Below are 72,089 nucleotides of genomic sequence, written 5' to 3'. Positions count from 1 at the left end.
GATTGAAAAAGGCTCTCTATGGACTCAAACAAGCTCCAAGGGCTTGGTACTATCGGTTGGACAAATATCTTCACCAACAAGGCTTTTCAAAAGGATCAGCAGATAGCAATCTCTATATAAAAGTTGAAAATAACAAATTGCTAATTCTTGTTGTTTATGTAGATGATATTATCTTTGGCAGCAATGAAGAGACTATGAGTCAAAACTTTGCCTTGGTTATGCAGAAAGAATTCGAAATGTCACTACTTGGAGAATTGACATATTTTCTTGGATTGCAAATCCAACAAAATGAAGGAGGTATCTTCTTGTCTCAAACCAAATACCTCAAGCAGATCTTGAAGAAGTATGGCATGGAAGAGTCAAAGCCAGTATGTACACCCATGGTTACAGGATGCAGCCTCAGTGCAAATGATGAATCAGCAGCAGTTCACCAACCCACTTATAGATCCATGATTGGGAGTTTGCTTTATTTGACAGGTACCCGACCAGATATTACACATGCAGTAGGAATTGTTGGAAGATTTCAAGCCAACCCAAAGGAAACTCATCTTCAGGCAGTCAAAAGAATCTTCAAGTATCTTCAAGGGACCCAAAACTATGGCTTATGGTATCCTAGAAATACAGATCTCACTCTTCATGCTTACACAGATGCAGATTGGGCTGGAAGTGTGGATGATAGGAAAAGCACAAGTGGTGGTGCTTTCTTCATGGGTTCCAGATTAGTATCTTGGTTCAGCAAGAAATAGAGTTCGATTGCCTTATCTACAGCTGAAGCAGAATATGTGGCTGCGGCATCTTGTTGCACACAACTTCTTTGGATGATGCAGACCTTGCAGGACTTTCAAATCACTTGCACTCCACCAGTCTCTATCTTATGTGATAATACAAGTGCAATCAGCATTTCAAAGAATCCAGTCATGCACTCGAAGACCAAGCACATACCAATCAAGTACCATTTTCTTCGGGAACAAGTGCTTGAGCAGAAGGTCAAGTTGGAGTATGTTCCTTCTAAGGAACAAGTTGCTGATATTCTCACAAAACCACTGCCCAGGGAAACTTTTGAATATCTCAGACAAAAGCTGGGAGTAGTTGATGCTTCATCCTGCTGTTAAAGCTTGTCTGTTCTACAGAAAAGTTGGTATACGCAATTTACGTAAGGGATATCCGCGTATATACGCCGATTTATGCGGGGTAAGTCGCGTGTATGTTGTACGCTTGTTTCAGAAAGTATATCCGCGTACATACGCTGTTTTATGCAGGAGAAATCGCGTATATGGAGTTCTGAACAGCAAGGGCAAACTTTGGTTTGAAAAGGTCTGAGATGGGTATGTCAGAATTCTTCAGGCACAGTTTCAGGGGGTGCAGCAGGCACAGGTTCAGGGGGAGCAGCTTAAAAGTCTCATAAAGCATTGTTGGCATTTAGATGTTTTGGTTGTTGGTTTCAGGAGAAGGAGCTCAGAAAGAAATCCTGGTTGCTGATCTAAAAGATGTTTATTAGATGCTGCTGGTGACTTTCATAAGTCTTGGTCTAGATCTGTTGTCTCTATGTCATGTATCTCTTTTGTGATATCTCTTTTATGGTGTCAAGGTCATGTAACGGCCTATGTTGGTTTCCCCACTATGCCTGGGATGAATGATGTAATATAATTGGTTGTTTCTGATGTGTCCCCTCTTGGTAGGGAGTATGGATGTATGTATTAAGTCTTTTGGTGATAGGAAGGTCCCTTATGGTGTATAAGTCTTGGTTCTCTTTGAAGAACATCGTTTGCAGATCTTGCCTACAGTCAGGGGGAGCATGATTCAGCACAGCCAAGCAGAGGTATCAGCATGTACTCAGGGGGAGCACAGCCCTTTGCCCTTGATGACAAAGGGGGAGAATGATTCTAAGGAGCTTGAGGTTGCCATCAAGTCCAAAGGGGGAGATTGTTGGCATTTTGGCACAGGTGTGGCGCTATGATACTGGTGTTGTCCTTGATGGCAACTCTCTTTGATGACAGATCTCCGTTCAGATTACAGAATGAAGAAAAATCTCATATACGCAGGTTAATTAAGTCGAAGTTGCGTATACACGCTAGTGATCTGCATACTAAGTCGCGTATACGCAGGAGAGCTATATACGAAGGCGCGTATACACGCAGATGCATGAACAGAAAAGGGTGTATATGTCGGGAAACTTCCTTTTGGTCTGTGGTAGTTAGTCCTCGGTACTTGAGCCTATGTCTTTTGACCAAAGTATCTCGACAGACGTGCTGATCCCTAGTTTTTAAGTTGATGGTATTGGATCTCTATGGTTTTGGCTCTTGGTATTGAGCAAGGCCTAAGGCTATATAAGGAGAAGAAGATCATTAGGCAAGCATCATCTTTGAAAAGGCTTGAATATCTGAAAAAGAAAGAGATCTGGTATGCAGGTTCTGGGTTGCTTGATCTAAACTAAGGAGAGATCACTTCGGTTGATGGAAGACTAGATCTAAGGATAGATCGGGATCTAATGATTTGAAATGCACTATTATGATATGGTTGATTATGCGTATTTCTAGATCTGCATACTGACACAATGTTATGTTCTGGGTCTAACTGATGTCTGGTACAGCTGCAAGTTGAGAGAATTTATTTTTAGATCTGTACGCCGGTTGTCTTCGGTAAAAGCGCGTGTATACGCGGGTTTCTCTCATTGAAGTAGCGTATATCTTTTGAAGTTTGATTTTTGGGTTTACAGTTGGGTCTGACTGTTATTGCAGAGTTCTGTAGTCTGCTCTGTGTTCTGGTAACTGGTGATTGACAGGGTTTCAGTGGTTCAGTGATTGATGATGCTAGTATTGGATGTTTTGTGCTTCAATGATCTGTTGTGAAAGTTGAATGAATTGTGGTCTTCAGATTGTAATGTTGTGTTTCAGGAATATCCAGTCTGAAAATGTATGAAAGGTGGTACCTGAAAGAAAGAAGATTGTAGGCCAGCACCTACGTACTAGTATCTTGGCTAGTACAAGAGCAAAGGGGGTTGGAGCTCCCTTCCAAGGAAGTTTGGAGAACGAGAGAAGGTTGTAGCCTTCTGCAGGTTGTAGCCTGCGTACTGGTATAAGGCTGCACCAGTACAAAAAGAATGTAAACTGAAGTTTCATATTAAAGAAAGATAGAGACGACTTGCAGCAGGTGGTTTTCACCCACATTGGGTTTCCACCTTATATCATGGTGTTCATGTGTGTGGTTTTTGTGTGATCTGTTCTACTGCATCTGTTTACTCTTAATATGGTGAATAATGTCCTTATGCACTTAACTGAAGATAAACTAACTGAATTATAAGATTTCTGGTTATACGCTGTTTTCTTTAGACACAGTTGCGTGTACACGCTGGTTCACTTAACGAAAGTAGCGTATATGTTTCTGAGCATTGAAAAAGTTTTATAGTTCTGATAATACTGATTCACCCCCCCTCTCAGTATTATTTCCAACACTTTGACTTCGCTTTCGTCCATCATATTTAAAATATTCTTCTAAGAGCTCATAGAAGTTGGCTTAAGCTCCTAAGCGGACTTGTGCCAACTGATCCAGTGACAGCCGTGGCAAGAGCTAGTACTTTTGCATATAGCATCGTCGCTTCCAAGTTTGTTACGAACTACCGGGTTGATAAAAGTAAAGAAGGGAGCCCTAGGAGTTGCAGCTTTATTGCTGCAATACTGGAGCCCACCATCTTTTTGGCGCCCCTTTGTTGGGGAAGCATCAGACTATTGGTGATTGCTGCTTTTCTTCTATTTTCTACTACAACCTTCTGCTAAGTAGTTTATTTCAACAAGTGTAGAGTAGATTGTTTCATTTCCATTTTGCAATTTCATTTCTGCAAAAGTCAATTAGACATTTCCTGCTTTCATAGATTAGCATTTCAATTCCATAATTTCATTTTTGCAAGCGTAGATTAGCATTTCAATTCCCCAATTTCAATTCTGCAAGCGTAGCTTAGCATTTCATTCCTGCAATTTCATTTCAGCAAAATAGATTAGTCCTTTCCTGCTTTCATTTCAATTCCTCATTTTCATTTCAGCAAGATAGATTTTAGTTAGTTGCAGTTCAATCTATTTTAGTTTTTGCAGGTACAAGAAGAAAAAAGAAACAAAAATCAACCAAAAAGATTTCCTTTCATGCCTCGTAGGAGTAGAGATAAGTCAGAAAAATATTTGTACAACACCCCCCACTGCTTCACACAACCAACCTTCTCTCTTCTTCGATGGCTGTGATTAAGAAGAAGCCCTAGGTGGACATCAAGGCATATTTGAAGAATCTCTAGGGGAGAAGAAGAAGAAAACATTCCTCTGGAGCAAATGGCTACAAGCATAAATGTTGGGAGCAGTACCTTATCCAAAAATGAATTTGAAAATCAGAAGGAAGATTTCAAGAGCGAGGTGAGGCAGTTTCTTGCCATGCAACTGGATACCTTGTGGGTCCAAAGGAAGCAAGAGGAAGCCAAGAGGGCTTTGGCCATCTTTTGTCCCAGGTGCACTAGAAAGCATCCTAGGAATGAATGTCCATTGCACTCCATAAAAGTGTGTTTTTTTTGTGAAAGAGACCATCCTATGAACCAGTGCCCTTCCTTGCCAGGAATTAAAGCTGCATATCAGGGGGCCAAAAGAGCCACTAAACCACTCTATTTCATGAACCAAATGAGGCCACATGGACCCATACCTTACCAGTAGGGAATGCAAGGTAAATCCCAAACCTATTATGACCCCTATAAAACCACTCCCATGCCTTCTTAGGGTCCCCTTGCTCATTCTTTCTAGTCCACACCTCCTCCTTGGTCCTTCACATCTCCATATTATGCCCAACCAACTGCTCATCCATTTCACCCCTATGCTCAGCCATAGCCTCAGTGGAATGCACCTCATCAGGGGTGGAGGCCCCAATACAACACTCCTTCCGCTCCTTTTCCTCCACCACCTGCCCAAGCACAACCCCATCCACATCCATCTCAAATATACACCCCCACTCAACTACCCGTACCACCATTTCAAAACCTGCCCATTGGAGTAGCTCAACCCAATTGCAAAGCTGAGGTATAACATTTCCAAACAACTCCTCTTGAGCTCAATGATCTTCACCATAGCTCAGGAAGAGTATTGGAGAAAAGAGATTATATTGACAGCACTGAAGGATCACATCCAGTAAAAGAAGATTCAAAAGAGGAGATCAAAGAACCATGGGCTGCACTTGATGAAGAGAAGACATCAGAATCAGAGATCGAGAGAGCTCCCTCATGGTTACCATCAAATCCTCCATATATTCAAGAGAAAAATCCGAAAAAAGAGGAAGATGAGAAGGTCATGGTAGAAGGTGACATGAAACATGATCTAGATCAGCAAAAGGACCAATGATTTCAGAGCTATATTGAGATATGGTTTCGGATGGTCACTAAGTTGCAGCAGTACTCTCTTCCTCAGCTATGCTTGATCCCTTCAAAGTCAAATCATTTGGTCTTTGAAATCCGGATCCCTGTCAAAGCATGCATTTCAAGCCTCCACATCATTTTGTCTCTAATCTCAATGTGAACATGGCTCCATTTGAAGTATTCTTATACTTGAAAATGATTTCGTTTTTCAAGTAGGGTAGGGTAGGAAAAAAGAAAAAAGAAAAAAAATGAAAATAAGAGGAAAATAAAAATCCAAGGCGAAAACCTCCTCGGAGGCGCCTTAGATTGGCTCATTCATTGAAAACCTCCATGAGGCGGTCAATGGGTTAGAAAGAAGAGAAAATAAAAGGAAAATGAAATCCCTGGGTGAAAACCTCCCTTGGAGGCGCCCAGGGTAGGCAATTAGGGTGAAAACCTCCATGAGGTGCCCTCGTTGTTTTCAAAAAAAAAAAGAAAAATAAACATAATTTCCATTGAATAATTGCAGGTTGCAGCAAGGACATTTCAGGTTAGGAGGATCGCCCAAAACAAAGACAGAGGAAGTTCTATGCCTTCTACAGGAAGTTCTGTGTCTTCTACAGGAAGTTTTGTGTCTTCTACAGGAAGCCTACAAACAAGCCAAAATTGATCTCCGAAGAGGATCCAAAGGCTGGGAATATGTCCATGAGGCCTGTAAACATCCATGTTTCCATCCCTCACCCTTATCCATTATTTTTTCCATCTCATTGTGCTTCTTTCCCAAAAAATGTGTGTTCTACAGGAAGTTCCTGTAGAAATTACAGGAAGTGAGAAATGGATTTTAAAAGGCAGTTTGGCGAACATGATAGCTTCATAAAGGGTTCATAAGTCCTCCTACAATCTTCAAACCTCTCTCCCATCAATTCCAAGTCTGCATTATAGCCTAAGCTCATTTTTTCTCACTGTGCCAAAAACTGCAGAATGATTTGAAACAAAAATACATAGTGCTGGAATTTGTTTTTTCCCTCATGTGAAAACCGTGCATCCATTTACAAAAACCATTTTATGGGGAGTTGTATAGGGATGATGGCAACATGGCAAAGCAAATTCAGCCAATTCCAGTGCACGGTTTCCAAGAAATTAGCCTCCATCACCTTCAGCCATTTTTGCATTTTCTCCATATCCGTGCATCCATTTCAAAACCTATTTCATGGGGAGATGCATATAGGTGATAGTAACCTACCCAAGCAGTTTCAGCCGATTCTGATGCACGGTTTCTGAGAAATTGACCCCTGTAATATTCAGCCATTTTCAGTTTTTCTTGATATTCGTGCATCCATTGACCACAATTTTGCTATGGGAGGTGCATAACAATGATAGAAGCATGCTCGGAAAGTTTCAGGTCAATCCGATCTATCGTTTGGGAGCTATGGAGAAAACAAGTTGCTGTCTTGTAAAAATTCAGCATCAACAGCATGAGGGTGCAAATCTAAACGTTGAAGCAGGCTCCTGCAGTGTAGATCCAGCGAAAGGATACCTGCACCAGAAAATAAGCCATGTATCAGCAAACGGACTAGCATGCATCCACATAATATGAGCATGCAGTAGCAAAAAGGACCAAGTAGCATGTCGATTTACAGGTATGTGTCTAAACCAGTTCCTCTATTTGCATCTATATGATTCGAAAGTGCATGAATGAATGAAGTGGTTGGATTAAGCTAGAATGTTGGCCAGTCAACTCGACACCCTCAGTTGGTTTGATTGCACTCATCCAGGGATCACCAGCACACATGTATAGTCATTCACGGGAAATTAAAAAAAAAACAGGTGGTGGCAGATGTTGAACTCTAGCGCAACTGATGGTAAGGGATTACAGGCAGAAGACATCCAGTCCCATGATGACACTGCAGTAGGGACCAACAGTCCAGATAATGACAATGCACATTTCTACCACCTCATCTTCTCACACAAATCATGCTGCAGTTAAATGATGCTCGACTGAAACTCTCAACACTCTTTGTTCACTGCATCTTCATGACATTCACAACTGAAGCACACGTCCTCCACTTCCAGATCAGCTAACTAGTGGTCCTCTGCAAGATTCCTACTTGATTTTTCGAGATTTCTGCCATTTTTAAAAAAAATCTCCCGCTTATCGGGCTCTACAAGAAGCACATTTTCATTCTACAAGAAATGAGAGCCTTCTACAGGAAAGGCAGAGACAACTGTGCAGAAAGAAAACCTGGGATTTTCGGCGAATTTCAAGCTCAAAACGAGGTAGGCTCAGGAAATCTTCTTTGTGCATGATTTGTTTGTGCAAAGTGGTGAATTGAACATGGTATGAGATTGGAAAATCAATGAAAAATCTGCCTATGAATTGGAAATAAAACGTTTGCCTGTGTGTTGCATTGATTTTCTTAGTTGTGTCTGCGTCAAGATTCTCCTTCGCATTTCTTGTCTTTAAAATTCTCCTGTAGAGAAGATATGCAACTGTGGGGGCCAACCTGTGTATGGAAAATTTTAAAATTTGCATATTTGAATGTGTCCTGAGAAGAAAACTTGGTCTCTGTCCTCTGTCTGTAGAAGCAAAACTCTTCCTTTCATAACCAGATAGCTGAGAGCTGAGTCACAACAGTCTTGAAACCAGGGAATTGTTGCTCATTGATATTAAACAGCCAAGGAATTCTTCCTTGAGTCCAGGGGGAAACCATAAACAACATTTCCTTTTCTAACCAAAGCATTAAAAAGGGAGAACTCTCACCATGCCAGGGGGATTCATAAGAAGGGAACCCTCGGACTCTAGCAAATTGCGTGAGAATCCTGAGGTGGTGAACCTTTTCACACGAGCCAATTGGATGCCGTTCTTTGACAAAATCCAGGGTCACGATGAGGAGATAGCTGAAGAATTTTTAATGTCCCTGAGATCTCAATCAAAGACACAGGCCACAGTCAATTTTAGGGGTTTGACCCTAGAGATAACCCCTGAGCTCATTAGTCGAGTTACTGGTCTACCATTAGGGATATCTTGGAGCAAAGAAGAGAGGACATTGGGCCAAGCTGCCAAGAAAGCATTCTTCCTACCTGAGGAACATCCTGTAGAGGACAAAAATGGAGTGAGGAGAGCCAGCTTGCCTCCTCTCTGGAGGGAAGTCAGTTTCCAAATCATGAAGTACATTACCTGTGAAGGAAGATTCAACATTATCTATGGTTATCATTTCAGGTTACTGTGTGAACTTAGACATGGAATTGATTTACCTCCAAAAATGAAACTAAGCATTCCGTATTTTCTTCTTCAATCATTGGTTGAATGTGGGACAAAAATGAGTGAAATGATTCCAGACCAGATGGCCCATCATGGGCTCATAAAATTATTAGTAGAAGATGCCCTGCACACCTACATTGTCCCCATATCATGGGAAATCTTCCGAAACATGTCTAGGGATGACAATATCAGAGTTTTGGCCAAAGATATCACCCCATCCAGTAGTGAGGAAGAAGAACACATTGAAAAAGGTGAGAAAACCGATGGTGAAAAACCGCAAGACATCCAGGCACAGCAAGAATAGAGAGGAAAAGGAGAAATGGGCCAGGTTGCTGAGCCTAAAACAGAGGTGCAGACAACAGCACAAACACCACGGAAAAGGAGGATGCAGAGTAGGGCAGAAAAGGCTGAGAAAGCCCAAATGAAAGCTGTCATAGCCAAAGTAGACACACAGAAACAAAAGGGAAAGAAACGGCCTAAAACAATAGCACCATAGACAGAAACGGTTGACACAGGGGCTTCTACAGGAAGCATGGAAGAAGAACAGTGAGAGGAGAAATCACCTGAAATATTGGCAAGGGAGGTAGCAGTTGTGCTTGCTTCATTAAGCACACCTACAAAACAAAAAGAAAAGATAAAAAGGTAGGCCTCCATGTATTTTAAGGCCAATAAAAGCATAAGAATTCAAACAAGCAAACTAGGAGGAATAGTGGAAGGACATGGAAAAGAAGGCAAAATTTTATGGCACACATGAGTAGACCCCATCAGAAGCTTGGGATGATAGGGAGGCCACCAGGGCCATCCAAGATGAGGAGATGGATTAGTTGCTCAGAGGATGGGGAACACTTTCAGTAAGGGGTGATGATGAGCCCCAGAAATGAGTAATTATATGGGCTCATTCAGCCTCCTAATTCGACTTAATCCACCATCCTCATTAGTTTATTGCATGTTTTTGATTATATTTATGCTAATAGAGTGAATTGGGTTAGTCATTATGCCAACAAGTCTAATGTGTGCTTTATGCAGTCTTTTTGGTCAATTTGGAGACAAAATCAAAGGTTTAAATGAGCACTTGGCAGCCAAATTCGTGGAGAGGATTTGTAGGAAGGTATCCCCTTCATTTATGATCCCTTACCTCAAATTCTCCACCAGCATCTCAGAGTTCAAGGGCCACCACATCGATTATCACAAGGGCAGCCGAGCAAGGGCTAGTAAAGTTGCTATTAATTGCAAGTTTTGGCAGTTGAGTCGCTAAAGTTTAGTAGGACTGTTGGGGTCCTCAATTTGTATAAATAAGAGGTCTTAGGGCCTCATTTGGGTTGGTCAGAAGTTAGTCATTTTTTTGGCAGTAGGTTAGCTCTGCATTTCAACACATTTGCAAGCTTTTTCTTGTAGACAATTTTTGGGATGTAACTATTCTTTTGATCAATAAAGATGAATCCAGCTTTGCACCAGCTCTAATCTTCCTTAGGAGGTTGTATCTCTTGGTTTTGGGCCCAAACCAAGTGCCCAATACCTCCTTTGTGTACTTTGATGTGTCTTTGCTGCATTCTTAGAATAAAATCTGTTATTTAGGTTAAAATCTTGTTTTGTTATTTATGTTGCTTTTGATTATTGAAATAGCTTTTCATGTTCAGGTTGATTTGATAGGTTGGTAGTAGAAAATATCTTCGATAAAGGCCATCAAGCAACCCTTGATCTCACCTCTCCCTCCTTGGGACCATGAGCTAAGACCAAGGTGTCCTTGCTGCCACAAAAACACTGTTCTTGCTTCTTCATGCAATTGCTAGTGTTAGATTCTTAGTTGCAAAAGTTGATACCAGTTATGATTACATGCTTAGATCTGTTCTTGCTTGGTTTTCATTGTTGTTTTACATGATTTTTTGCCAATAAAATTCTGTCCATCATGGTTTCTAGTTTCTAGGTCAAAGTAGGTTAAAATAGCTAGATCTTTGGTTTTTCTAGTCTTTCTTCGATCAGTCTTGAGAAATAGTGTGTAGAGCATCTGTAATACCTCTTTACCTACCCTTACCCCATCAACGCAACCTGCTCCATCCTCGAACTCAGATTCTTGCCCTTCATTTGCCTCATTTTTCTACTTTGCCCTAATTTCTACATTCTTGTGCATTGCTCCCTCCATCCTTGAACCAAATCCGATCACCTTAACCACTCCTCATCCTCATTCACCAAGTCCTAGACCTCCTCACACCCTTATCTCACCTCCATACCCACTTCTTCACCTTTTTTCCACCATCAGCCCTTCAAAATTCCCTTTCGGAACATCCTGTAGAAGCTAGAGTACATCCTGTAGAACCCCTACAAACTTCCTGTAGAAGCTCACGAAAGCAGATTGTTGAGATCCGATCACTGTGAAACTCTTTGGAAGGGTGCTAGGGACCCCTTAGGCCCTCTTCTCACCTTTCCAACCTCCTGCAAGCATTTTCTTTCGCCAATCAACCTCTGCATAGAAAAAATAGTCAAAGCACATGCATAATAACTTTGCTAAATTACTCAAAAATGAAAAAGATGTTTTCTTCATATTTCTCTTTAGAAGTAGCTTAGCCACATGCATTTTACCTTTCTAGAAGTCAATGGCATCCATTTCTATAGCTTTCATCCTTTTACTCGCACCAGTAGGGTTAGTCGGTAAAACTAGGGTTTCCTAGGGTTTGCATTTCCTTTCAGCTTTCCGCTTCTTTTTGCAAGTAGATTAGCATCCTTTGAGTTAGCTTTTCTCCATCATATTTAAAAGATTCTTCTAAGAGCTCATAGAAGTTGGCTTAAGCTCCTAAGCAGACTTGTGCCAGCTGATCCAGTGACAGCCACGGCAAGAGCTAGTACTTGTGCATATAGCACCATCGCCTCCAAGTTTGTTACGAACTACCGGGTTGATAAAAGTAAAGAAGCGAGCCCTAGGAGTTGCAGCATTATTGCTGCAATACTGGAGCCCACCAGTAATTGCACAATTATGTTCTCTAGATGTTTCCACATTGGAATCATCTATTTCTCCAGATCTCCAAAAAGTCTTGAACAATCATTCCAAGGTATTTGAGACTCCCAAAGGTCTCCCACCTATTCGTGATCATGATCATGCTATTCATCTGATTTCAGGAAGTGTTCCTCCAAAAATCAGGCCTTATAGATATCCCTATGCCCAAAAGAGTGAATTGAACATATGGTTGCAGAAATGCTAGAGGCTGGGATAATTCAACTGAGTCAAAGTTCTTTCTCTGCTCCAGTAGTATTAGTGCACAAGAAGGATGTATCATGGTGTAGAAATTTTGAATAATTTAACACATATTCACAGAGATTATCCTGATCATACAATTATAAGAAGAACATGTATAATACATAATCTCCTCTACATTGATCATCAATTTACAGAAGCAGAAACATTCACATGCACACATAGAAGCATCAATCAAACTCATTAACACAGTATGTATCCCGGGGAAAGCATCTCGCTAAAAACCCCACACTATCTGTATATTACATTGATTGAATCATGTAACATTACAAAGTACAATGCTTATCACAAGCAATCTAGTACCAGCTCCACCTGTTACACACAATACAGCTCAGATCTGATCTCCAAATCTATTCCACTGCTTGCCTGCCTCTCCAGCTCAATACCTGCTCAAGAACTGATGAGAATGGCTTACCAAACTCGTATTTGACCTGCAAATAATCACTCACACTCTATTGGACGTGAGCACAAGCTACAATTCTTGATATTGGCCAATTCATTGGCATACTCAATCCCTCTGATTGTGCAAATCATCATGCACAGCTATAGTCACAACTGATAGCAATCTGATCCTCTAACACCTGTCCCTGCTGAACTGAACATGCACTGACATGCAACTGAGTTAACTGATGTATTCTATAGTTGCATTATGAGTTAATAACTTGTGAATTAATTAATAACTAATTCACCCAACTCATCTCTAGTCTATTGATCAGTTAGACTAAATACAACTAGTTTAACAAGGCTAAACTGAACACAACTCCATCAACTGCACCTCCAGTCCACTAAACTCAACTCACTTGAGTTCTAACTGAAGTCCTGCATGCAAATGTTAGTCATCCCATAGGTAACCACATATTTCCCTCTGGGATCTGCATGTACCACATCCGTAGCTCATCCTGAAGTGCTCCAAGAGAATAAGATCAAGTTTATACTCCAAATATTATTATGAGACAATAATATTTGACTTTTCTATTTTTGACAGCCAGTCTAAAAATAGACTTTGATCACTCACACTGTGATCACTCACATTGTGGTCACCCACATTGTGATCAATCATACTGTGATCACCCACACTGTGATCATCTACACTGTGATCACTCATACTGTGGTCACCCACACTGTGATCATCCCTGCTGGGATAAAAAATAGAACTTGCGCCATAATTTGCCTGCGGGCCCACTTAGTGAAGGCGACTCTTTTCACTAAGCTCCATCATCTTGTTGCATTCTTAACAAGCATTTCTTGTTGCACACTTTTCAACACTCCCTCTCAACAAGAAAGGCTTCCTCATAAACCCGATCCTGTAACTCTGGAATGTTCTCCATGCAACACATCTAGCCGGTCCACTTGCTCTATCATCAAAGTCTTTGACTGCTATTGCCTCTGTCGACTGAAACTTTGCATCTCTGTGCTCTTCAGTATCTGATTGCTCTAGCCTCTGTCACTTTGATCTCTGACTGCATCCGTGCTGCTGCTGGTTCTATCTCCCAGCATTGCATCCGCACTGCACCTCCCAACTGACCTCCCTGTTGGGATAGAAACACCCTCTGATGCTGAAGCTCTACCTGCTGCTAACAGGTGCTCCCTCTCTGACATCTACGCTACTGCAACATCTCCATGCATCTCGCACCATTGCACACCTCTCTGTGCCACCTAGCACTATGCAAAACATTTGTGCCTCTCGCATTGCTGCAGATTGTTAGCTATGCGCTGTCCTGGGATTCCCTGCACTGTCGCTCTCTCTGCCGCTCCATCCGCATCTGTCTCTACCCAATCAGTCAGTTCCTGCTACTACAAATCGAGGCTCCCGTAGCAAGGTCTCATTCAAGAGGTTGGGTACCTCAAGGATCCTGTCCCTCCTCCTTGGCACGATCAATCCACATCACCCCACCTCCTACCTGGAGGTATGGTTGCATGCGATCCCTCAGCCCACCTGGCTCGAAGTTTCCCGCTACTGGAGGTCTCTGGATGAGTAGATGTCTCTACTCGATCTCCTCTCAGCTTCCCTTGTTGTGGCTGCTCCACAACCTCCTGAAGCTGTTGCACCAATCGTGTCTCCTCCACAATCGTCTGAGACTTCTTCTGGCTCTGCATGTTGAGAGGTAATATACGCTCCCTCTCAACCACCAAGTCTCCATCAGTTGCCTCACTACTCAAGGCTTCGCATGCATCTTGAACCTCAAGAGCATACAGGTTCCTGACCCATGAACCAATCTCATGACAACGAAAGCATCTCACCTTCGACTTGTCAACCTTCTTCCCATCATTGGAAGAACTGGATTCAGAAAGAGAAACCTTCCCCTTCCCCTTCTTCACCTTACTCGCTAAGGCACAGTTCTCCTCATCCTGCATGGATGAAGAATCGTCTTTGGTGCTCCGTCTAATCTCCTCCTGCATCAAATCCGACCATAGTCGTTCCCAATTTGGCAGTTTTTCCCTTCCATTCATCGAGCCTGGTAGCTATGCCAACTCTTAGGAAGGTCAAGGAGTGCTAGACTCACCATCCTCATCCGACAGTCACCCCCACACTTCCCAGCTCATCCCGGCATTGGGTGAACTTCGTGAGATACCTGGGCATACTGTCTCCATTCTCACACTGAATGTTTCTGAGTTTATCTCTTGCTTTGGAATAAACAAATTCCACCAGATCAAAACTCAACCACTTCCGATCTATAATTCGTGAGAACAAAGTATTTCTTGTACAAAGATCGACTGTATGAGCATTCACTGGATATCTCACCTTCCAAAGGAAGGATGAATCCAGAGGCTACCTGGCCTCATTACAGACTCTGCCTGAAGAAATAGAATGAAAAAACTTCCTGAACAGTAGATCTGATGATCAACAGCTCCGATACCATGTAGAAACTTTTTCTACAAATCATCTAGCTCTGATACCATGTAGAAATTTTGAATAATTTAACACATATTCACAGAGATTATCCTGATCATACAATTATAAGCGGAACATGTATAATACATAATCTCCTCTACGTTGATCATCGATTTACAGAAGCAGAAACATTCACAGGCACACATAGAAGCATCAATCAAACTCATTAACACAGTATGTATCCCGGGGAAAGCATCTCGCTAAAAACCCCACACTATCTATATATTATATTGATTGAATCATGTAACATTACAAAGTACAATGCTTATCACAAGCAATCCAGTACCAGCTCCACCTGTTACACACAATACAGCTCAGATCTGATCTCCAAATCTATTCCACTGCTTGCCTGCCTCTCCAGCTCAATACCTGCTCAAGAACTGATGAGAATGGCTTACCAAACTCGTATTTGACCTGCAAATAATCACTCACACTCTGTTGGACGTAAGTACAATCTACAATTCTTGATATTGTCCAATTCATTGGCATACTCAATCCCTCTGATTGTGCAAATCATCATGCACAACTATAGTCACAACTGATAGCAATCTGATCCTCTAACACCTGTCCCTGCTGAACTGAACATGCACTGACATGCAACTGAGTTAACTGATGTATTCTATAGTTTCATTATGAGTTAATAACTTGTGAATTAATTAATAAATAATTCACCCAACTCATCTCTAGTCTATTGATCAGTTAGACTAAATACAACTAGTTTAACAAGGCTAAACTGAACACAACTCCATCAACTGCACCTCCAGTCCACTAAACTCAACTCACTTGAGTTCTAACTGAAGTCCTGCATGCAAATGTTAGTCATCCCATAGGTAACCACATATTTCCCTCTGGGATCTGCATGTACCACATCCGTAGCTCATCCTGAAGTGCTCCAAGAGAATAAGATCAAGTTTATATTCCAAATATTATTATGAGACAATAATATTTGACTTTTCTATTTTTGATAGCCAGTCTAAAAATAGACTTTGATCATTCACACTGTGATCACTCACACTGTGGTCACCCACACTGTGATCACTCATACCGTGATCACCCACACTGTGATCATCCACACTGTGATCACTCATACTGTGGTCATCCACACTGTGATCATCCCTGCTGGGATCAAAAATAGAACTTGCGCCATAATTTTCCTGTGGGCCCACTTAGTGAAGGCGACTCTTTTCACTAAGCTCCATCATCTTGTTGCATTCTCAACAAGCATTTCTTGTTGCACACTTTTGAACACATGGTGCATGTGTCCGGATTATAGGGAGATCAACAAGCTCACTATTAAAGATAAGTTTCCGATTCCTGTCATTGATGAATTACTGGATGAATTGTATGGATCAATTTACTTCACCAAGTTGGATCTTCATTCAGGATATCATCAAATCAGAATGAAGATTGAAGACATTCCAAAAACAACATTTAGAACTCCTGAGGGTCATTATGAATTTTTGGTCATGCCTTTTGGCCTTACCAATGCACTTTCAACATTTCAAGGTTTGATGAATTCCATTTTCAAACCATTCCTTAGAAAATTTGTGTTAGTATTTTTTGATGATATACTAATCTACAGCAAGTCTTGGAAGGATCATGTTGAACATGTTGACAGGGTGCTAGAACTATTGGAGGAGAAACAACTATATGCAAAAAGATCCAAATGTTTTTTTGGAGTACAAGAGGTGGAATATCTGGGTCATATTGTATCTCATGAAGGAGTTAAGGTAGACCCTAGCAAAATTAAAGCCATTAAGGAATGGAAAATCCCCACATCCATAAAGCATCTGCGAGGATTTCTCGGGTTGATAGGGTATTATCGCAAGTTTGTTAAGAATTATGGGAGAATAGTAGCACCTCTAACAACATTTTTGAAGAAAGATGAATTTTCATGGACTCCAGAAGCAACAAAGGCCTTCGAACATCTTAAAGAGGCAATGTGCCAAGCACTGGTCTTAGCTACACCAGACTTCAAAAAAACCTTTATTGTGGAATGTGATGCTTCAGGAAATGGAATTGGTGCTGTTTTAATGCAAGATGAAAGACCCATTGCTTTTGAAAGTCATTCAATCAAGGGAAAGTTTTTACAAAAAGCTAATTATGAGAAGGAAATGTTGGCAATACTCCATGCACTTAAGAAATGGCGACCCTACCTAATGGGAAGACACTTCAAGGTAAAAACAGATCATGATAACCTTAAATACTTTTTATAACAAAGATTATCCTCTGAAGAGCAACAAAAGTGGGTCACAAATATGTTGGGTTATGACTTTGAAATCATCTACAAAAAAGGGAAGCAAAATGTGGTGGCAGATGCACTCTCAAGAAAGGATGAGGACGTGGAAGCATTGTTGTGCACCATTTCTATTATCCAACCAGATTGGATAAACGAAGCAAGGGAGGAATGGAAGAATGACGAAGAAGTGTGGGCACTTATTCGAAAGTTACAACACGATTCCAGTACTTCCGATATATTTAGCTGGCAAAATGATTCTTTATGGTAAAAAGATCGTTTATACCTTTGTAAGAATTCCCAACTAAAACAAAAGAGTCTTATGGAATTGCACACTTCCCCCTTAGGAGGGCACTCAGGATTTTTAAAAACTTACCACAAGGATAAGAAGGAATTTTTTGGGATGGCCTTAAATCAGATATTCAAAAGTTTGTGGCAGAATGTTTGGTTTGCCAAAAAAATAAAGTTGAAACAATTAAGAACCCGGGTCTATTACAACCTTTATCCATTCCAAGCCAATGTTGGGAGGAGGTTTCAATGGATTTTATCACAGGTTTACCCAAGTCTGAGGGAAAGAGTGTCATCATGGTGGTAGTTGACAGACTTACTAAGTATGCACACTTTTGTGCATTATCACATCCATTTAAAGCCAGTATAGTATCTACTGCATTTATGGAAACAATTCAAAAGCTACATGGAAACCCAAAGATTATTGTAAGTGACAGAGATCCCATTTTCACTGGAAATTTTTGGACAGAATTATTTTCTTGTCTTGGTACTCAGTTAGATCATAGCTCATCTTATCATCCTCAATTTGATGGGTAGACTGAGATAATAAACAAATGTTTGGAAGGATATCTTTGTTGTTTTGTATCTAATAAACAGACATAATGGGTCAAATGGTTGCCTCTGGCTAATTGGTGGTATAACACTTCCTTCCATACAACAACAAAAATGACCTCATTTATGGCACTTTATGGATATTAGCCACCATCCATCGCATCATATTTAAGAGAAAATTCTAAGGTTCAAGTAGTGGAACATGACATCGAACATCAACAACAGGTCCTCCAACTCTTAAAGGATAACCTCGTGTTGGCACAGAATAGAATGAAATAACATGCATATCAACATCACAGTGAAAGAATTTTTGATGTGGGTGATTGGGTATTCCTACGGATACAACCATATAAGAAAATGTCCCTCAAGCAAGCTAAGAAGGATAATAAATTATCACCAAAGTATTATGGTCCATACAAGGTGTTGCAAAAGATTGGTACTATTGCATACCAATTGGAGCTTCCTGCAGCTTCTCGATTGCACCCAGTTTTCCATGTTTCATGTTTAAAGAATTTTATAGGCAACAAGCTCCCAGTTCAAACAATATTGTCAGAACTTGACGAGGAAGGAAAAATTATATTGGAACCAGAAGCAGTCACAGAAACAAGAACTTGACAGCTACGAAATCGATCAATTTTGGAGTATCTTATCAAGTTGAATAACTTATCCACTGAAGATTCCACATGGGAGGATGAGAATTTTATACAGAAGCATCCAAAACTAACAAGCATTGAGGACAACACTTTTTTGAAGGAGAGGGGCACATTGGGTCCCTATAATACTAGGATTACCCCATTAATATTGTAGTTGCATCCCTTATTAATATTTTTGTGCCCCTATTATCCCCATATTGTTATTATTGTGCCCCATAGAATCCCTCTATTGTTATTTTTGTGGCTTTATATTATTATTGTTAGGTCGGCTGGGTTATATTGTGACTCCTTAGACTCCTATATATAGAAAGGAGGTTTTGTCATTTGAATCATCAAAGAATTGTTCATTTATGTAATGTAAAGGAGGTTGCCCCCTCGAAGAGGCTAAATTCTAAGGCATTGATCTATCTTTTCTATCTTTTCTTCAGCTGGTTTCATAACAAGCTCTAATATCTGTTTCGCCCTCTTAGCACCAGAGGGGAAACTCACCCGATTATGCTTCCCATATACACAATTCTCACAGAAATAAAAATCCATAGGGAAATTAAACATAACTTCTACCATACCATTACCATGAAGTATTTGAAGGCCCTTCTCTCCAATATGTCCAAGTCTTTGATGGCATAGCATGGTCTCTTCTTGAGAGACCACTAGATTTTCTGCTCCATGTTTAGGAACCACAGAGTTGTTGCACCCATCAATATTAGTGCTACCTTGAAGCTTGTACAGAGTTCCAATCCAAACTCCTTGCATCAATACCAATGCTTCTTGAACCATCTTGTTGGTATCTTTCTTGAACACTATTTTTACACCTGTATCATCCAACTTGCTTGCAGAAATCAGATTTTTGGCCAATGCAGGAATATGCAAAACACTTGAAAGTGTTCTAATCCTTCCACCTTTCAACTTGTTGTAGTGCCTACAACCATCGTCTAAAATTTTGGCTCGCATGAAAATTTTGGAGCCTACCTTGGATGCCGTGATTGATCATCCTTGGTCACTTCGGTAAGATGATAATTTCAAGCTCCCCTCCTCGATTGTAAGAGTTGTCTGTGTTCTCATCCTTATGTAGAATGTGTCATCTTTGGACATATGGGTTGTTGTTTTTCATGGAAAGGGAATGTTTTTTTCTTCAATGGAATTGGGTGCGTATGAGTGGTTTCCATCACATAGACATGTTTCACACTCACTTCACGCACTCTTGTCAGGAAGGTTGTTGCATCAACCAAAGTATGTCTTATGCATTTTGGAAAGTCTACGTTGTGTCAGTAAGTGTCCTTGTGCAATCACAGTCAAGTCCTATCACTTTTTACATCCTTGTCACTGATCTCACACTTAACCATTTCCTAAGCAACCTAGCCTCATTCAACTTCCCGTAACTTTTCACTTTGCTTCTGAAACCATCAAGCATCCTCACTTTCCTGCTGAAACCCCACAGCCCATAGAGACCGTAGACAACACTTCTCTTGAAAAATGCGGAGAGCAGTCAGGAAGCCAACACTACTCTTATAAATTTCACAAAGGAGTCCTCCCGGGACCCCCATCCTACAAAGGTTTCCTGTGCCTCAAAACTGCACAGTGTTGTCCAAGCTGCCTTGTCTGTCTTGCATGCAGAAACCACACAGATGGGCTTCCTAGGGCCTCATTCTGACAATAGTCAGTGCCCATTGAAACAATGTTGACCTATCACTTAGTGACAACAGGAAAGGCTGACATGCTGAGATCACTCCCAAGGAGTTGAGGAGAAGGACTAAGAGACCAAGCAATGGAAAAGATTAGGACCGCATGCAAACTCCATCGTATGCATGATCATCTTGAGTGTAAGTATGGTAAGTAAAGAACACCTTTCGAAGTACACCTCTTAGTTGAGTTTGCTGGATTTCTTTAATTATCATACATGCATGTGAGCAAACACAAAAATTCATTTCATGTGTTTCCACTAAATGTCTTGCTTCCTTTTCGCTTGTTTGACCAACTATCGTCTTCGGCATGTTGATTTCTATGTCATGCTTGTGACCTTGTTCTAGTGATGTTGAAGGTTTGTGTTTTATTTGTGTTCGCTATATAAAAATCTATTAGTCTCACACACAATGTTGTAAGAACTATCATGAAAGTGTCGTCATGGTCATTTGAAGGTCTATCTGAAGTGTTGCACTTGTCACTTTCACCATTAGACAGTCGTGCAGTTAGTCACACTGAGCATATGTTGTCATGTTGGTTCGATGTGTCTTGTCGTCAAGTCGTTTTGAGTGTTTTTTGGCAAGGGCATGTATACATGAGTTCAATTGCTCACGCACTTAACCATTTTTCCAAAGATATGTCGACTAGACCACCCTCCATCAGTCAGACCTCCACTGAGTTGCACTGTGCAGTCTCAGCCCTAAGTGACCATGTATTGTTGCCCAACATTGCGCAAAGCTTGAGGCTACCTCCTAGGTAGTTTGCACTGCAAAATATTGGAATCAACTTGGATGATTGTCACCCAAAACAATGCAGAAGTTCCCCAATATGCTATCTCCATCTGCGCTTCCTGAAAGCCTATCCATGAATCCTCCCACTAGTCAATCGAAGAATTTGACTGGGCAGTGACACCAGGATTCACTCCTCACCAAAATTATGCAGAAGCTGTCAACATGCTTGCATCGACTGACTAAAGAAATTGTGTAGACAAGAGGGACAGGAACCTGTTGCTTATCACTGCACTATCTCTGAAAATTGTGCAGTTATGTCAGTCCGTCTCCCTATCATCTAGCCTGTTGCTCCTCATGAAAAACACATAGTTTTCCTAGACTGTCCACCAGCTTCTCGACACCCCGCTCAACCTGGAAACTGCACAGGGATGTTCAACATTACTTCCTCCCAGTTCTCCACAATTTTGTCCAGCAAGCTCTCGTAACCCGCTCTGAGCCTACCTTGAAAATCTGCGTAGTTTTCACTGCTAGTGTCCTCTACTTCCTGCATTGCCTTCCCGAGAAAAATTGCACAGTTTTGCCTCCCAGCTGAACCAGATCCCGCAGAATGTCACTATTGTCCATGATTACTCATCCAAGCCTCCTAATGACTTCTGCACAATATTTCTTGACAGTGCATCGAAGCCCCACATCTTGTCCTGACATGTGCTCTGCGCTGTTTCAGAGCCTTATCCTCTCTCCCAGTCACCTGCACCCAAAAGCGAAATATAATGCATCATGGTAGACTAGGAGATTTTTGGATTTGATTTCACCTTATCCTGAGTGATTGTAGATATAGCTACATGGATGAGACATGGCGCGAGAATGTGCGAGATGAATAAGGAGTGCATGCCAAGAGACGTGTTCATGAATGGATGAACAAACGTAGTGTACCAAGTAGAAATTGAAGGAAACACATGCGCATGCATGAACTATCAAGCAAACATGAAGATCATTGAAGACTCTGTGCACTTTGTCATGTAGAGGTGAAGCTATGTTACACCACTATCACACTCATCTCTCAAAAACATAACAACTCACACGAACAACATAGCCAGCATGTGCATGAGTCATCTCAGACAAATCACTACATTATGTCATGACTGTGTAATCAATGGAATTTAATGTGGAAGTACAAGAGACCCATAGATGAAGTCAAAGAGTCATGTAAAACAAATAGTTGCGAGGGAAGTCAAATAGTCACGAGGGTCATTTTCACCCTTGGCTATATATACCCCTCATTTGTACATGCAAAAGAATTTTCACCTTGGCTCCTCGCACATAGCCTTGAGAGTTTGTAGTCTTTTATTTGAGGAGCAGGCAGTGGCTTTAAAGACCCCCTATCAGGGTTGGTGATGTGTACAGATGTGTCTTGGAACTTTCGCTTAATTCAGAAGCCTGTTAATTGGTCAGCACGTTTTCACACATGTATTGTATTTGTTTGTAAGACTTTTCTTTGGACGCTTGTAATGCATGTTTCTTTAAATTGTATTAATATAGTTGAACTATTTCAGTTGTTTTAGTGCATATGATGTTGGAAATTTGTTGTATGCGTTGGTAATGTTGTCTCACCCATGCGGACTATTCTGCCGTACACTCAATAGACTCATTCTTGCAAACTTGTTATAACGACCGTCACACTTGTGTGGACTATTGCATTGGGTGTTGTATGTGTTATTTGTTCACTTTGTGTTTGTGATTGCCGCATCCATGTGGACTACTCCACCGGAATATGTGCATGTCCTACTATGTTGTGTGTCTCTAACAGGGTTGGGACTATTCCCTATTGACATGTCACTCCCTTTCACCCTCTCCCTCTGCAATGAAATAACTTTGACACAAGCGACACTAAGAACTCACCAAGCACATAAACCTTATTGTTTGAAGACAAAGTAAACCACTCCCATGTGTTGACAAGCAAGAGCTAAGGAATATCTTTATGATAATGGAAACTGGGGCATCATACTGGATGGGACTCCTACACCAAATGGTGTGAGGTCTAGTTAGGACTTCATATCTAGGAGATCCGCTAAATGTTGGAGGTTCCAATAGTGTCAACAAAAATTCAACTTCACTTTTCCACGACCGACGATTCTTGCCTTCTTGTCATCCCCTAAGAAGACATCACCACCATCATATTTCTCATACTCGCAAAACCACTCTCTATGGGGAGTGAAGTGAAAGGATGCACCTGAATCTATCAACCATGCCTCATGATCTACATGTGTACTTGAGGAAGAAGCCAAGTAGACATCCCCACCTTCATCTGAGGTGGTTTTTGCCTTTGTAGAAGGAGCATCATCAAATCCATTTCCTTTCTCAAGAGATTTATATTCACAGTCCCTTTTGAAGTTCCCTTCCTTTCCGCATTTCTAGCACACCTTTATAGTTTTTCCTGGAGATTTAGATCTCCCTCTAGATTTAGATCTCCCACTCGAGGACTTACTTTAGCTTCTATTTTGGGACAGTCCTCGTGTAGACAAGGCATCACCATGTTGGCCCTCTATATTTTTCCATCTCATCTCCTTCGACAACAAGGATGAGACTATTTCATCAAACTGCAAGTTAGTTGCATTGCTACCTATTGCAACAACTAGACTATCCCACAAATCTGGTAGAGAACACAACAAATTGATGAACTTGTCTTCATATGAAATTTTAATATCAACATATAATAATTGGTTTACCACAATATTAAAGGCGTTAAGATGATTTGTCACCATGTCTCCATCTTTCATCCTCAGGTTATACATCTTTTTTCATAGGAACAATTAATTCACTAGAGAATTAGATTGGTACAAAGTCCCTAAATTGTCCCACAAAGCCTTCAATGAACCTTCCCATGATACATTCACCAATACTGAATCTGACACATAAAATTGTATTGTGCTCTTTGTTGTCTGATCCAACTTCGCCCAGTATTCAGCTGACATTGTTATTAGTTTAGTACTCGGATCTACAGCGATCCACTGATCTTTATTCGTTAGCATATCCTCCATCTTGAGTTTCCACAACTAAAAAATCTGACCATTAAATTTCTCGATCTCTATCTTTCCACTACTCACCATATTCTTTCACCACAAGAATCAATCGCTCAGGTCTCCCACCAAACAGGGTCTACTATATGACCAAGCAAAACCCCTCAGCATTAAAGGCGCCCCTTGAAGCCAAAACAACTCTGATACCAAATGTAGGTTTTAACCCCGTACATAAATCATTAGGGGAATTTTGAGGTCTAAAATGGGCCTCCTAAGAAAAATGTACATCCAAAATAAAATTTATAATAACCAATAGGATTCAAGATGATGAGGTCAACCATGGGGGATGATTCACCATTTTTGGAGTAAAAGAGAAAAGATTAAAAAATAATAAAACTACTTTTTCAACTCATATTTTCAACTTATCTGCCTAAGGTTTTACTCATATTTCGAGTGGGAGTACTTGTTGAATGCAAAATTTAATTCCTCATCCAAGGAGTACCCATGTTGCATACTTTCGATGGATCCTTCTACACAAAAAATGAGAAATACATGAAAACCTGTGATTGCAATCACATTGTTCTTGTATTTCTATTTTTTATTGTAGGAGGGTCCATCGAAAGTATGCAACATTGGTACTCCTTGAATGAGGAATCAAATTTTTCATCTAACGAGTGTTTCTGCTTGAAATTTGAGTAAACCCATAGGGAGATAAGTTGAAAATACGAGTTGAAAAATTAGTTTTTTCTTTTTTCCCTTTAAACTTTGATGATGTAATGTAATATTATTATATTATTTTCACTACTATTTTATAATATCCTAAGGAGGCCCATATTAGACCTCAAAATTCCCCTAATGTACCTGCATACGAATTCTAAAAAAAACTGAAAATAAACAATGGTAGGAGCATAAAACATAAAAAAGATATACACAGAGATTTTCCCTTGGATCCCAAAACTAGGACTATCAGATTGATTTTTCATTATATTCCTTTCAATGTTATAATACATATATCATATATATATATATATATATATATATATATATATATATATATATATTATATATATATATGCCGATAGCATATATAAATATATATATATATATAATATGGATTAGGACATAACCATGGATTAGGACATAACCATAGTTCCCTTGACCGAATCTACAAAATTCCATGGACAAAAAACCATCCTGCCCAAAACCATGTGCAAAATCCATGCAAAAAACCATAGGTAGGTTTGCCCACCTAAAATAGAGTAGTCGTGGAAAGAATATAACACACACCCAACATCCATTATCAGTGTAGATAGATCCAATATGAGATTTTGCATCATTTTCAATCTATGCATGAATGTCCTTGAATTTTTGAAAAGCATCAGATTTGTTCTTCAATAAATAAACCTAACACATTCTAGTGTAGTCATCAATAAATGTAATCATATATTTATTTCCATTTGAGGAATGAACAAGCATTGGGCCACATAAGTATGAATGAATAAGTTCAATTTTTCTATGTGCCCTGGAATGTGAATCATTAAAATACTATTTGTTGTGGTTTCCTATGATACAGGCATCACATTGCTTAAGTTTCCTAGGAATTGTAGGCAAACGAGTAACACCACTTTTCTGCAACATACGAAGGCTATCATAATTCAAGTGTCCAAATATAGCATGCCATAAAAGACTTGATGGAAATGTACCTTCATCATAATGAGAATTGTATGAGAATTTTTGTGCACGAGCAAAGTTATCTTGAAGCTTCAGAAGTCTTTCTTGTTCTATCTCCCTCATGACAAGCAAGCGATCTTATGCTTTTCTAACCTCACCCTTTCCATAAAAAATATGAATGGAGTGTCCCTGCTGGAAGATGTGGACCAAAGATATCAAGTTTCCCCTTAGCTCCAGGAGATATAGAACATCATGCAGAAGAAAGTCTGGAAGACTAGGCAATTTGAGCTTGATTGTGCTAAGCCCTTATGGCTTGAGTTTTGACTTGTCTGGAAAGTATATTGCTCCATCAACATTGTCAGTCAATTATTCAAAAAAATATTTTATAAAAGTCATGTGGAAAGTTGGTCCTAAATCAAGCAACCAATCATTTTTCCAAGAAGGAAGTGAATCATTAAATAAGTCTCCAATTATTCCAATACTGCAATGTGCCACAACATAATGAGCAGATTTGGGTGCTTTAGCTTTCCCTTTCTTATTTGTTTTACCTTTGGCTTTATTTATTTCCTCCTCAATTTTGTCCCAAGGAAATTGTTGATGGTGCTGGACCCGCCAACATGTGAAGGGGATCTCCTCGGTAAGAAGTCCCAATTGACCTTGGACTGTTTGGTGTAGGAGTCCTAGTAGTGGGTCGTAAGGTAATGCCTTGATCGTGATGTCGCACAGAGGCAAGTAAGATAACTCTGTCAGTAGCAAGGGTGTGACTGATGCAGAGAATCAGGGAATGCGTACAAGAGGTTCCAACATTTCGAAGGGAGAGGAAGGTGAAGGTGAGTTCCAGGTTGAAAGGTATCAGTCCCAACTCGGCTAGGAACACACCAAACAAAGGACATACATAGCTTCCAGTGAAGCAGTCCACTCAAATGCGGCAGTCACAGCAACAAGGTAAGATAACACGAAAAACACTCATTGATCAGTTTGAGACGAGTGTGATGGTTGATATAGAAAATTTCATGAGAAAGGTCTATCTGATGTCCGACAGTGCAATCGACATGGACGACCACAACATTAACAACATATGCAACATATTAACAAGAAGGTTCATATAATTGCATACAAATTAGTTCATATACAAGTACGTAAGTTAAACAACATATATCGTTAAGGCAACCGGAAGAGTCCAACTACAATAACAACATATGCATGAAAATGTGCTAGCTCATATTATTAAAGAAGTGTAAGTCACAATCACACAATACACCATGTAAACCTACTAGCCCCAACAATGGAACGTTACAGCCACATCTACCTACTCCTCCAAAGAGATGTACTATCTCCGTGCAGTGGAGAAGCCAAGGTGCATTACAATATTGTCCAAGCCTTCATCAAGATAGTCTTAGTAGAAGCTTGGCTAACCAAAAGCCTATACGATGAGTTATGAGAGACTATTTATAGAAAAGGGTGGGGTGACCCTTGACATTCCCCTTTATAATGGTTCAACTACCCTCATGACTCTTCACCTAATCTATGACTGTTACATCCAACCGTTGACACTCAACTTACACTTGACATGACTCAACATTACAATGCACATGTGCTCGTGTGAGACAACATGGCTTGAGAAAGCCTTGCAAGACATCACTAACACTCGATCCGCTGTGGTGAGACCAACTCTTTGACATGCTTGTGATGGTGAAGCTGGTGAGTTGATGCCAAGCTTGGTCATATGTGATGATGTGCATGTACCTCATGGTGACATATTGCTGAAGCGATCTCTTGCCTCTATTGTAACCAGTGCATTGGTTCAGCCCCTTCATCCAACTCATCTGCTAACATGGTATGGTCTTCATAGGTATGGTTGAACTGGCAACACACTGATGCATAGTGTCCATGCTGATCTTCAAGTGTGTGTTGGTGGTCATGCGCATCAACTTGTCGAAGTGCATGTTCAGCCACAGTTGGACTTGCTTCTTGTCTTCGCCTTGGTGAGTGTGTTGAGTGTGTTGGATTGCATGCGTGCACTTAATGACATGCATGTTGCTGGATCCTTTGCATGCGATCAATAACAATGCTCACCATGTTTTCTCTGTGTCAGCTGTTAGGATGTATCCTTAACTTGTACTAGCATAGTTTCATCTGTGAGTGCATGTTGTGCCCACTATTATTCTTGTTCCTCCTGCAACTCATTGGATTGTCTGTGCAGCCTCATGTTCTTCCTGAGTTGCTACTTCAGCACATGCAACTCCTTCTTCGTTCCATCTTCTACCTTCGGGTGATCTTCATGTCACGCCGTCACTTCATAGCCTGAGTCTCCAAAGTTGCTTTCATTAATAGTGGATCTGCTTGATCTTGGAACTTTCCTCCACCTCTATGTTGTCAACAACCTTCCTCTTGCATTTGCTATGTTTGCTTCATTTGCTGCGCTCGCTGCATTCAGTATGCTACCTTTAGTTTTTGTTCATGATGCTGCTCACTTTGATGTTGATGCTTGATGTCCTTGTCCACGAACAACTTGATGTCTTCGTGAGTAGGCAAGCTCATAGACACTTGATCAACTGCATCCCTAGGCTTGCTTTGAATGGTATCTTCATCTCTGCTCTCCTGGAAGCCATTGTACCTATACTGATGAGAGTCAGATGAACAGCTCTGATACCTGGAGACATGGCAACACTCATATCAAGCAATATGTTAGTTGAAAACTAGAACGAGCATGAGAAATGACTTGCAACATACCTGGGTGAATGATCATGAAGGTTGCGCAATTTCAGCCAGGAGGTCAAGAAACCTACTACCAAGACTACACAAGGCATAGTCCGCACTGCTGAGAGACTGGCTAACTACTAGAACTATGCAATGCACAGTCCATTTTGGCTGCTGACTCCTAGGATTGCGCATTGCACAATTCCAGCCTGGAAGCACTACTGCCCTAGAGACAGATTTGCGTAATTTCTTGAGCCAAGTAGCCACTGTCCTCCAGAAATACGCAAAACAGTCTTGTAGGCTAGTGTTGGGTAGGAATGTGCAAATATGGAGTAGAAGGTGAGCCTTCCTTTCTCAAGTTGTGCAATGAAACCTTGGTGAAAGCAAATCCCAAGCCAAGGTTGGCCCGACTCGCCGACAGGAAACTGAAAGAAAGTAAGTCAGTGAATGCATGGTGACACTAAGTGATAGAAAAAGTGATAAACAGTGCATGCAAAACATGAATGGAAGATTCAACAAATAGATCAACATGCATGTGGGTGAGGCCGTTTGCCTGTTGGGCGAACATCCATGCAAAACAGTTTCATGCATGTGACAGCAGTGAGATAGCATCGAAAATTGAAACTGAGCTAGGACAAGATAGAATACATGTAAAAAATAGCAGGTGTTCAAAGAAATGAAGCAAACATCACTCACACAAGCAAATACACAAAAAGCGACAGAAATGCAGCACAAGGCATGGGAAGCGAGCTTACCCCAAAACAGCTGAGCTGAATGTGCAGACTGCTCCTAGATGTGATGTGGGATGTCATAGCTACAACGTTGATGTGAGGAATGCACTCTGCAGTGTTCGGTTGATGAGTTTTGATAACATCAAGGTTGTGACACGCATGCCACAAATCTAGGGGAAGCAACACTTGGAGGGAGGTTTCTGAATTGTTCCTTGCATGTAACCTCCAACTGGTAAACACAGATCCTGAAATAAGGGATGCCTTTGCATGCTGCCTTGGGAGAAATAGCTGATGCATGCAAGTCTATTTTGCTCAATCCCAGAGGGAACCGGTCAACTCAGTTGCACATGCAAGAGACTGCTTGACTGTTGGAGAAAAATGCGCATTTCTGGCTGGGAGCTGGGTTGCTTCCCAAGAGATTTGTGCAATTTGTGGGCTGAGCAGCTGACTGCTGCCCATATTTGTCCAAATCATGGGCTGAATAACTTGCTGCTGGGAAAATTTGCGCAAATCCTGCTGGGAGGGTTGGCTGGTAGGATTGCACAATCCTGGAGCCTAGCAGGATGTCAGAGAGGATTGCACAATTTCTATAGGGAAGGCTGGTTTCCCTCTAGAAATGCACAATTTTCAAGGGGAATTTGCTTAGCCTGCAACTGGACCAAGTCTAGGTGAGCAACCTATGAAGGGAAAATATCAAACTGTGATTGACAGGCTGCCTTTGAGAAAGAAAGACATTGAAGCTTGAGGACTTGATGAAGCAAGGCAAGCTATTGTGAAGGTTGGTAGGGAGGCTCCAAAACAGGCTAAGGAAAAATTTTGGAGGGTGGTTGTAGCCGCTACAACAGAAAATTACATGTGGAAGAATCATGTCCATCTCTATTGCTTCGTATGCAATGAAGGTTAGACTTTTCTCCTTGGAATTGTCTACCCCCCCTGCCTCTAAAATTCCTTCTTCCTCTTTGTCTTCGACCACCTCTTCCTCTAGAAGAACCAAGTGCATGATTATTCTCTTTATGTGGAAGAAACAAATTCTTTAGAATATTTAGGAGTTGTCTTCTTCCCAAAAGCCTTCTCTCTCTCAGAAAATTTGTTCTCAATGGAGTCAACGGAAATATATTTGAGGTTTCCACTTGCTTCCAATGAATCAAGATAATTTTAATAAGTGGGATATATTTCCTTAACATAAGCTATGAGAGGAATGTCTCTATGAACACCAATGGTTTTTATATGATGCATAATGGATCTAACTTCTGATGTTAAAGCAAGAGGGTCATCATCTTTTAATTCAAGACTAAACAATTTAATCATCAATTGGACAACTTCAAGTTAAGAGTGTGAGTCATATAGGTCCTTCAATTTCTCTAAGGCTTCAAAAGCATTTGAAAATGGTGAAATATGGCGACTCACCTCTTCATTTACAGATGTTGCAATCAAGGCATAGGCCTTGTTGTTCTTGTTTTCCCAAATGGAATTCTCCTTATCTAAGGTGGGGTTTGCAGGTTCATTATCTCTTTCTCCTACACAAACACCTTTCCACAACTCATTGAAAATGAGAGTGTGTTTCATCTTCCTTGACCATTCAAGGTAGTTCTCTTTCCTTGAGAGAACTAGTCCAATAATAGATATCAAAAAATGCATTTTAAATATGTGTATTGTGTAAAAATGTAGTATGTTGGAATATATAAAGAAAATTTGCACTTATGGTGGTAAAAGCTACAATTCTAATATATATAGCAGAGGTATACTTGGGGGAGGGAGTATATGGGGGAGGGTACATTTGCGAGAGGGAGTTTATGGGGGAGGGAATATATGGGGGAGGGTTTATTATTGGATCGAGCGGTGGTATGGGTTCAATGTAATATGATAGCATTCAATGTAGGAGGAGGCGGTTTCCAGTGGTGATACCACCAACTAGGTCCATGATGGGTGGTATGGAGTATACCATTCAACAGTGTGGAGTATGGGAGCAAAACAATCATAGTTCGTAACCGGGAGTCAGCCGGGTTGGTCACCGTGGATGGGGGCAATACAAGCCTGATGTTTACACTAGTGCAACGTTAATTATTCAATGGAGTAGTATGAATGTTAGGCCACACAATAATATATTAAAAATCCATGTATTAAGAAATCGGGAATGGGACGTATGTTAACGAATGTAAACCGAGAGTGGGAGGTATGTTGACCAACACGATGTCATGTTAGGACACTCAAGATTGTGAGAGGTTTGATGCTGTGAGGAGGAGGAGGTGGTGTTGTTCTATTGCACCAATCTGATACAATCAAGCAGTGAGGTATCACACTAATAGATATGACCAAGCAGTCTATTATCACACTAAGATGTAATGCTATTCAACAATAAAGATGTAATACCACTTGTCATCCACAACGGAGATGTAATTCCATTCAACAATGTATGGGAGGAGTTATATTAATTGTGCAGGAATATCAAAATGGTATGGCGGGTTGGTAACGGGCCCACGAAGGCCAATTTCAAAGGAGCGTTGGTATGATGGGAGGCAGAAAACACAACAACATAGTGGAGCGGGAGGACCAGGTTTGGTGGTATGCTTCAGGGGGTGGAGCAGTTTTATACCACATTATTCAATGTAAGATACACAACCAACACGCTAGTAATGCATAATAAGTAAATACCACCAGCTGAGGCCAACACACTAGTCATGCAACAATACAAAGAGATGTGTGGAGGCTTGCTTATCAATACATAGATTGTAATCTCTAGAACACAGACGATATACCATCATGCCAATACATTCGCCAAACACTGATTTCACTATCACAACACACATTTCACCATACATTGATTTCAGTATCACAACACTCATTTCACCATACACTGATTTCACTATCACAACACACATTTCACCATACATTGATTTCACTATCACAACACTCATTTCACCATACACTGATTTCACTATAACCAGTTTTCAAGTGGACTATACAGTGAAGATTCTAGAAAAAAGGGTTGACATACAATTCACCTTACCGATGACCTATCTGCCTCTACAGAAAAGGAGCACAACAACCAGTAATTCTTGCTCGCCAATCTCCCAAAACAATGAAGATGACCCAAGAAAATTCAATGAGGAGGCAAAAAACACAACAAATTTTTAAACTGTAGGACATAGGTGACAGTTTTGCAGAAATATGTTGAACATGGGCAAGAAGGAGTTACAGGGGTAGGAACAGAGCCAAAAATAGTGGTTGGGAGCTGAGCTTTGATACCATGTCAGGCCAAGCATTAATTCTTCAAACTTAATTGTGAATTTTCATTAAGGTTGATCATAGATATATCCATGGAGGGAGAGCCTCTTGGCCTTCATCTCCTAGTATCTCTTCATATTCTAGTGCTCCTTATTTTATATTTACACAATTTTACACAGATTCACCCAATTCCAATGATTATGTGTCAATAGATATTATGATACTTCCTAGAGCAATTTATAGTTCCTCCATTTGCAACCATCACTTCACACTATGGTGTTGGATATAGAAATTAACTCAATTTTTTTTCTATCTTACAATGAATAAAATTATGGATACTTCCTGAATCATTCAACACTATTACCTTTTTCATCTTGATATATCCTTCTACCTTGAGAATTTGAGAGGTGGTAATTCCCACCAATGTATTACAAGATATATTCGGATTCATGTCTTCTTTCTCTAGGGTTGTTTCATGGTGTATATCCTCTTATTTTGATGTTCCTTGTTACTATTCTTCCTCCTCTTCACAATCTATGTAAAATAGTTTATTCTCAGCACACTTATAACCTTTACTGTGTTTTCTTTCACAAATGTAACAAAGCCCTTTTTCTCTTTTTTCCTCCTATTGTTGTGGTTTAAACCTTGTAGGTTGTGGAAGGATAGTACCAACAAAACTTCCAAATTTATAGTTGTCACTAGTTGACTTTCTTGCTAACATAATTTTTCTTTCAACTCTTCTTACCACTCTAAATGCCTTCTCCAATGAATGAGGTTCCCAAACGTGAACCTCATGTTGGATTTTATCCTTTAAAGTCCCTATCAAGGCATCAATCTTATGCTACTCTCGAATATAAGTCACCCTAATATTGCATTTTTGTAAGTCCTCAATGTGCTCTGCCATTGAACCCTTTTGTCTGATATTTATCAATTGGCTAAAGAAGGTGTTTCTCTTTGTATCCTCATAATGTGTTATCAATTCCTCCATAAAAATTGACCAAGCGACAAGTGGTTTATGAGAAAAAATACATCGATACCATACAAACTGATTGGGTTCTAAATATAAATATGTAGTGCATACATTTTGTGTGTGTTGCACATGATGTACATCAAAATATTGCTCCATATGTAGTACCCATGCTACTGGATCCTTGTCATCAAACTTCCTCATATCAATATTTGCAATGTGGCTTCTATTCAATACAAAGTTATAGTCTCTAACATCATTATTAACATTCCTTTTGTTCTCATCATGAATTTCATGGAATACACGAAATACCTATTCAATATTAGGAATCATTTTTGGTAGCAACTTTGTCAAACCTTCATTCAAACCTTCCATGTCTTTTTTTAAACCATTCATGTCTGTTTTTATTTATGCTTTTAAACTGTTTTTGTTGCATTTTATTTCTACTTTTAAACCATCCATGTCCCGTTTTTAAGCCATCCATGTACCATTTTAGTTCATCTTTGGTTTCTCTTTGTGAGAGCGAAATTGGTTGCACTTGGTCTTGTAATTTTAATATATCATGTTGCAATTCTGCCTCTTCATGCATCATAGTAAAGGTTTCTGAGTGCTTCATGGGTGTATAATTTTTTTGGGGGGAGGAATTTTATAAATATTGATATCCATGCTTCAATATGTTTTTGGAATCACTTCAAACTTATTTCTCAAACAAAAGTTATGCAATTAAAAAAAAAAGAAAAACACATGTTTTTCTTTCTTTTAGGAGCTCGATCTTGAAATTATTGTACCTCTAAAATTTCAGCTCTCCAAGGTTTGATATAATTTCCTTTGGTAGCCCTTTGATCCTTCTTTCTAACACCACAAGTAACAATGAGATTGGATTCCTCAATATAAAGTCATACCCAATCTCCTGCAATGCCCTCATTATGGGCTGGTTTAGTAGAGCGAACTTGTATGGAATGCCACGTATCATTGTTTCAACCTTAGACCCTAAAAATGATAGATGAAGAACCAAATTACATGTGATTTAAGTCACCTTTTACGAAATTCAAATCTGATTCTTGTAGAGAAAGTTATGACAATTTTCCTAGGTCACCTATTTGAGGGTGAATTCTGGAGCATGCAAAAATCATAAGTTATTCAGACCATATATTTGAAAATATAGTGAACCAAGATATGAATTTTCTACAAGAAGTTAATCAATATTTCTTCTCCATGTGGTCAAAATTTCATCTTTTGATGGTTCGTATAAAAAACATTTTGGGTGAAATTCCAAGATGGCTTGTTTGAGGCAGCAAAAGCCTAGAATCCAAAGCTTTGACACCAAATGTTATGTAACCAGATCACAAAACATAAGAAAAGATAGATGAATGACTTGAAAATTAGCCTCTTCAAGGGTGAAACCTCCTTTAAATCACATAAATGAACATTTTTTGGATGATACAAATGACAAGACCTCCTTGGTATATATAGGAGTCGAAGGGGTCACAAAATATTCAAAGCCTAGATAACAATAATAATGTTAGGACACAAAAATAAAAATAGGGGGGTTCTATGTCGACAAAAATAACAATAGAGGGGCTACAATAGTATTATAGGGACCTAATAGCATGTCACCAGTGCATTAGCATGAACAAGTGTAGTTTAACATTGGCATACAAGACCCAACTATGGTAGACACATTAATGGAGATTGAGAAAAATCTCGAGGGGATGACTAGGGACATTCTAGATATAGGGATTGATTATCTGTCCCCTCAATTTCAAAGGAATACTGCAGGAGTACCTGGATGGTTCGTTCATTTACTATGATGAGTGGCTCGCGCTATTGTTGGCTACCATGAGCATCATGCTTAGATCTTAGGTGTTTGAGATAGATTTGTATTTTTGTGGTGTTATGAGCATGAATTTACATGATTAAAAGGATGTGAGCCTAATGTGCCTTAGACACAATTTTTTGTGAAAAGTAAAATTTTTTTACAAAATTTTATCTATGAAATCTTCTTCTATTTACTCCCTCTACTTTGCACAATATGTTGATGCTCATTTTTTTTACAAGTTTTGCAAATATCAATTCAAAACATAGTTTTCCAATGCATCCATTAATGTATTTAAATGTTTTTGAATGTGTTGATATTCAGGATAATAAAATTCCCTTTCCAAGAGATGAAACATTATAAACATTCTTAAAATTTATGGACTTCTAATTGAATAAATGTTACTCAAATTTAATACTACGAGTTGAGAATCCAACCTAACAACTAAACAACGAATACCAATTGAAATGGCATTAGACAATAGTTCAATGATCTCACTATACTCCACAATGTTGTTAGTCATGCAACCAAGGCATACTCCATGTAGACTCACTAAATATAAGAAATATTCTGATTACTATGACTAGTTCCATCAGCATAACCAATGTAAGGTTGAGGGAATATCGACATCTGTAAACCAAGCATAAAAGAATATAAGAAGGGGAAATATAAGGATATTGATATTTTAATGAGTTTAACAAGTCTTGAAAACAATAACCAAAACAGATTTGAGTTCCCATAATCAACTAATGTAGGCATCACCTTGGCCCATTTAGTGAAACAATCCATGGTAATATACCCATGTCACCTGGCTGAGTGAGGGTTATATGTTATGAGATCATTACCCCCATTATAAAATGTATAGGCTAGTGGATTTTTCCCCAAGCTTGATTATAATTAGACCTAGGGAAATTTATTTCATTTTTTTACGATCTTGACATAGAAAAAGAACTATGCGCATGATGATCTATTTCCCTTTTTAATGAGTTTGACACATGAAAATAACTATTCTCACGACAATTTGTTTCATTTTTTAATGAAATTGACATAGGAAATTAACTATGCTCATGTGAGTTGTTTCATTTTTTAATGAGCTTAACGCAGGAAAAGAAGTATGAACATGCGACCTGTTTCATTTTTTAATGCGCTTGACATAGGAAAAGAGCTATGCTCATGTGATTTGTTTCATTTTCTAGTGAGCTTGACATAGGAAAAGAAATATGGTCATGAAACCTTTATCATGGCTTCCAATAGGACAAATTTCTAGAAGGAATACATGTCAAGGGACATACCTCAATCATGGCTTCCAAGAGGTCTTCATTGGGAGGAAGAACAATTCTCTAGAAGGAATACATTTCAAGTGACTCAATAGGGGTAGGAAAATTAGGCTCTAAGGTCCCCATTGAAGGATTCACCATGTTAACTACCAGATCTAAGTCAAAAGAAGTTGAGCATATGATGAGAGGATTATTTTCATCAGTAAGTGAAAGCATGGGACAAGTTGCCACATAATTAACCTATGGTGGGGTGGATACCACTTGTGTATAAGAAACATTCAGGGAGGTTGTATGTTTGGTAGTCATATCAAGACCAAAAAAGGAAAGTTGGTCAATAGTCACAATGTTTCCATTATGAGTGGAATACATCACATGAAAGACTGTGGACGCGACAAAACTCATGGCATAAACATAATCTCACCCAAGGAGCAAATTGAAATCCAAGGGGCCATATACTACGATAACATCAACACAGATAATGTTTCCTTCCAAGGTAATGGGCAATTGAGGAAGGATCCCTAAAGGTTCACACGTTCTTCTGTTAAAAGCTAATAAATTCTCAGTAACAGATAAAAGTTGAGGGGAACCCAAATCTTGTCAAGAAGTTGAGGATAAATACTAACATAATAACTCTCATCTATAATAGTGGATGCACATTATTATCACAAGAATTTACAATTATTTTGAAAGGGATAGAAGAAGGGAGTCAAGGCTCTATAAATTTATTCCAATCAAAGGAAATGACCTCAGTATTTAAAGGGGGTTTCATGGAAATGGGTTAAATCCTCCCTTATATAGTGTATTTTGAAGTAGCAAGAAGAACATGAGTTGTATTAAATTCACTCTCTAAGGTGAGAGTGGAAACAACCAAACATGGAGTCAAGTGAACCACTTCATCAAACAATGGTTCATCAACCTGAGTTATATGGGTTTCAGTCTCCAAGGGAAGAGTAAGATTGACTAAACTTAGAATCAGATCATTCTCTTCTTCAACTAATGGTAGGTTGGGAGGAAGTTTACAATAACCAGTTGGAAGTTGTTGTTGAGGAAAAGTAGGTTTTCCAACAATTTCGAGGCTTCATCCATATGAGGGAAAAGGTGATTTCGATGACTCCCTTCACATACATTTCAAGGAAACCTAACTTTAGCCTTTTTCCCTGGAACCTTATAATCACTGGTTGATGGACCAACAATAAGTTGATGAGAATCTTAAGACTGCACTTCTAATATTTTAGCAATACTAGGACAATCCTTAATAAGGGGATCACCCTTACAAATTTTGCAAGGGTATTTGGGCTTGCAATGTATGTTGGAGGGTTCCTCAACATTATCAACATTTAAAACAATTGTTAGCTAGCACCCCCCTTCTTATCTTCCTCCTTCTTCTTCTTAGCCTTCTTGTTACTAACATTAATACTTTCACTAGGGGAAGAAGAAGAAAGGGAAGAAGACATGATGGATGAAGAAGATAAAGGGTCAACATGAGGTTGGTGTTTTTGAGGTGAAGTACTTGGTTGAGGTGAAGCATCTTGAGTATTTGGAACCAACAAGGTTGAGAAAAACGATATTGGTAAACCTATCATGAATTGTTATAGATTTCTAGAAGGGCATTGTGTATATTACACAGTTCCCTTCCGTAAATCTATAACAATATGAATCATTGTGGAGGTTTCCAATCACTCAAACCTATCACAAATCTAGAAAGAGACAATCTAGCCATGTAAGGAGGACCAACATTTTGAAAGTGAGGAAAAGGACTAGGATCCCCATTAAAAGGGTTTGCTTAGTTGGAAAATTGTAGAAATGTTTCCATTAGATTAAACCTAAGGTCTACTAAATAATGAATTATATTAATAATTTTAACAATATTTAACATTTCAAATTCACAATTCACACCTATGGTCTCACTAAAAAGTAAAAACAAACAATATGGCACACGTTAACAAATCTAAGGTGTCAAAACCATGCAAACAAGGTTTCCACAATGAAAACACTAGTTAGCGATGATACCCAACATCACAGATATTGATGTGGAAAGTGGATAGAGATAGAGCAGGTGGAAGCAATTATGTTGACAACCTACTTAACTATCATGACTCGGTGCAAGTTACTTCCCATATGCAATATCATGTGAAGTACCCTCCAAGAAGGCCCAAGTGAGGCTAGCCAATATCTATTCCAAGTACAACGGTGACTTCCCCCTCATTGTCATCTTAGGTAAAAGCCCTAAGATTATGGTCACTAAGGTTGTGATGTACAAAAAATTAACCTCAGGGGACAGTGGTAGATCAGACGTATGTTGTAGCATAATAAGTACACCTAAGTGCAAGAAAAGTTTCTAACTCCACAAGGTATAATATTTAAGGCACAACCCTCATATTAGGGGTTGCCACCTATTTACTACTCACTTTGTTTAAGCTCCCTCCTAGATATACTAAGAGGGGTAGTCCCTAATGATGATGAAGAAAGGAAAATTTGTTGGAAACAACAATTTCTAAGAGACTAAGGGAAATGTAATTATTTATCTAAGTAACTTAATTAAAGATTATTTATCAAGTTTGATTATTAAAAGATAAATTTAGATGTTCAAGAGATAATCTCAATAAGATCAATAAGAGAAAGACTCGATTAACAATGATAAACTGGTGCCTTTATAACAATGCTCAATAGATATTCGACACTTGCAAAATATAATAATATTTCAGGTCACAAGATAAAAAAATTTGCAAGACAAGTGTTAGTAAAATAAATATTGAAGTGTGAGCAGTGAAATATAACTTTCAATATAAATAGAAATTGTATTGTAAATAAGTGCTCATAAAATATAGAACAATTACATAACCAATGAGCAAGTAAGACAAGTACATGTGAAATATGATACTAGTATGGCAAGTAAAATAATATGATATTCTCACAAGTCAACTTGATGCAAAATGAGATAAGGTTAGATTAAATGAATGTAAGAACTAGACTATGTGAAATGCAATATATTTGTTAATTTTAGTTAAAATGCCTAACTTATGGTGAAATCCTTCTCCTCGACTGTCAGAAACTAGTCTTAAACAAGGTTGTAGAAATAAGTGTTGGGGAAGGTGGCTAAAACCTCATTAACGATACCTACACAAGACTTCTAATGAGCCAAGTGCCTTTGTTCCTACAAGGGATTTCCCATAAGAGAACTACAAGGTCACTTGTTTTAACCATTGAGTAAAGGTCTAGCTCTTAAATTGAAGGGTGGAGAAGGTGGTCCTAAATTTCTATTCAACCAAGCTTATATTAGGATGTAAATTTTAAGGATGCAAAATTAAATCTAGAATGAAAATGCAATGTTAAACAAATGATTGAAATGAGACTAACCACAATGTTTCAAAATCAAAATGACTTACATGTATTAATGATAAAATTAGGATGTGTGTCTTGGAGTATAAATATGATCAATAAATCTCAAAGAAGAAATTGTGGATTTCTCAATAAAGAATAAGTAAATGATATCTAACACAAATTAGTGATAAGATCTTAATCAAATTCTTCAATGAGATTAATAGTTTAAAACAAAAGGCTTCAACATGTGAAATGTATTTAAAATACACCAATAGCAAATACCATTCCACTTATGATTAAATTGACATTTACCACTTTGAGCACAATTTATTTTATTAGAATAATATTAGCTTATGCCAATGATTAATGAATCAAATGAAAAAAATACTCAATGAAACAATGTGAATCAAATATATGATAAAAAAAAATAATAAATGGATATACAAATTAGAAAATTACATCAAATTATGAAATGAAAATAAATATAGCTAATGAAACCACCATATAGATAGACCAAGCTAAAAGATAAATGATTTCAAAGTTATTATCAAATGATATGAAATCTAAACCTAACACTTAAATGTCATGAATTAATAAGTGAAAAATGAAAAAGTTAGTAATGAGGTCTAATTATGAAGTTAGAAAGTTAGTAGTTATAATGAAATGACCTTACCAAATTATAATGTGGGATACCATGGGAATATATCCCAAGCTCCCTCTAGGAAATTATGATTTTATTAAAGTTTCAAAGAAATCCCTTTAGACAAGAGAATGGGTTTTAAATGTTAAGGGGGTTTATAAATAAAATTTTAAATGCCCCTTCTTCAAAGTAACAATGAGGGAAAATTTCTTATAATGATTTTTATAATATTTAAAATGAATTAATTTCACCCAAAACAAAGTGATTTTTTCTCTAAGTGAAAATCACTCCAAAAGAAATTTTACATCCAAGCCAAATGAGGAAATATGCAAAATATTAAAGAATAACCATACGGCTTGGAAAAATTTAAATTGTTGAGTTCCCAAGTTTGATTTCTTCAAAATCAAACTTCTCAAGGAAAAAAAAATCACTCAAAGAGGTTCATGCTCATGGAATAGCTTGCAGCTAAGGTGAAAATTCCAAGATCTGAAGAGGAATTCCACCAAATTAAATTTGATTCTATTGAAAAATGAAAACAAACTTAAAAAATAAATCAATTTGTCAGGAAAGAAAAGACAATTCTCAAAATTGAGTTTTTCTTCCTAAAGTGCAAACAAATTCCAATTTTTTTCCTAGTCTATTAGAAGATTTTAGAAAGGCCCTAAAAAAAATCATTCAAGTTGTCAAACATATAATTTAATCAACATTTCACACCCTAAGAAAGATCAAGCCTTTAGGGCTTGCAACTTAGTAAATTGATGCCAAAATTTTAAATAAATTTTTGCAAAAGATCATATTATTACTTATTCAAACTTAAAAGCCCTAAACTATCACTAGTATAAAATGATGAATTTAATGACTAAGTGACTAAAAATGTTAGTCACCGCAATTATTTCAAGTGAATTACTACTAAATTTGAGCAATTTTAAGTGACCAAACTAAAAATGACTAACTTAAACAACTAATTTAGTTTAGGGATAAAATATATGACTAAATAATAAGTGACCAAACTAAAAGTGACTAACTAAAATGACTAATTTAGTCTCGGACTAAAATATATGACTAGATAATAAGTGACAAAATTAATAATGATTAATGTAAACAACACATATTCAAACCATGTAAACAACACATATGCAAACCTTTACAGGTGTAGAGCCTCCATGTGTGTGTGTGAGGGAAGGTGTTTGATACCTTATAGTTGGTTTCCCTTCATCACCAAAGAGACTTAGGCTATCAGTGGAATGGCAGGGCAACCCTCATAATTCGTTCCTTTGAGTTTTGGGGAAATCTCAAGTTAAAGTCCAAGTAGTGCTAATAGATGGTCTCAAAGGTGTTTACTAGGGTTTTTAAACAAGGTCACTAGATCCCAATGCAACAGATGTGCCTCAAATTTGTTGAAAATTAGAATACCCCACATGGCATCGAATGGGTGATTGATGACTACCAGCTAGAGGATTTAAACCAAATTAATTATGGAGGTCAAAACTACAATTAAAAATATAACCACACACACATGATAATTCACACTAGAATTCATCCTCTCACAATCAAGAGTTGATGAATAAAATGTTAATTCTTTGATGAAACCAATGAAACCAACAAGATCCTTATCAACTCTTAATGAATTTAAGAAATTCTTCACAAGGATGATACATATTTCATCCAATTAGAGATTGAAAGACATGCTCTTTTTTATTTCATGGAAAACTTTATCAAGAAACTTGAGATCAGCAACTCATTAGAGTGACTTGAGATACAACTGAGATGAACTAAAATGATTTCCACTGTAGCCTAATAGTATATCCAATATTTTTCAATTCTATAATAATAACATACAATTTAGAAAGGATCAATACATCTCTAAATACACGTGTGGGGTGGTTGTGCTTCTTGGGGATACTACCCTTCTAGATTGAAAGTCATGTTCTTTTTTACTTCTAGGAAAAGTTTATAGAGAAACCTAACACTGGTGATTAATCAAAGTGATTTGAGTTACACTTGAGATGAAATGGAACGATTGCCAATATAACTCAAAAGTATATCCATTATGCTTGAAGTATATACTAATAACACGTGATTTATTAAGAAGGGTCAAGACATTTGGAGATACACTTGTGGGGTGGTCCTACTCATTGGAGGCTTCTACCCTTCCAATGTTATAAACATAGGAAAAATGTCTCATCAGGAATTTGAACCTAGGTGATGAAATAAAGAACTAAACAAATACTACAACATTGATAATAACCAATTAAACCAACAAATCAATTACTCTTTTCCCTTGATAATTTTTTTACCTTAATTTATTACCCCTCTAGTAAAGAAATTTCCACAAAATTCTCTTGGAAAACCACTTATTGTAAAAACAAATCTACAAAAAATATTACCCCTTCCTTGTATTTAACCTAATGGACTCTCTTTACAAATAAAAGTTTTATTTTTCCAACGCTTAATGGAGTATTATTTTTCTAGTGTTCACTCAAAAGTAAAATACACATTCAGATTTTGTTCAAAAGAAACAATAAATGATAAGCATATTTGAAATAGGACAAATAAAAATGGTGAACATTATTTTTCAAAGCCACTAACACAAAGAGAGTCCCATCACACAAAGACAGTTTGATAGCTTTCAAAACTCATGCCCTAATTTGTGTTGTATGAAGCAACAATCACATTCAAAAATTTGAGGGAGGATACAACATAAAGAACTGTAACAATAAGAATGAAAGATGGAGTCCCACAACCACTAAATATCTTAAGAAATAATTTGTATAACCCTTGCAGAGCATGATGTCTTTCTGGGAATTGGCATAAGAGTAATCGTTGTGAGAACATGGTCCAAATTTCAGTCTCATTTAAAATCCCTTCCAAGCATATAGCATACACTGGGACTGGCCAATAACGGACTTGAGGTCACTCCTCCTACCTCAGCAGGACCATGGTGGTGATAGTGAAAATTGAACCTGCGACCCACAGCAGGTCAAGCCCTTGGTTATAGTTAGAAGGAAGGTTCAACCCACTACCTCTATGGAGAGTGGCGGGAAGAATGAGGGCGATGACATGCCAACGATGTACAATTCAAGATTCAAGGTCGTGATATTTGAGAAGACTATTTTTCTTCAGTTAAAGAATTGATGAGAATAAATGGTACAACAAAATCACCCATTGTAAATGATTTTGGCGAGTTCATAGTAGGAAAAATGACCATTAGGGCTTTTAGGGTTGAGGATCGGTTCTTGAAGAAGAACTTAGGCCTTATTGACAAAAATTCGAGCCCCTTTTTCCATAGTTTCTGATCCATTGAATGCTTGATTCAATGTTTAGAGGTGTTAAATGCAATTGTTCTTTACTCCTTTTCCCTTTCTATGGTTCTATTACCACATAATAGCTTCAATCCTGGTATGAAAAATGAAACTAAATGTCAACTATGGGTGATTTCTACTGTTACTGAATGTTTTTATGTATAAGATGATCATTCCTAACAATTTGAACTGGTGTAGGTTTCGTTAGGATGGCCTTCGCTTATGGTATATCATTGAACAGATCATTTATTAAAAGTATACCAAAACCAATGTACACTTGCAAAATACATTGTTTATGTAGAACACATCGAACAATACATGCACATTCCTAGTGAGGCCCTAGCTATTATAGAAGGTCACAGACCACTGGATAATGGAGAAATTTGTATCAAGATGGAGTACCTGGCACAAAACTCCCTATACCACCAGGAAATAACTTTATGTAGAAGTTCCAAGTGAAGGACCAGATAGGTAGCTACTATTACTTTCCATCATTATATCTGCAGAAAGTTGCGGGGGGCTTTAGACGACTAAATGTAGCTAGTAGGGCCCTAATCCCTATTTCATCCCCTCTGCCTGATGGTGATATCACTCTGCTTTTAGGTGACTGGTACACAACCAATGCTTTAGTAGGTTATTAATCCATCTTTGATACATGTACATCTCTTGAAATTAAAGAGGCTGGCTCTATTCATCTTCAACATGTACACCAAAATGTTCTCTTGCAATGCATCAATCTCTGATTATATTCTATCTTTGGGGAGATCTTTAGAAGAACACTTGATGTGGGAATATCTATTGGTAATCTTGATGTTGTTCACATTAATGGTCATGGGCTACCAAATGAAATAACAATTATAGTGGAACAAGGTACTTATCATTGATCTCTATCACAAGGCAGGTTGTTAGATTTCGTATAGGTGTGTCTAGCCTTTCAATGATTCACAAGATCCAATTTATTTTTATTTTATCTGATGGTTGTTGAGTCCATTGCTTCTTCTCTTAACATATCTAAAATGACCCATCTTTTCATTAAGTTTTTTGTGCCAATCTTTCAAAGTGATAATAAATGAATTCAAGATATGCATTTATTTGATTAAACAGAGTTTGAGAAGTCAATTTTACGAATATTAGGATGTGAGAAGTAAATACTATGCTCAAAGCTACGAGCCTGCAAAGAAATTCAAAACAAAACATGAAACAAGTTTTCAACAACATGGTAACATCTCATCCTCTTACAATGATCAAAATCATGCAGAGACATTTCACCCATGCTAAATATTTCCCAATCTGTATGAATATATGTAAGAAAATATAATTAATAAAGCACAATAGGGTGGAAAAAACTAGCACAACTTGAATTTGGATAATGTAAGGATTCCAATGAAATCCTTTAGCACAGGCTCAAATTATTTCACGAATCCAACGTAATGAACAATCGAAGCCCCAAAACCGACTCAAGAAAGTTAGTGCAAAAATAAACACAGAAATCCTCTCTTTACAATGCTTGTCCTCCATTGAGCCTAAGACTACCAAGGCATATGCATTCAGTTCTCCTCCTAGATAGATGTACCACTCGTCCAATATTCTAGAAGCACTTCCTGTATATAATTGAGGGGCCAGATTCATCATATACTAATTTTGAAATCCACATCTGCAATACACATGACAAGTGTAGATTTTTAGGTTCATCCAAAACTTTTTCCTTGATAAAATTAAAAAGAAATATGTATCAAAATTTAATTGTATCAAAATTGTATCAAATTGGCCTTGATGACATTCTTATTATGATGGGCCAATTGTTGGGGATATTGTTGTGGTGGAATTGTATTTTTGATCAAATCTCCCACCCCATTATCCTCCAATACTATCATGATCCTCCATTTCAAAGAGACGATGTTAGAGGCTCCCTCTAAACAATGATCTACTCTCAATACTTGGTAGGACATTATGATTCCCGCAAACAACCTTGTAGTCCTTCAAAATAAGCTAAACTATACAGATATTAATTTAAATCTAAGGATTCCATTTGTATGTGAGGAAGAGAGTGGAGAAATAAAAGAGACCCAGATAACTGATATAGGTTCACAGAAAAATAGATCAATTAGTCTGAACTCAAATATAATACCTTATGTATTGATACATATAGTGGTAAACCCAACTACGCTGATGCACCTCATTACACAAGCATAAGCTACACAAAAGCATGATCAATGTTAATAGACAAATCCTCCCTAAGGTCCTAGTAAACAATTGTTAATGCATCTCGGAAAGCAATAACATTTGACACAAACACACTTAAGAATTCAAATGCACAACATAAAAATACATTACAAGTACTAGCAACTGCTTTTAAACCTGGCACTCAAGGAGCTTCCATAGTAAGACATGCTACTGATTCAACACAGTTAATTGAGTTGTATCTTGCGAGTAATGACTATTTGAGAGATGTAGCAATTGAAAATATAATTTTCTTTTCTTTTCTTTTCATTCCATTCCCTATATGTGGGTTGAATTAAGTGACCTAAGCCTTGTGGATTTGGTGATTTCTCTTGGATTAATTGGTAGTATTTGAAAATATGACTTGCATCATTGTTTCTCTATGTTGGAAGAGACACATGTGATTTAAATTCTAAACCATTTCAAATGTAACATGTTTCAATGATTAACTATTTATTCTATTTTTTTTTCCAATATACCCTTGGAGGAATGATTCATAATTCATGTTATTTGTTGGTTGCGCAAGCTGGAGACTCTCAGAAGCCTCAAATGAAGCCTCATGATCCCTCTCATATTATTCACATGAATTCAAGTAGTGATAATGTGAACTTGAGTGGGACAGATAAACATTGCATCCTAGTGAGCATGCATATATGTATGGATTTATGTTAATTTTAGATAACAATGGTACGTTCTATGCTTAAGAGCAATTTTACTTCAATTTTCTTATTAGCCTAATATCTATTTCTAGATTAGCAATCACATTAACATAATAGTAAAATGCAGATAGAACATAAACAATAACTAGAAGATATGTCAAGACAAGGGGACACAATATTTGGTAGATACCAGGGAAAAATCCCAATGTGGGGAAAACCCTTTGATCAAATCTCCTTATTATTCTTCAAAATTTCAATAGAGAGAGAGTACAATATGAAAAATTATTTGCCCAATCACAATCATAATTTGTCTAGTCAAATAGCAGTCAACAGGATGCCTTAACCAGAAAGTCAACGCTGGTCAACGTGGTGGAATATCTCCTCCAAATCAGCTTGGTGAAACATGGTCAACTCGACCTCCAAGGATAGTCTAAATCAACTCAAAATAGTTCTGAAAATATCAGTCAAACTTGGTCAACATAGAGTCAAACTTGTTGTGGTCAACATTGGTCAAACATTTATGAATGCCCTGATTTTTGTGCCCAATAATGCGGCTTTCCCAAATAGAATATTCCCCAAGAAACACACAATCAAACTTGGTCAACTATTGCCTGGTCAATGCTAGTCAAAACTTCCTGCAATTCGGTCAATGCCCAAAACAAAAAATCACAGTCAAACTTCGCACATGTGGAGGAGAAGAAGGCTACCCTGAAGTTGTACGACCCAATCAGATGAGGAGAGAGAGATATGTGTGAGAATTAATGATGTCCAAATGAGCTAGATTCAACTTCTATTTATGTGCAACATTGATGATGAAAATACATGTCTTTTGGGCTCCTAAGCCTACATAAGTTTGCTGGCCGACCTTGACAATTTTTCCATAATACAAATAAATTCATAATTCCATTTGTACATGTCAGAATGAGATGATCTTTAGATCAATCCTACACCTCTTGAAAAGAGGAATCTAATAAAAATATCAGCTACATAATATGAGTTGTCCAAGGTGGAGTTTGGCCCTATTTTCCAAATTTAACACTCCCTCTCAACTAGGGAGAACTCCACCTGCCAAACCATCTTTCAATCTATACCATATCTGACATCCCTACTATACTCTGCTATGATCTGCTCTGTTATGCTCTGCTCTACTGAACCATGAAGAAATAATGAAGAAGAAATGATTGAGAATGTGTCATACCATTCTCCACTAACCTGAAGTCAATCTCCAATAATCGAGAGTGTATCATACCACTCTCCACTAAGTCGAAGTCTGTTTCCATTGATCCCAGATCAATATCAAAGATCCTAGCATAGGGAGTATGGTAGTACATGATGCATCCATTAGTAGTACTATGGTCCCTATCCTCATTTCCCTACTCATTGGCTAGATGAGAGATACTTCCCATGAGTCCCATACTGCATGGGTAGGATGTACCAGTAGGAAAGGGTGAACCACTCATCCTACTCATATGCCATAGGAGAAGGTGAACTTCTCATCCTATGTATATATCAACATGGGGTGTCACAAGGGAAGGTGAACCACTTAGGGGAAGGTGAATCACTCACCCTAGGGTTACTCATCACTCCAAGAAGTACCCCAAGCCCCCTGGAGCTCCCAAAGCTCAATATCCATCTCATACAAGACCCTCATAAGATGGTCTCTACATGAATCCAAGTCGTTCACGGAAGGTTAAGAATTTGACCTTCCCCAGGGGCTTCATAAGAATATCTACGACCTATTCATCAGTGGCAATATGATGGAGCCTTATTTCTCCCCATTGTACCATATCCGAAATAAAGTGGTACTTGCTATCAACATGCTCGGAGAGGTCATGAAACACAATATTCTCATAAAGATGAATCCCACTTTTGTCGTCATAAAATATCACGGTCATATCCAACACATGTCCAAACAACTCACTAAATAGATTCCTAAACCAAACACCTTCACAGGAGGCCATGCTAGCAACAATATATTTAGCCTTAGCGGTTCTCAAAGAAACTGAATTCTACTTCCTGCTCATCTAGGATATCGAAGTAGAACATAGAGAGAAGCAACATCCAGATGTGCTTTTACGATCCACCACACTACCAACCTAGTCTGCATCAAAGTAACCATGGAACCTGAGATTCCCAATAGTGTATCTCAGTTCATAGGTGATTGTGCCCCAAAGATATATATCAAAACATTCTTGGTAGAAATCCAATGAATGTGATGAGACTCACCCATAAACTGACTCAATTTATTAACTGTAGAACATTTGTCCATATGGGAGTTCACTAAGAACATTAGGCCCCCCAAAAGTTGATGATACTCAGAAGGATTTCCCAAATCTGGCCCAACATCACTTCTGCATATCTTCTTGAAGTTAAGTTCCATTGGAGTAGTCAGGGACTTGCAATCCACCATCCCAAATCTTTCAAATAGCTTCACAGTGTATTTTCTTTAAGAAAGGAAAATCTCACTTGGATTTTGTCATACCTCCAACCCTAGGAAATAATGCATCAGTCCTAGGTCCTTCATCTCAAATTCAGAAGCCAACTCCCTCTTGCACTGGTGAATGAGAGGGTTTGCACCTCTCAGAAAGAGATTGTCCACATAAAGTACCAAGATGAGAGGTCTATAATTCTCAACCTTAAAGTAAACGTTCAGATCAACTTCACTTCTTGTAAATCCCAACTTCATCAAATAGTTGTCGATCCTCTCATACCAAGCCCAGGTGCTTGCTTCAAGCCGTAGAGGGATTTCTTCAACCTACATACATGTGTCTTACAATATTGGAATTCGAACCCCTTGGGTTATTCTACATAGAGTTCTTCCTCAAGTGAACCATGCAAGAAGGCAATCTTGACATCCATATGGTGTAGGTTCCATCCTTGTGAGACATCAAGGTCTATGATCGAACAGATTTTGTTATATTAGGAAATTGGTGCAAATATCTCATCATAGTCCACACCTTCATTTTGAAAGAAGTCTTGAGCAAGAAATCTGGCGTTGAACTTTTCAACACTTCCATCTGCTCCATGCTTGATCTTGTAGAGCCATTTAGAGGTGACAACAGATTTGTCTTGGGGTCTAGGGACCACATCCAAACATCATTCTTCATAATCGACTCACACTCTTCATTCATAGAATCCTTCCATACTTGGTGCTTCACAACTTCTTCAAATGAGCAAGGCTCATATTGAATAATGGTGCTCATGGAAGTTAAGTACCCTTGGTCCCTATTCAACTTCTTACTTTCATGAAATGTCCCCCTTGGTACAATATCTCTCTCGGCATATTTGAGAATTTCCTTAAGCCATGAGGGTCTCCTTTTAGAGGAGGAGGGCTCATGAGGAGGTCGATCAATGGGATCCATTGGTTCTTCAACATCAAGCATCGACTCACCCTGCGTTTCTCCTTGTTTTCATGTATATGCTTCTTTGTCCTTCCTTGGAATAGGAAGGTTACTATTGGCTTAGTGGGCCCTGACCCAGGTTCAGAGTTAATTGCACCAAACAAAACCCCACACTACTGGCCATTTCAGAATCAACCCACGTAGCGCAGGCTGAAGTCTCACCCGAGGAAGTATGGGGGGATGCTCGAACCAAGTTTTTCCATCCAAAGATCACTGTGACCTCTTTTATTGCCCTAGATCTTCCTTCATGCAGATCTATAAGCCCTTAGGGCTCGATACTACAAATTCCTTTAAACGGACTCTAGACCTTTGCAAACGTCTATGATGGTTCTTTGTGGGCCCTTAATAGATGAATCCTCTACTTGTGCACACCATAAAGTAACCCTAGATCTGAGCTCGCGCAAATCTACTTAAGTATTTAATAAACATAACAAAATGTATTATAATCTTCGCAAAAGTATTTAACATTTATTGTGTAGAGTTATCAAGACGTATCCCATAGAGTCATGCATCAATAGATCAATATTTTATAAAGACATTATTAAATCACAACATATATCGCAATCATAATTAAACATAAGTAAATAGAGGAATAGAGGAATTCTTCAAAAATATTCTTTATTGATCTTCAACATGGGGTTACAGACTCAAAAATGCCCTACGCACTCAGTTGCAGGGATCTGCGCACTCAGCTATGGACTCTACTCTAGGCCTCCCCACACCCAGTTGCGGATCCTTTCTCCTGGTATATACCTGCTTCTTACTTTCCCTTTTTTCCTCTCTCACACATAGACATGCCTTAGACTCTCTAAGACACACCTATTTATAGTTTTTTACATACAATCCCATGGTCCGCAGACCAAGGGTGGATCTCAAGACCGACTCAACTTTCACATAAACAAGGGGCTAAAACCCCTTTGACTCATAACTATCTATGTGCTTCACATCCACAAATCACAGAGACTTTACATATTTTACCAAAATTTACATCAAAACTTTGGTTTTCAACCCCAAAATTGACCCAGGGGACCCCATCCCAATAGGCCCCCAACAAAAAGTTCATGACATGCCCTCGAGTCACTCAGCTCGCATTGCGATCTTGTTGTGAAGATCCCCCAACTCCACCTGCATGAATGCAACCTCAATAGCGCTCTGCGTAGCTGCCTGCTTGACCTCTTCTACTAGCTTCTTTGTAGCTGGTCCTTCTCCGGCCAGCTTCATCGTTTTTTATGTCTGTTGCAAGCATGTGAGATTCTCTTGAATATTGGTTGTGACTCTGTAAGCTTCTTCTAAACAAGATACCAACCTGGCCTTAAGCATGACCTCCTTCTTCTGATCTGCTTCTACGTGTGTGAGGAGCTCCTCCCCCTCCTCCCATTTGGTGAGGCACTACACTGGAGAAATTGAGCGCACCATCGCTTAGACCTCATTAGACTGCTTCTACAACTCATGAACCTCTATATTCAATATCTGCAGGTTTGGGTCTTCCTGTAGAGTCATCACTAATTCCATTTCCTACTCAAATAAGGTCAAGCAGTCAACGACCAGGGCATCCAAAGTGGCCATCCCTTCTTTTAGGGTGGCTCCGCAGTGCTCCCTAACCTCAGGTAGAGTTGCAGGCTATAATTTCTGCTGCAACTTTGTTATTTTCATGTTGAGTTCAAATTGAAGTCATCCAACTTCTGCCTTTGCCTTGCGCACTCCTACAACTAACTTCCAGATCTTAGCTTCCGGCTGTGCATCCTCTGGAATGTGAAGTTCCGGCACTGTTCTACATGCCTTTGCAATCGTGGACTCTAGCCGAGAACTCTATGCCTGCAACATTTCTTTTTCTTTTAAGGCTTGTGTTTTCTTAGCGAACATATGCTCATTTTTTATCCTCTATTCACTGATCAAATTGAGAGCGCGCAGCTCCCGAGCTCTCAATTCCTCCGTCACCTTTGCCTATAATGCATGAAGAAGCTCATTTGGGAGCACTGCGATGTTCAACACGATGTTCTTAAGGGTTCTTAAGATGATGCGGCCATTGGCAAACTCTGCAAGTAGGGACCCTTCTGGTAAAACAACAGTTCGAAGGTCTAAGGTCCTTACCAATTCTGTAGCCTGACTCATCCAGGCTCACTTTTGCTGTGCTTGGTTGACCTACACCCACCTATATCGTGTTAGCCTAGATCTGCAACTCGTGCAGATCCTTTTGGATGCTCCCCACCATCTGCATATACTACTGCTAGAACTGCTGCAACAATTTAGTGGAAGTGTCCTATATTTTGTCTCTGATCTCATCAAGATCGCCCTTTGTTAATACCATGGGATCACCCTGTGACTTGTCTAATTTTTTCCTTTTGTAGGGACATTCCCGCTACTCCTGTCCATGCTTCTTTAGTTGAAATGAGGTGCTCTGTCCCTCATCTCCTCTACCACCCTGTGCGGAGTGCCCTTCCTCCTCAGTCTTGGCTAAATGGGATTTGCCACTCCGCTCTAACTCGCGTTGTTCTTGCTCAGCCTGCTCCTTAGCAGCACACTTCTTCTCCATCCTAACATTTTCTGTAGCTTCATTTTTCCGTTGCATGACCAGATTTGGTGTAGCTTGCTTGGCTACATCTTTTATTTTCTTTGATGCTGAGATTTTTGTGCCCTTACTGGTTTTGGAATCCAAGTCTGGTGGGGCATGCCATTCTGCTGGTCATCGCTTAATTACCTCTTGTATGTCTGTATCTGTGACCAAATATGGTAAATCATACCACTTTTGTTGCGAGTCATTCCGTGCCTAAATGTAAACTTGGTGGAAGTCAGCCTTGAACACTGCATAAGCTGACAATTGCTCATACAAGGTCGGGGACAACCTTGGGCGCTGGTTGATGGCCGTACAAAGGCTTGATTCCATCGGAACCCAGAATATTTTTGTTTTTGTGACCTACACGGGGTCCTTTGTGGCCCATAGGGAGGCAAACTATGTGGCCTCCAACAATCCTTCTTTCAATGGAGGAAATTGGCTGTCCTCCGGCAGCTCCCATGCGACCAACACAATGGAGAGTAGCAACCAAGCATAATGGAATGGCTTGGTCTCATCCTGGACCTCACGACAATTCACAAGGAATTCACTACATAGGTACCTTGACCAGTTCAATTGTGCACCCTTCGCGCATTGTGCAGCTAGAGGAACCACAAGCATTGGAACTTCGTCCATGCAGCACTTCCTCATTACCTTCCTAGCTAATATTTGTTTGGCAATTTGCATCGTGGGGTCATTTATGGAAGTGAATAAGTATCCGCGTGGATTTTTCATGAGGGAAAATTCCTTCTTCATCTTGTCTGCCAAATCCTTTTCTCCTGCCTTTCCACCAAACTCCTTGGCCGGATTCAAATCCTCATATAGAGGTGCATGATCGTGTGGATGAGCATGTCAGTGATGGGTATAGCCCCTCGTAGCCATAGGCACCCATCGCGTACAAGAGTAAGTAATTCACACACACAGGTGGTGTTGATAGTGGTGCAATGATAGTGGGGCACCCACAATAGGTTCAATAATCTCGAATTCTCTACTCTGTGGATCCATTCCAATGTCTATAACTTGGTGAAACCTGAGTCTGGGTACTAGATGCGCTTCATACAGTTGGTTTTTGCTAGGTGAGGGAACCTCTCATGATCTGTCAGGTCCCAATATTCCATCTTCAGCAGGGAGATCTCCGTAATGCACAGACCTTCGAAGGGAATTTGCTCTGGCAGCAGGGGCGTAGAAATGACAAATTTTTCTGTGTTTGGGTCCTTGGTGACCTTCGCCTTCCCCTTGCATGGAGGGATATATTTAGGGACCTTTAGAATGGTCTCCATTCCCTCGGCATATATGTCCTCGGTGCCCTGTCCTTCCTCAGCATTTAAATCGACAACCTTCTTGGGTTGCTTGTCTTTCTTCTATTTATGAGTTGCAGAGTGTTTTCTGCGCAATTCATGTACTGGCACCAGCTTCTTTTGTTTATCCTTCTTTAGCTTCTTGGTTTCTCTAACAAGGGTAGGCTTTAGCCTAGGTGACCTCAGCACCGTAGGCATAAGAGTTGGAGCTTCCATACTCACTACCTCTGGAGCAACTCCTTCAGATGCGACATCTCCCCTAGTGCTCACAGTCTCTGCAGGGCTTGGTCCTAACATGGTTTCAAGGATGAATTTATGATTCAACTCTAATAACTTTGAAAATGTAGGGCTCGCAACCAAATCCTCAAAATACAAGTAGTTCATAAGCAACAGACAACACAACTCAATAAAAATTCTAAGGGTGCAAAGTGTTCTCTATTGGACTAGCACGCGTAATTTATATGGGTTTTTGAATTCAAATCCCACCATTAGCCCCAAAATTCGACCATTAATCTTGTTTTGGCAGTAGATCTTCAAAGATTTTAGCCTTAAATGCTTCTAGACTGCTCCTCTTAACCGTCTTATGGCTGTCAAATCATGAACAGTGACTCCAACGGTCACTTTCTTGCTATGCTACACAGCACCTCCCTCCATAGTGCAACTTCTTATACTGCAACTTCACCATTTTCTGTGCAGCTCGCCTACCGTGTAGTCCTCCAACCCTAGTAGTGTAGTTTATAGTCCCATGCTCCATTACAACTACCTGGAGCACTAAAAATGTCCTGCCGCCATATAGTCATTCTGCAAGATCCCTGTATATGGCTTCAATTGGCTTCCATTCACCCTTCCCGAAAAAGGTTCTCCATTCAGCTGCGCGAGCTTAACTACGCCTCCATTTGTAATTTCTTTGATAATATATGGGCCCAACGAGTGCATCTGAAATTTCCTCGAAACTTAGTGAACTTAATATCATATAACAATACGAGATCATATACCTTGAAGGTGCCCAACTTGATGTGTCAATCATGCCATGCTTTTTCACGTTCCTTCTATACTTGCTGATGGAATCTAGCCAAGAATCATTCCTCTTCAATCTCAATTAGCTGTGCAATCCATTCGTCCAAGGCTTCGTGATCTGCCATACCTGTGAAAGCTGTTATGCATAGACTAGGCACGATATATTCCATAGGCATCACAACTTCTACACAATAGACCAATCTAAAAGGTGTATGCCCTATCAGATTTTTACAAGTAGTCTTATATGCCCATAGTACTACAGGTAAACACACATCCTAGTCATTCTACTGCGTGTTACAAATCTTCGTTAGCGCGTTCTCCAAAATCTTATTAAAGGCCTCAATTGGTCCATTAGCCTGACGATGATATGGTGTGCTCTTCTGATGATAGACCTGGAACTCCTCAGTCAATGCGCTGATTGTCTCATTTAGGAAGTGCATACCCTGATCACTGTTATGAAACCAACTCACAAAAATATAGAAAAGATAGATAAACGCATTCAAAATAAGCCTCTTCAAGGGGCCAACCTCCTTGACATTACACTAATGAATAATTCTTGGATGATAGAAATGACAAGACCTCCTTTCTATATATAGGAGTCTAAGGGGTCATAATATAATCAGAGCCGACATAACAATAATAATGTAAGGGCACAATAATAACAATATGGGGACTACATGGGCACAAAAATATAATAAGGGGATTGTACTAATAACATTAATGGATTACACTAGTAGTATAGGGACCTAACATTCCCCTCTCCTTCAAAAAGTGTTGTCCTCAACGCTTGAGTAGTTCTTGATGCTTCTGTATAAAATTCTTGTCCTCCCATGTGGAATATTTAGCGGGTAAGTTCTTCCATTTGATGAGATACTCTGAAATTGATTGATTTCGTAGTTGTTGGGTTCTTGTTTCTATGACTGCTCTAGGTTCCAATATGATTTTTTCTTCCTTGTCAAGTTCTGGCAATATTGTTTGAACTGGGATCTTCTGCAACTTTTGAATGAGTGACCACACTTTTTCATCCTTCTTCCATTCATCCCTTGCTTCGTTTATCCAATCTGGTTAGATAATGGGAATAGCACAAAACAATGCTTCCATATCCTCATCCTTTCTTGAGATTGCATCTGCAACAACATTTTACTTCGTTTTTTGTAGATGATTTCAAAGTCATAACCCAACATATTTGTGACCCATTTGTTCTGTTCTTCTAAAGATAATCTTTGTTCTAAAAAGTATTTAAGACTATCATGATCCATTTTTACCTTCAAGTGTCTTCCCATTAGGTAAGCTCACCATTTCTTAAGTGCATGTAGTATTGCCAACATTTCCTTCTCATAAATAGCTTGCTTAAGCTGTAGCCGTAAAAATACCCAATCGCCTACATCAAAACTTCTTTCACTGCGATGTTGATCATTCTGTTGTTTCATTCGATTCTGCACCAAAGTGGTGTTATCCTTTAAAAGTTGGAGAACTTGTTGTTGATGCTCGATGTGATCTTTCAATGCTTGAATCTTTTTCTTCTTGATATGTCCTTCTATCTTGAGAGTTTGAGGAGTGGTAATTTCTTCCAATGCATTACAAGATATGGTGAGATTCATTTCTTGATGCTCGATGTGATCTTTCACTTCTTGAAAATTTTTCTTCTTGATATGTCCTTTTATCTTGATATTTTGAGGAGTGGTCATTCCAGCCAATGCATTACAAGATATGGTCGGATTCATTTCTTCTTTCTCGATGTGATCTTTCACTTCTTGAACCATTTTCTTCTTGATATGTCCTTCGATCTTGAGAGCTTGAGGAGTGGTAATTCTTGCCAATGATTTACAAGATATGGTCGGATTCATTTATTCTTTCTCTGGGGTTGGTTCCTGGTGTATATCCTCTTCTTTTGATGTTTCTTGATCCCTTTCTTCCTCCTCTTCATAATCTATGTAAAATAATTTCTTCTCAGCACACTTATGACCTTCAATGTATTTGCTATCACAATTGTAACAAAGCCCTTTTTCTCTTTTTTCTTCCAATTGTTGTGGTGTAAACCTTGTAGGTTGTGGAAGGCTAGGAGAAAAACACTTCCATTATTATAATCGTGAGTGGTGGGATTCCTTGTTTCCATAATTTCCTTTCAATTTTTCTTGCCAACCTGAATGCCTTCTCCAATGAATTAGGTTCCCAAAGACGAAGCTCATGTTGAATGCTATACTTTAAAGTCCCTATGAAGACATCAATCCTTTGCTTCTATGGAATATCATTTACTCTTATATTCAATTTTTAAAAGTCATCAATGTGCTCTGCCATTCAACCCTTTTCTTTGATATTTATCAGTTGGCTAAAGAAAGTGTTTCTCTTTGTATCCTCATAATGTGTTATCATTTCCTCCGTGAAAATTGACCACGTGACAAGTGGTTAACGAGAACAAAGCCCTTCATAACATAAAAATTGATTCAGTTCTAAATATAAAGATGAAATACATACTATTTTTAACAGTTTCACCTCATGTAGATCAAAATATTGCTCCATCTGTAGTATCCAATTTAATGGATCCTTGCCATCAAACTTCCTCATATCACATTTTCTTGATTTTTTGGAGCTCGATCTTGAAATGACTGTAACTCTATAATTTAAGATCTCTAAGTTCTGAAATTGTGTCCCATAGTAGCCTTCTGAGTTCTCTTTCTAACCCTGCAAGTATTATCAAGATTGGATTCTACAAGGAAGCGCTATGTCAAATCTCCCACAATGACTTGATTATAGACTAGTTCAGTAGAGTGAACTTGTACGAAGTTCCACATGTCACTGTTTCAAACTTAGGACCTAGAACCGATACACAGAAAACTACAGTTTGTCCTATTTCTGTAACTTACGAAATTTAAATCTGATGCTCAAAGAGAAAGTTATGACAATTTTCCCAAGGTCACCTATTTGGGATGTAATTCTGGAGCCTACAGAAATCCTAAATTCCTTGGACTGTATCTCCGAAAATGTAATATCAAAAGACCTGAAATTTGGACCGGAGATTCACCAAGTGTTCGGCTCAAACGGGTTTTAATTTCAGAGTCTGAAACTTTGTAGAAAAATAATTATAGTGAAAATTCCACGATGACCTGTTTGAGATGGAATTCTGGTGCTTGAGATGGAATTCACCAAGTGTTCGGCTCAAACGGGTTTTAATTTCAGAGTCTGAAACTTTGTAGAAAAATAATTATAGTGAAAATTCCACGATGACTCGAAGTTCAGAATGATTTTGGCTCAAATGGTTTTTTTTAGCTTCTGAAACTTCACAGAAAAAAAGTTATAGTGAAAATTCCACGATGACATGTTTGGAGCACCGAAACCCTAGAATCTAAAGCTCCGATACCAAATGTTATGAAACCAGCTCACAAAAAGATACAAAATATAGATGAAAACCTTCAAAATAAGCCTCTTCGAGGGGGCAACCTCCTTTATATTACACAAATGAACAATTCTTGGATTATACAAATGACAAGACCTCCTCTCTATATATAGGAGTCTAAGGGGTCATAATATAATGAGAGCCGACATAACAATAATAATGTAAGGGCATAGTAATAACAATAGTGGGCTTCTATGGGGCACAATAATAAAAATATGGGGACTATATGGGCACAAAAATATAATAAGGGGGTTGTACTAATAACAATAAGGGGTTACGCTAGTAGTATAGGGACCTACCAATCACTCATCAACACTTTTGGGTAGCCAAATTTGGTTAACACATATTCAAACAAAAACTTCATTATTGTAGCCCTTGTGCAATCCTTAACTGGTTGTGCCTCTACCCATCTGGTTAAGTACTCCATCGCAATGATGATATAGAGCACACCTGTCTTCTTCCCTGGGGGCTGAATTGGCCCAATGAAATCAATTTCCCATTTTTCAAATGGCTGCATTGATACTTGAGGGTTCTATGGAAACTCGTCCCTCCGCGATGGTCTACCCATTCGTTGACATGCATCGCGTGCCCTACAATATGCTTTAGAATATTTATGTATCATAGGCCACCATAAACCTCCACGCAAAATCTTCTGAGTTTTCACCTTTCCTACATAATTTCCTCCCGCATCCCCTCCATGACCTTCCATAAGGATGTTATTCCACTCAAAATCTAGCACATATCATCACAATATCTTGTTTGCACACATATTATACAAATGTCCTGCAATCACTGAGAAATTTTCCACGCGTACTACTAGTTCCTTCTTTTGATGAATTTTATACCCCTCCGGTGCCATCCATGTAGTCAAAAAGTGAATAATATATGCAAAGTATTTATCTGCTACGTGCACCACGAAGAGCTACGCATTGAGCAACCCTTCCTCCAAATTAGTAGGCTCCTCTCCTGTCTTGATCTATGACAGATGGTCATTTCCTCCATGTAATTTTCTTGGCTTCACAATCGCCTCAAAGTCATACTCATCGAATAGCAGTAGCCATCGGTAGATCTTCCCCCCCAACATAGGCTTGTTGACCAGGTATTTCAAGGCAGAATGATCTGTGTACATTTTGAAATGTCTGCTCAACAAGTAGTGCCTGAACTTCTGAAGCATGTATACCATTGCCAATCCTTCGCACTCTATCATTGACTAATTCTTCTCAACATTTGATAATTTTCTGTTTGTGAAGGCTATAGGGTGGTCCATCTCTCCTTCACCGGTTTGTGTTAGCACTGCTCCCAACGCAATGCAAGAGGCATTGACATGTACATGGAATTCCTTCTTCCAATTGGGGAAGACCAAGATCGATGCGGTGACCATATTTTCCTTCAAAACATCTAAAATATGCTTGCATTCTTCATCCCAACAGAATGGAGAGTCCTTCTTCAATAGTTTCTCCATGGGTGCGGTAAGCTAAGCATAACCCCTGATGAATTTCCTGGAATATCCTGTATGCCTGAGCATTTCCCGCAGCTGTTTGACACTTCTTGGGCCCTCCGAATTCACTATCACTGTGATCTTGGCAAGGCCCACCATCAACCCTTGCTTGCATACGACATGACCTAGCAAGATCCCAAAGGGGACCTTTAGATTCAATGCGATCTGGTATCTGCAACATGTATCCAACATCAAGCGCAAACTTGCGACATGGCGCTTCACTAACCTAAAGATTGTCCAGTCATCAAATTACACTTCCAAGAACTTATGAATAAAATCTTTAAATGCCACGATGACCACACGAGAGAATATCACAGGCACATTCTTAAGCCCAAATGACATCACAGTATATTGAAAACAACCCCATTCCACCGCGAAGGTTTTTTTGCTCCTATCCTCTGGCACGATCTTGATCTGATGGTACCCCAAAAACCCATCAGTAAATGAGTAGGCCTCATGTCCTCAAACATTCTCCAATACCCCATCAGTAAACGGTGTCAGAAAATGATCATAGATGCAGGAATCATTAAGCTTCCTTAGATCTACGCAAATCCTTATTTCTCCCTTCTTTTTCTTCTCTTGAACCACCATCGGGCCCACCCAATCAGATTCTTCCACATGTTCAATGATGCTTTCTTCTAGCATCGTATCCAACTCCAAGTGAACCTTTTCCTTGTACTTGGGATTAAGGTGATATGGCCTCTGCCTAATAGGCTTTGCATCCAGTTTCAAAGTGATTTTCATCACACCTAAGTCACCTATTATTCCTTTCAGGTTTGAAGACTTGGTAGGAAAAAGATCCCGGTACTCGCGGAGTAACTCAACAATTTTATCCACTATGGAATTGTCCCAGTAATCCCCAATCTTCACAAATTTTGGCTCTGCTTCAATACCAATGTTCACTTGCTTGGTTTTCAATGGCATGGTGATGTTCAGGTTTTCTACTTGTGGACCTTTGACCTCGCGATGACCTTCTGACGGGCCTCTAAATTAGACATAAGTTAAGTCCTATGAGCATCCTTCAGCATATTAAACCTCTCTTTTTGCATTAGTTAATATATTTTTAACTTTAATATATTCATTAGGAAGGTTTAGGAATAATTTCATATTTGTGCCTAATATTATTTATTTTTGTGGAATATTATGAGAATATTGGGCACATTATGAAGATTTGGAGGAGATAATTTAGGGAATTGCTCCCTACTACAGGAGGATCAATATTAAATAATAAATCAACAAGATATTATGGAATTATGGCACAGATTGTGGAACTCCAATGATTTAGAAAATCTAGGAATGTGTTCCCTGCCATTTAATGCAGATTCCTAGTATTGGGAACTAGATCCACTAATCAAGGGATCTTGTGTTAGGACTCTGGACACCACATATCTCCACAATGGTATGATATTGTCCACTTTGGGCCTAAGCCCTCATGGATTTGTTTTTGGGCTTTACCCCAAAAGGCCTCATACCAATGGAGATATTTGTCCATCCTTATATACCCATGATCCTTCCCACTTCTAGTCAATGTGGGACTTTGGTCATATACCAACAATCCTCCCCTCGAACAAAGGACCATCGAGCCTCCCCTCAAATGATTATCCATCCGTCCACTCTCTACCAACCAGGATTCTCCGCTCCAATGCGTTGGAAGCACATGCCTTACATGGAAGCACCACCTGCCTCGAGAGCTTGCTCTATCCCAGGTCAACTCCTCTTCACCGTGTTGGGACCAGGACACATCCATGAAGAATCTGGAGCACACTGCCTGTCTAACCGAGCTCATCCACGGATCCCATCGTGATATTACTGGGGCCCACCACCTTCGTTCGACATTCCGAGGATTCATCCACTTGGCTAACTTCGAGGCATGGCTTTGATACCACTTGTTAGGACTCTGGACACCACATATCTCCACAATGGTATGATATTGTCCACTTTGGGCCTAAGCCCTCATGGATTTGTTTTTGGGCTTTACCCCAAAAGGCCTCATACCAATGGAGATATTTGTCCATCCTTATATACCCATGATCCTCCCCACTTCTAGTCAATGTGGGACTTTGGTCGTATACCAACATCTTGGTGGGGAAAGATTCCTCCATTCATGGGGAATGATTCCTAATCATTTTGTACAAGTGCGAAGTCGAATTTTCCTTGAGGGGCAGATTTTCATTAGTGCTGTTGTGGAGAGAACTTGTATTTCTGCAGCTCCATTGTATTTTCTTGTAGGGATGTAATTGTATTGATGAAAATAATAAAGATTGGTGTCATGATCAACTTATAAATATTGTTCTCGTCCATAGATCTCTGATTTTTCTTGGGATTTTCCATCCCAGTAGCCTCAGAGCTCTTTTATATCATTTTATTTCCTTCTTTTCACTTCTTATTCACATGCATCTCTTGTTTTTATTTCTTTCTATTTCCGCGTTTAGTATTAATGATTTCTTGTTGTAGGATTGGGTTAAGTGGTTGATGTAAGTTATTTTGCAGGGTCACAAGCATAATTTCATCCTTGGAAAATATTTGGAGGGTCATAGTAATCATTGAGCTACATAGATTAGTCTTATTATTCCCAAATCTAGATTTCTGGAACTCCTTTGTAGCAAAGAACAATAAATTTCTGCTATTTTTTAGAGCATGCTAACGAGCTTCAATCGAGTTGGTTCCACTTGCATTAGATCAAAAAAAAATTTTAGTTCATAAAAAAAATTACCCAATTTCATTTGCACTTGATTATGTTAGGAATTTTATAGATTTACTAGCTCACTAGTTCTCGAATTTCTTGATTTTCGACTAGTAATTTTTTGTTATTTTTTAGCATGGGTTAACAGAGATCTTTTGAGTTATTCCACTTGAAATGGGGACCTAAGACATCCTAGTAAATAAAAAAATTTGTCCCATCCTATTTGGATTTGATTTTCTTGTCCATTCGATGAATTCTAATTTCGTATAGTAAATCTGTAACATCCTATAGTAAAACAGGGGATCTTGTAGGAGAACTAAGGGATCCTATAGGAGAAGTAGTACATCTTGTAGGAAATCATATAGTGGCCTGTTTTGAGTCCAAGTTGAGAAAAATCATCATTGAAGTTGGGATTAGGCCCCTACTTGACCTCAAAGCCATCAAAATCATTGTACCCCTCTTCCTCCATACCTGTCTCCCTTGCCAAAGAACAAGTGAGGATTAGCATTTACATTTATAAAGCAAAAATATTACAAAAGAGTTATTTTATATTCACACATGCACATGGCAGTTAATACTCCCTAAATCAGACTCCATGCTTAGTTAGTTTAAATCATCACATGCCATAAATAGGGTTAAGTTAGGTTTCTTTTACATTTATTTCATGTTCTTTATGCAATTAGAATACGTTTCTTTCGTTGTACTTTATTTCTTGCAATAGGTTAAGCTTTTCATTTCGAGCATTTCATTTTCTACAATTAGTTTAGGATTTGGTTTTAGTACATGCACTCCATTACATCATGAAAACAAAGGAAGGACACATCGTATGCTGCACATATAGTGTCGATACCTCTTAAGTTTGTATGAACCTTGGGTTGATAATTAAAGTCGATAGTCGTGGGAGTTACAACATTCTTCTTGCAATACCAAGACCAATCACTTTTTGGTGTCGTTGTCGGGGAGGTGTAAAAATATGCATTTTTTTCTTCCCTAGTTGATTAATTTCTTTTTACTTTTTGCAAAAAAAAAATATTTTCATTAGGCATATATCATTTCAAAAATACAAAAGAGCATTGCATTAGTGTTTTCATTCAATCACAAAAACAAAAAAAATCTCCAACATCAACCCACCCCCCCATTTGATCACGTGGTGTAGTAAGAGCCACATCACCTTTCACTTTTGTAGGTAGAAGAAGAAGATGACAAAGAATGTAGAAGGAATTCTTGGAGATGATGACAACAAGGAAGATCCTCTCGGATTTCCCATTCAAGATACTGATGGTAGTATGCACATGAAGAACATCCCTTCATATTTTCTTCGAAAATTTCATGGTCTAAGGTCAGAGGATCCAGAAACCTTTCTCTTTGAATTTTAAATTGTTTGTAGATCTTATGGTTACTTATTACAAACTCAAAAACTGAGATTGTTTCCAGAAACATTGAAGGATAGAGCTCTTAAATGGTTCATGAATTTAGGGACTGATTTAATAAGATCATGGAATGATATACAAAATATATTTCTAGAAAAATATAAAGATCATTATCTTAAGGAAGAAATATTTAGAATGAATCAAAGAGAAAATGAGAGCCTTGAGGATCTAATAGAGAGGTTCATGTATAATGTTAAGAGAGAAAAACTACATCATTTAGGATCTGACACACCAAAAACCCTCTTATTTAGAACAATTAAGGATGAATCGGTTGATCTCCTTGATCTCATGAGTAGAGGTGATGTATACCAATTATCATTTGAAGAAATTTGTGAAACATGCAAACACATATCAAGAGGAAGGGAAAGAGTAGGTAAATCAGCATCAAGATTGGTAATTCAAGCTAAACTTGGAAATTTGTTTGATGATTTTAAAATAGAAATTCTTAGCAATCTAACCAAACAAGTAGAAATGTTAAGAATGCAAGATGAAGAAAAGGGAGATGTTGATATTTGTGTTGTCCATCATTATCAAGGTTGAAAGAAGTTTACCAAGAGGACAATGGAGCAAGTCAATTGCCAATGTAGCTATGTTATGTAGCTCCAAGAGGACCATGGCAGCCTCTTCAACCTAGTATGATGGAAGAACCTAATTCACAATTGCAAGCTTATGCACATCCATCTCAAAGTAATTGGGACACATCATTTCCTTGGCAACATTGGCCTTCTCAACCCCAAAAACAATCTTGGCAACAAGGTTGGCAAGGAACGTATGGGAGCCATCCAAAATATCCTCAATATCCTCCATACCCAACTCCATGTTATCGTTACCATTCACCTCCACCACAACTACAACCCCAACCACATCCATCTCAAATATACACTCCCACTCAACTACTTGTACTGCCATGTCCAAACCCACATATTAAAGTAGCTCAACGCACTTAGAATGTTGAGGTACAACACTTTCAAACATCTCCTCTTGAGATCAATGGTATTCAACATAGCTCAGGAAGAGTATTGAAAAAAAGATACTATCTTGATATCATTGAAGGACCACATCTAGAAGAAGAAGATTCAAATGAGAAGACCATAGAATCATGGGTTGCACTTGTTGAATAGAAGACATCAAAATCCGAGATCGAGAGAGCTCCCTCATGGTTACTATCAAATCCTCCATGTATTCAAGAGAACAATCAACAAAAAGAGAAAGATTTGAAGGTCATGGTAGAAGAAGAAATGAGGAATGATCCAAATAAAACAGAAAAACAAGAACATCAAAGTTATATTGAGGTTTGGTTCCAGAAAATCAACAAGATGGAGCATCACTCTCTCCTTCAACTATGATTTATCCTTTCAAATTCAAATCATTTGGTCTCTAAAATCCAGGTACATGTCAAAGCATACATTTGAAGCCTACACATCATTTTGTCTGTCATCTTAATGTGCACATGGCTCCATTGGAAGTAATCTTATACTTGAAAGTGATTTTGTTTTTCAAGTACGGTAGGGTAGAAAAAAAATGAAAATAAGAGGAAAAAATAAAAATCTCAGGTGAAAACCTCCTTTGTGGCGCCTCAAATTGGCTCATTGATTAAAAACCTCTAGGAGGTGGTCAATGGGTTGAAAAAAGAAGAAACAAAATAAAAAGGAAAAGATCCTGGGTGAAAACCTCCTTTCAAGCGCTTAGGCAGACCTACTAGTTGAAAACCTCCTTGAGGCAGCTAGTAGGCCTAGAAGAAAAAAAAGGAAAAAAAAAAAAAAATCCTTGCTCCATGTATCTCTTTGATGAATGTAGGTGCTCTCTAACATCTACAAGGAACAAAAACAAGTTGCCATGAAAGAATGAAAAAATAGGTAAAACCTAGTCAAAAGAAGTCAAATTTTGACTTTCTCCTCCTTTGCTCAAATGCTCCAACAAGGCCAAGGCCATGCCAATCCATCACCCTGATCTATTTCCACCATCCACACATCATTCTCAAGCTTTTCCCATTCAGTTTTTTTGTTGTCCTAAAAAAATATAGGAAGACTTTGTTTTACTACATCAAACAAAAATACATAGAGCAGAAATTTGTTTCTGCCATAACTTGAAACCATGGATCCATTTACCAACATGTTTCATGGGGAGATGCATATGGATGATGGTAACATGCTCAAGAAATTTCAGCAAATTCCAGTGCACAGTGTTCGATAAATCAACCTCCATCACCTACAACCATTTTTGTATTTTCTCGATATCTGTGCCTCCATGTAAAACGTCTTTTCATGGGGAGATGCATACGGATGATGGTAACATGCCCAAGAAATTTCAGCAAATTCCAATGCATGGTTTCCAAGAAATTGGTCTCCATCACCTTCAACCATTTTCAGTTTTTCGCGAGCTTTGTGCATCCATTGACCAAATTTCTTTAATGGGGAGGTTCATAATGATGATGGGAACATGCTCATAAAGTTTCAGGTTAATCCATTCTACCGTTTTGGAGATATGGACAAAACAAGTCTGCCATAAGAGGTTGTCCTGAATTACGACAGGAGTTTCCTGCAGTACAACAAGAAGTTCTGAAAATCTACAGGATTGGCAGTTCGATGGAAAAATTATGATGCAAACCTATTTTGGGGTAGGAAAAAAGGACATTGACTTCACCACATCTCATCCAACACCCATCATTACCATGTCACTCTATGGCCACACCTTCCACTCATTCCAATACCTATTTACCCTCCAATAAAGAAAGGACACAAACATTAAAAAAAGGGCAGCTACAACAAACTATTTGGAAGTAACAACAGGCTCCAGGCCTAACCTTTAGCACCATGATTGAAAGAGGAGAAGCATAAATACAGGCACAATGAAACTACTCCAGAGCTCAGCAGCAATAGAGGAAGCCATCACCTGCACATGAACAAGAAGACAACCCATCAGCAAAATAAGATCAACAAAAAAGAAAAAGGGTAGTCAAGAAGATGTACTTGAGTCATGAGAAGCACAACAATATCAACTTAGTAGCAGCATGCATGTCTCTCCAACAACCATTAGGTAGGTATAGGTATGCAATATTCCCGACCTCTTCCCTTAAGCATATTATAGTTAGAAATTGGTTGTTAATGCATGAGAGATGAGGTTTTATAAGCTAAGGATGGGTCAGCAGTCTTAGCTGCCTTCAACTAGTAAATTGTAGCTCACTCTTGTTGAAAACTCAAATTATGAAGGGGGATGATTTCAAGGAATGAGGACAACAGTTAAAAGAAGAAATTTTTGCAAAGGCCAAGCCACCACAACACTCCATCCACTTCATATTCACTATCTATCCATTATTCATCCATCCCATTTCATAATTTCAAGAACAAATCCTATCTCATCCTGAAAATTTCTTGAAAAAGAAAACTGAGCAACCTCTCCATTTTCAAAAACCTACATCATTTTTCATCACTCCCATATAGTTAGAAGACTCTGAAGGAAGAAAGAATGACTACTACAATAAGGAAAAATGCTGCGACAAGAAAGAAAAAATTGTGATAAAACCCAAAATGAGAGTGCCTAAGAGAGACCTAATAAAAACAGAGAACTCCAAGGCCATTAGGAAACCATCTAGGCCACAAGAGAGAAGAAGAATACAACAAAAGGAAATGAAGCATCCAACATCAAAATATAACTCAAACTGAGGTGATGAAAAGAGACTTTCCAAGAGGTCTCCAATCTCTTTCTAGCTTTTGTCCAAGGCCTAAAAGATGTTATAGAAATGAGAGAAAGGCATGGGAGTTAAGTTGAGGGCCTATCCTAGGTTCAAACTATCATTTACGCTCAAAAAGGGTTTCCTATAGTTTTAACAAGGTTTCCTATAGTTTTAACATGAATTACTACATGATGTCCTATTTCTCATCTAAAGACATTTTGAAGGTTTCAGAGGTTTCCAAATGGTGGAACAATGTAGCACAATGTTGATAAGGATGTGGAAGACCTTGCCAAACTGAAAAATATTCAAGAACCATCTTGAATAAGGGGAAGAAGGCAAACTAATGGTCTTAAGAAACAAGGATTTTTCTTTGGACAAATATGTTTTTGGGCTTGTCCTTGCAGTACTTACAACCAAGATTCTTAATGCACAAGAGAGATGCCACGAGGTCCATGAATAAGGCACAATGGGGTCACTAAGTTGCTGAGAGGATGAGCAACACTTTCAACAGGGGGTATGATGGGAATCTATATTAGAAATAAATTAAGGCCTATGACCATCCTTCAACACATTAAACCTCTCTTTTTTCATTAGATAATGTATTTTTAACTTTAATATATTCATTAGGAAGGTTTATGAATAATTGCATATTTGTGCCTAATATTATTTATTTTTGTGGAATATTATGAGAATATTGGGCGGATTATGAAGATTTGGAGCAAAAGATAATTTATGGACTTGCTCCCTACTACAAGAAGATCAATAAAAAATAATAAATCAACAAGATATTATGGAATTATGGAACTCCAATGATTGCGAAAATATAGGAATGCGTTCCCTGCCATTTAATGCAGATTCCTAGTATTGGGAACCAGATCCACTAATCAAGGGATTTTGGTGGGTCCTCCATTAATGGGGAATGATTCCTAATAATTTTTTATAAGTACCAAGTTTAATTTTCCTTTAGGGGGGAAATTTCATTAGTGTTCTTGTGGAGAGAACTCATATTTTTGCAGCTCCATTGTATTTTCTTATAGGGATGTAATTGTATTGATGAAAATAATGAAGATTGGTGTAATGATCAGCTTCTAAGTCTTGTTCTCCTCCATAGGTATCTGAGTATCCTTGGGCTTGGCCATCGTAGAAGCCTCAGAGCCCTTTTCTATCATTTTCTTTCCTTCTTTTCACTTCTTATTCGCATGCATCTCTTGTTTTTATTTCTTTCTATTTCTACATTTAGTATTAATGATTTCTTTTTGTGTGATTGGGTTAAATGGTTGATGTAAGTTATTTTGTAGGATCAAAAGCATCATTTCATCATTGGAAAATATTTGGAAGGTCGTAGTAATCATTGAGCGACATGGATTAGCCTTCTTATTACCAAATCTAGATTTTTGGAACTCCTTTGTAGCAAAGAACAATAAATTTATGTTATTTTTAGAGCATGCAAACAAGATTCAATCGAGTTGGTTCCACTTGCATTAGATAACAGAAAACACCCCATTTCATTTTCACTTGATTGTGTTAGGAATTTTATAGATTTACTAGCTCACTAGTTCTCGAATTTCTAGATTTTCGACTAGTAATTTTCTTCTATTTTTTAGCATCGGTTAATAGAGGTTTTTTTGAGTGATTCCACTTGAAATGGGGACCTAAAACCTCCTCGTAAATAAAAGAAAATTTCCCATCCAATTTGGATTTGATTTGCTTGTTCATTCGATGAATTATAATTTCATATAGTAAATCTGTAACATTCTATCGTAAAATAGGGGATTCTATAGGAGAAGTAGGGGATCCTATAGAACTAGTACATCCTGTAGGAAATCCTGTAGTGGCCTGTTTTGAGCCCGAATTGAGAAAAATCATCATTGAAGATGGGATTAGGCCCCTACTTGACCTCCAAGCCATAAAAATCATTGTACCCCTCTTCCTCCATACTTGTCTCCCCTACCAAAGAACAAGTGAGGATTAGCATTTGCATTTATAAAGCAAAAATATTAAAAAAAGAGTTCTTTTATATTCACACATGCACATAGCAGTTAATACTCCCTAAATCAGACTCATGCTCAATTAGTTTAAATCATCACATGCGATAAATATGGTTAAGTTAGGTTTATTTTTCCTTTAGTTCATGGTCTTTATGCAATTAGAATATGTTTCTTTCCTTGTACTTTATTTCTTGCAATAGGTTAAGGTTTCCATTTCGAGCATTTCATTTTCTGCAATTAGTTTAGGATTTGGTTTTAGTACATGCACTCCATTACATCATGATAGCAAAGGAAGGACACATTGTATGCTTCACATATAGTGTCGATACCTCTTAATTAAAAACCCTCGGTTTATAATTAAAGTTGATAGCCTTGGGAGTTGTAGCATTCTTGTTGCAATACCACCACTTTTTGGCACTGTTGCCAGGGAGGTGTCAAAGTATGCATTGTTTTCTTCCCTAGTTGATTCATTTCTTTTTACTTTTTGTAAAAATAAAAAAAATAATTGCATTATGCATATTTCATTTCAAAAATAGAAAAGTGCATTGCATTAGTGTTTTCATTCAATCACAAAAACAAAAAAATCCCCAACATCAACCCACCCCCCCGCCATTTGATCACGTGGTGCCGTAAGAGCCACATCACCAAACTTTTGCAGGTAGAAGAAGAAGATGGCAAAGAATGTAGAATAAATGGATGGAGATGATGAAAATGAGGAAGATCCTCTCAGATTTACCATTCAAGATACTGAGGGTAGTATGCACATGAAGAACATCCCTCCATCTTTTCTTCGAAAATTTCATGGTCTAAGGTAAGAGGATCTAGAAACCTTTCTCTTAGAATTTGAAATTGTCTGTAGATCTTATGTTTACTTATTCAAAACTCAAAAATTGAAATTGTTTCCAACAAAATTGAAGGATAGAGCTCTTAAATGGTTCATGAGTTTAAGGACTAAATCAATAAGATAGCAAAATATATTTCTAGAAAAATATAAAGATCATGATCTTATTAAAGGAAGAAATATTTAGAATGAATCAAAGAGAAGATGAGAGCCTTGAGGATCAAATAGAGAGGTTTATGTATAATGTTAAGAGGGAAAAGCTACATCATTTAGGATCCGACACACTAAGAACCCTCTTAGTTAGAAGAATTAAGGATGAATGGATTGATCTCCTTGATCTAATGAGTAGAGGTGTGATGCAGGAGCATTCAGCCCAAGAAAATCAATGTAATTTAGTAGACATAGGGGGTATTGTGTTTTCAAGAAAATAGGTTCCTAAGTAGGAAATAATGTAAATATTTAGGCTTTGAGTGATTAGAATAGACATTGATTAGTCATGGTGAGGTGTTGTAACTATTCTCGAAATAAAGGAGAACATGAGTGAAATTAGGGGTCAGTTGAGTAACTGATGCCCGATGTATAAATTGTGAGCCTCTAAGTAAGAAAGTAGATATGGAGGAGACATTAGAGGTAGAGTAGATCCATAGAGGCCTATAGACAGAGTCTCCAAGAGGAGCATGAGGGCCGACTAAATGTAAATTAGGCAGAAGTCAATTGTATCTGTGCATTTCTAATAAAATGAGTAGTTGAATTATTGTGACTGTTTATTTCCTTTTATGAACTGAGTGATCCATAGAAGGACATTGATGATATTCTGTGTGAGTCTAACAAATGTATGTGCAGGTTAAATAAGAGCACAGACAGAGCTGAGGAATATATAGGAGGAGACAGTGTGAACAGAGAGAAGACTCGGAGAGAATGAACATAGAGGAGACTGTGTGGATTCCTACTGAAGAATTGAGGAATCAAGAGGAGAACTAGTTCGTTATACCAATGGAGAAATTGAGTACTGTTCTAGTAGAACAATGAGGCGAGTTGGGCTGAGGTAGAGTCCAAGAAAAATGTAGAGGAGAGAACGGGTCAGAGGATCGTGGAGAGTCCTTGAAACCATTTAAAGAAACAAAGTAATGTTGGAGTAATCGTGATCAAAGAACTCACAAAGTCAAGTTCAGGAGAGAGTCACATAGTGGAACAACGAAAGGACGAGAACCATCGAAGAAACCCAGAACCACAACCGAAGTAAAGAAATAGCATAAAACTCAAGTGAATAGAAGAGTGGAGAAGTAGAGCATTAATGCACAGGAGCCGTCGGATCTGGAAGGTCGACGTATGGGATTAAATCACAAGGGAGCATCGCGTCGCAACTTATCCCCGGTGCGGATGACCTAGCCAAAGGGAATAGTGAAGTGTGATGTAGCGCTTACCATTGGATCAAATGCATAGATCAACGGTGGAGGATTCATTTCTATGTTTCATCGGAGAGGAATGAGCTATGGGCCATAGGGATGCGCGATGTGCGAAGTCCGATGCGATCGGAAATCACATCACAAATGTTCAATAAGAGAGGTGTGAGACCCTCCGCATAGTGAAGTGCGACATGTGATATGGAGTGGACCCAATAATGGAATGAATGCGGGCGTGATGTTGTTTGAAGTCCAAAGCGGAGCGGACTCGATAGAATATTGACACAATTTATATTATAGTGGAATCCGATATGTTAATTGCATCGGTGGATGCAAAGGGGTGAATTGTAAAGAGCCCATGGAACTCCCAAAGCCTGATTGTGATAAAGTGGAGTCTTGGGAAAAGTGTGAAGGTGGAGGAAAATCCAAAAGGGTAGTTTACAAAGGATTTCTATTATAAGCAGTTTA

This window comes from Pinus tabuliformis, chromosome 2_2 (genome assembly GCF_031772625.1).
Source record: "Pinus tabuliformis cultivar Carrire ecotype Pingquan chromosome 2_2, CPIR1, whole genome shotgun sequence".
Classification (NCBI taxonomy): domain Eukaryota; kingdom Viridiplantae; phylum Streptophyta; class Pinopsida; order Pinales; family Pinaceae; genus Pinus; species Pinus tabuliformis.
This window is presented reverse-complemented; position numbering follows the sequence as displayed.